At 37.8% G+C, this 72,089-nt stretch overlaps 5 protein-coding genes across 6 annotated transcripts in view; 3 read left to right on the top strand and 2 right to left on the bottom strand.

The window, feature by feature from the left end:
• The window catches only part of adgra1a (adhesion G protein-coupled receptor A1a), a 19,629-nt gene extending 15,748 nt beyond the window's left edge, over positions 1-3,881 (top strand). The window contains exon 6 of the mRNA XM_079845932.1: positions 157-3,881. Coding sequence (XP_079702058.1) covers positions 157-1,627 — 1,471 coding nt within the window. The 3' untranslated portion in view covers positions 1,628-3,881. The remainder of the gene's footprint in view (positions 1-156) is intronic.
• An 8,053-nt stretch (positions 3,882-11,934) lies between these two features.
• LOC307144114 (zinc finger protein 518A) lies at positions 11,935-22,759 on the bottom strand. Its single transcript, XM_079846146.1, has 3 exons — positions 22,681-22,759; positions 20,777-20,889; positions 11,935-18,840 (listed from the first exon to the last, which is right to left on the bottom strand). Exon 3 carries the CDS (start codon positions 18,820-18,822, stop codon positions 14,338-14,340), a length of 4,485 nt encoding a protein of 1,494 aa, XP_079702272.1. The 5' UTR covers positions 18,823-18,840; positions 20,777-20,889; positions 22,681-22,759; the 3' UTR covers positions 11,935-14,337.
• A 1,510-nt stretch (positions 22,760-24,269) lies between these two features.
• Positions 24,270-27,796, top strand: mxtx2 (mix-type homeobox gene 2; the record flags this gene model as incomplete). The annotated part of the gene is made up of 4 exons (XM_079845569.1): positions 24,270-24,278; positions 26,669-26,729; positions 26,834-27,006; positions 27,101-27,796. The coding sequence occupies 4 exons, from the start codon at positions 24,270-24,272 to the stop codon at positions 27,794-27,796; spliced, it is 939 nt and encodes a 312-aa protein (XP_079701695.1).
• A 1,637-nt stretch (positions 27,797-29,433) lies between these two features.
• bms1 (BMS1 ribosome biogenesis factor) lies at positions 29,434-54,938 on the top strand. Of its 2 annotated transcripts, none has more exons than XM_079846128.1 (23): positions 29,434-29,570; positions 30,107-30,292; positions 31,930-32,120; positions 33,064-33,143; positions 33,862-34,050; positions 34,128-34,270; positions 34,373-34,494; positions 36,102-36,295; positions 36,527-36,666; positions 36,781-37,400; positions 37,667-37,768; positions 38,781-38,932; positions 39,048-39,129; positions 41,360-41,439; positions 41,540-41,746; positions 42,507-42,695; positions 43,860-44,040; positions 46,359-46,417; positions 46,553-46,675; positions 46,825-46,972; positions 49,486-49,661; positions 49,750-49,911; positions 53,301-54,938. In XM_079846128.1, the coding sequence occupies exons 2-23, from the start codon at positions 30,114-30,116 to the stop codon at positions 53,526-53,528; spliced, it is 3,747 nt and encodes a 1,248-aa protein (XP_079702254.1). In that variant the 5' UTR covers positions 29,434-29,570; positions 30,107-30,113; the 3' UTR covers positions 53,529-54,938. The 2 variants fall into 2 exon arrangements, with proteins under 2 accessions (XP_079702254.1, XP_079702255.1); XM_079846129.1 differs by having other exon boundaries at positions 29,438-29,570; positions 41,360-41,415.
• Positions 54,939-61,274: 6,336 nt separating this feature from the next.
• On the bottom strand, positions 61,275-71,066 carry sh2d4bb (SH2 domain containing 4Bb; the record flags this gene model as incomplete). The annotated part of the gene is made up of 8 exons (XM_079845568.1): positions 61,275-61,367; positions 63,106-63,326; positions 65,183-65,310; positions 65,523-65,832; positions 65,930-66,068; positions 67,395-67,548; positions 67,724-67,883; positions 70,904-71,066. The coding sequence occupies 8 exons, from the start codon at positions 71,064-71,066 to the stop codon at positions 61,275-61,277; spliced, it is 1,368 nt and encodes a 455-aa protein (XP_079701694.1).
• Between the last annotated feature and the right edge of the window lie 1,023 nt (positions 71,067-72,089).

Genomic DNA, 72,089 nt, shown 5'->3' with positions numbered 1-72,089 from the left:
AGCTGTCAATTGTAATATGTTTACTCCATTTTTACTAAGCCAGTACAAAAATGTCACTGATTCCGGGAGATGTTTCTTAATTAATGCTATAAATTACCATGAGGTAGAGTGATAACGACACTGTCAGTTGAATTATTGTTTCTGTCTGTGCTGCAGCTGCTGGATGGCCTGGGAGCCCAGTCTGGGGGGCTTCTATGGACCCACTGCCTTCTTGGTCTTGGTAATATGCATCTACTTTCTGTGCACATTCGTGCAGCTAAAGCGACACCCGGAGCGCAAGTACGAGCTCAAGGCCATGACCGAAGAACAGCAGCGTCTAGCCGTGGCTGAAATCGGCCACTGTCACGCCGTCAGTGGAGAGCCAGGGGAGCACGGTGATCACACAGGCTGCACAGCCATCACAGCCTCTATGCTGGCCAACGAGCACTCTTTCAAAGCTCAGCTGAGGGCCACTGCCTTTACGCTCTTCCTCTTCCTGGCCACCTGGGTTTTCGGAGCGTTGGCTGTATCACAGGGACATTTTCTAGACATGATCTTCAGCTGCATGTACGGAGCCTTTTCAGTCACATTGGGGCTTTTTCTGCTGATTCAGCACTGTGCAAAACGTGACGACGTGTGGCACCGGTGGTGGGCCTGTTGCCCCAACAAACCAAAGGTGGAGGTCAATGGGGAAGCGGCAGGGAACTCTGTCCCCGCCACCCAAAGTCACAGCCATACCCCGTCCCACGGGCAGAACCAAATCCACTGCCAGGTTGACTCATCCTGCCTGGGTAAACCTCTGCTCTCCCCTCACCTCCCCTCCCCATCGCCGCACTGTAAGTTGGGGACTCTGCCTTCCACCCAGAACCACACGAGCACCTGCTGTGCCACACTTCACAGTTCCTCCTCCTTTATCGGGAATGCGTCCCGTCCGCAGTCCCTCCCTGATGAACTGCCCCGGCCAACCCTTCCCCTGCAAAGCTGCCTGAAGGACAGGTCTAAGACTCGCTCCTTCAACCGACCTCGGCCCTGCCTCAGGGACTATTCTTACCACATGACCTCCACCAGCATGGATGGCAGCATGCACAGCTCCCATTTGGACAGTCCCCACAGCGTGCACCTGGACAACCCTCTCACCTGCCACACGTCACACTTGGATTCTCAACTCTCTTGTCACAGCCCCCATCCGGACAACCAGCTGCGCTGCCCCAGTCCTAGTCCTCACCTCGAGAGTCTGGCCTCACACGGCCTTCATGATAGCCTCTCCTGCCATAGCGGGCACTTGGACAGTCAGCTCTCCTGCCACAGACACATGTGCTGTGCCAAAGCAGACCCGTTCTCGAGCATATGCTGCCCTAAAGCTGATCCGTTTGTCAGCCCTTGCCAGGCGGAGGATCCCGACATGGGTCCGCTGATGTACAGTTGCGCAAAAATGGCAGATAAACAGGACGAAGCCATGCTGCACTTGGATATAACACCTCCGCGGGCATCTCTGTCGTGCTCCCAAGCCACGCTTGGCAGGAAGGGCACCCTCAGCCGGAGGGGGACGCTTAGTCGGAACAGTAGTCAGCAGGAGGACTACCTACTTGCCTCTGATTCCACAGGTAACATTAGGACTGGACCTTGGAAAAACGAGACAACCGTGTAGGCTTGTGAATTACGTGCTAACCTGTTTCTCTTGCCTGAGCTAAACTACTGTGTAGTCCCAGGGCTGTTACCCAAAGGCCCTCTCTTCTCTGAGCTAAGCTACTGTGTAGTCCCTCTGCTGTGACTTCCCTCTCTCACCCACCCCATATACCTTCTCTTCCCCTCATCTCAGCTCCATTCGGTTTGTTCTCTTGCCATTTTGATATGGCGGCAAAGATCACATGCCACACATTTTAATTTGGATGGTCTTTTATAATCAAACTGATTTTTGTACATGTGTTTTTGGGTATGGTAACATAATGTGCAATCATGTTGTTGTGGATGTATGTGTGTGTGTGTGTGTGTGTGTGTGTGTTTAGTAGGTAAGAAAGAAGCGAGTGCATGTGTTTGTGTCTATTTGCATGTACCAGATAGCAAGATTTCCATTCGTGCAAGATGAATCCTCTCTTTTAGAGCCAAAATCTCCCACATTTCCGTTTTGCATTTTAGAAAAAAAAACTCTAAATGATTGCCAAGTGTGAAAACACCAGCACTTAATTAGATTTTCACTTTTAAAGAAAACTGTGAATTACCACTAAGGAAATTAAGATTAATCAACGAAAATATATGTGAGGAGTTATATGTGCCAAATAGTACAATAATTAAAATACGACTTTTAAATCTGAGATCTACCCCAAAGTAGTATGTGATATGTGGATAATGGTGTGTGGTTGTCAAAACGAAGCATTTTTTTTCTTCTTCTACAGACATAAAAACAGCAAACAAATAGTCTCCCTGTGTTTCCATGGTGACAAATCATGAAGAGAGGTGCCCAGTCAGAATGCATTTTGAACTGCACATGTGATGTATGCACATACAGTATTTAGTTACTGGCAATGAGGTGCAGATCAGTTCAAGTCAATGGCCTTACAGAATCCATCAGTTGTGCATTGATCAAAAGTCTTACGTTGCACTAAGGCATGTTCATTAATCTAGGAAGCAATCATTTACACGTCTAATGAGCTACATACATTCATGTGATTGACAGGAAATCATCTTAGCTTACTGGAAACACTCATGGTATTTATTCTGAGCCAAAAATGGAGGGCTTTACTTTCTACATTAGAAGAAAGGAAACTCATTAACAGTTTATATCACTGTGCCAACTCAGCTTGCTCATAAAAATGATCTATTTTAACAGAATTTACCCACTGCTCGTTTAACAGATGAGCTTCCAATGAGACAAAAAGAAAAATAAATAAATCTGCGCCAACTCATACTGTAAGTAATTATCAGGAACATTGATTCAAAACTGGTAAATCATATAGTAAGTTCATTGAAACATTAGGCATGCAATATTTAAATTTTTGACTGCATTTTGATTCAAGAAATTAATCAAATTTACATAATGCAATTAAAAAGTAAGTCACTACAGAGTGTCACTATGTAAATGAGATTCTTCTTTCAGTAAAACTTTTGATATCAGTTGTGGTCTTGGTTTCATTGAACATATTTATTCTTGATTTACTTTTTTCGTTTTGAGCCAACACACCTTATTTACAATATACAAGTTGGCGCAGATGCAACTTTGTCTTTTCATTAAACTTAATATGTGATTTGGTGAACATATTCTAATTTTTCTTAATTTAAATGAAGAAACACGTGATCACAGAAATCTGCTACTTGTTTCTGTGCACATTTAGGGGTATTATCTCTTTTTTTTCAATGCCATGTGATCGTATTTATCTAATTATTTTAATACTATGCGCCATTATTTAATCCGAATGCCAACAGAAGGGTCATGTGGAACATCTGGAAAATTCATTATGTTGTGTTTCTTTGTGAGCTCAGGGATGATGTTGCATTTTTCACAAGTACAACCACACAATATTTAAATTTGCATGGAATTAATATTGGCTGATGACCCCCCAGAGTGTGTTATTAATAAAAAATAATAAAACATTTAAAAGAAATTCTAACTCGAAATGCCCCTCACCAACCAACCTATGCTTTCTGCAGATGCATAGCACATGGATACTATTAAGCCTTCCTTTGAATCCCTGGAGGAAATTAAATTTGTCTAGCTGCCTGATTTGCCATGTGTTGTGCTTTATCTTCACCCACACGACCCACCTGTCATTTATAGCATATGAAAGAACTGCAGCAAATTTAGTTTTTTTGTGAGTACATGTGATTTGTACTCTGACCTGACCCAAAGCCAGTTGTTTTGTTTTTTACATTTGTCACAATTTCCAATAAATGTATTTTATCACCTGATGCTGTGGTCCTGTTCTCTCTCTCTTTCTAGAGTCTTCAGTGCAGTGTGCGAAAATGTAATGCATAATGCCCAAAGTTGCCTGAGTGCTTTCCTAACTAGATCTATTTCTCATTCCGCCCATTCGCAGTGTTGTGTGAAGGCCAGTGCGCTTTGTCAAAATCATCCCTGAATTCGGCAGGAAGAAAAGGCATCGCCTTCGCCTTGAGTCTGGCGTGTGCTTATCGTGGCTGCGTCTCAGCTCTTGCTGACAGTCTTCAGAGCTGCAGGGCCTGGACGATTGTTTATTCATCAGTCCTTCCCGTTCTGCAGCTGATCCCTGCTCACGCATTCTGTTGTCAAGGACTCTGCAACAGCTCAGAACTGTAGGAACCAAGAGATGATGAAGAACTGCCAGCTTGTCCTTGCTGAACCTGGGAGTTTTTAGCCTCCAACTCAACAGCTGTGATAGGTTACCGCTGGTACATGCTTGGCAACTTTTCAATGTTTTATACTGAACATTTGCTGCAACACTTAGTTGCCCACAAGGCTTCTTGAGGTCCTGACTAGTAGACTTCTTGAAACACAAAAAACCCTTTTAATGTTTAATTGAAGAGGCCTTAAGTCAACGTAAGAATTCAAATCAAGAAGAAAAGGAGAATGCGGGGGCAAAGGGTTATTTGTTGAAGTGGAAGGCAAACACCAAAATGCATTCAAGCCACAAAACTAATTCACACGGCTAAATGAGAATAAGCATTGTCGAGTTCACTGAGTAACCCATTGGGTATTGTCGTTAAAATGTCCTGTGGAAGCGAGCGCCTTTCGCTTCCAATCGCGTCAGAACTGCAGGGGAGCTGCTCCTCACTTCCATCTGCTGGTGGATTTCAACGCCAGAATACAGACTTGACAGGCTTGGGTCAGGGAGTTATTTGGACTTGTGTCATGGGATGACTTGTCCGAGCCGGTTTAATGAGTCTGTATTTGATCCTAAGACTGTGGCGGTGTTAGTCTCTTCAACAAAATTACAAACAAATTGGTCATTATCACATTGTTGAATTCGTAAGCGATAGCATGTGCACCGTGGCAATAATAAAAGAAATTGAATTCAAACATTCTGTTGACAAAAAACAGCTAAAACCATCCTAAGCTGTTTGGCTGGTCTTCTAGCATGGCCATGCCTGGTTTAGCAGGCTGGTTTTAGAAGAGTTTTGACTTCTTTAGTTGGTCAGGCTGGGAAACCAGCTGACCAACCAGATGCACACCAGGCTGCACATTTTCAGTATGTCAAAAATTCAAAAATAAAAAAGTCAGCATGAAAATGACCACTTATTTAAGGAATGTTGCAGTATTTATTGTAAAAGATTCCCCCTTCTCGCAATGGCATCTCTTCTTTGATGACATGCACATGGGCAAATGGTTATCCAATGGCCAGAAGTCATTCCACAACTGATTGCAAACTTGCATTCAGATTTGCCTCCATCTAGTTTGCAACTCCCACTTTCTACCATCTAATCAGTTCCTGATTAACACAATCAAATCCTGCCCCCCCCCCTTTTTTTTTTTGATAAGCTGTTTCACAATTTCAGATTCATGCTGACTTTAACGCTGCTTAGTGGTTATATGACAGCCCACAGCACTCAGAATCAAATAGTATTTGAGTACCACTAAAAAATTACAATTACTTCACTCTTTGACATTACTTATTTAGAGTTTCATGGGACTTTGTGACCTATTTATTTTGTGCCTTGTATAGATACACACTGCATGTGGTTACTCTCTGGTGTTTTGGTTTGAGTGGTAATGGACAGAACGTACAACTCAAAGTCAGATGACAAACTATCAGAGAGAGAGAGAGAGAGAGAGAGAGTGGGAGTGGGAGGGGGAGGGAGCAGTAAAAATGATGTACCGAAGAGGAAGGAGGATAAATAGATCCACAGGATAGGAATAGAACAGTGTGGTGAGTTGGAGAAGTGGACAGGTATTGTATAAATAGCCTCCTTTGTTTGAAAAGGAAGGATGGTTCTTTTTTAAAACGTTTTGGAATTATTGATATGATGTCAAATGTAGGGCAATATGCTCCCACCCCTCACCATCACCTGCAATTTTTTTCTGTTAACAATATAGATCTGAACATTTATTGAGTAGTTGGTTCTTATTAATCTTGATTTATTAATTGTGAGATTTGTTTTTCTCTTGAATAGCTTTGGGATTAAATGATACATTTTTTTTTGTTATTAGATCCCATCTTTGAAATTATTTTAATTTGTATGGTATATATGTATATATATGGTATCCTTCTAAAAGAGGCCACAGCCACCAGGGAATACCGTTTCCATGAAAGGGTGTACATGGTCTGCAACAATCAGGGCCGTTTGAAGAAATTTGGGGGCCCCAAGCAAAATGGACATGGAGGCCCCCCCAATACCCAAACTCATCCCACCCGCACACACGCAAAGCCTACAGGAACCACAGCATAGCCATACAGTTTAAGTTCACCCACACTTTATATAAATAAAAAGGTTTGCAGTGCAAAAACTGTTGTTGCATATACTGTGCATACAATTTGAAAACATTTGCAAAAAACACCACTGTATCATTAAAAAATGTTTGTAAAATAGTTACTTTGTTAAATAGTTAATAAACAGTACCAGTAAAACATGTGGGTTGTCCTGATACTGTACTTCAAAATGTAACAGTGTAAAAATTGCCACAGAATAAAGTAATTGTTCAAGATCCATTGGTAACTTATAAAAATAATGTCATATTTGCAAACTATCACTACCGTATATCCTGACACTAGCACATTAAGATAAGCTATGAAAAAAGCATGTTCCTCTGCCTCTTTCTGGTTAAATAATGTTTATAATAATAGTTAATATAGCATGCTATATTATTAACTATTCCAGGTTATTTATATTATTAACTATTCCAGGTTATTTATGCATAGCATAAATAATAGTTAGTATAGCATGCTAAGCCACTTTCATCAAAACCTATTACAAAGCTATAGCAATGTCATGTCATTAAAGCGCAAAAAAAAAAATCAAAATAACACCTTTATCCAACTTGTTCTTGTCTTCCGTGTGTGCCTCCACGATGCATGCGCGAGAATATGACGCAGATCCGGCGTTCGGACACATGACCCAGAAGCGATTTGTTTACAAGCAGAGGAAGACGCGCGTGTCTAAGCTGTTGAATTCTACATTGATCGTGCTTTAGGTCTCGGCGTAGTTCTCAAAATGTGGTTAAAGTGTGCATTTCATGGATTCCCGAACCCCGGCGCTACGTCATATTCTCGCGCATGCGTCGTGGAGGCACACACGGAAGACAAGAACAAGTTGGATAAAGGTGTTATTTTGATTTTTTTTTGCGCACAAAAACTATTGTCGTCGCATCGTAAAATTATTGTAGAGCCACTGTGGAGAGATGGACTTTGTAACAACGTTTTAAGTGCCTTTTATGGGTCTTGGGAGTATTAATGTACTGAATCCACTGGTGAGTAATTAATGACAGAATTTTCATTCGTGGGTGAACTAACCCTTTAAATACGATAAACAGTGATTCTGGAACAGATCTGCGTCTTCCTTGTCCCGTTAAAAAACATATTACAGTATGTAACCACATTCCGTCCGTTCGAAAAAAAAAGTTGCACTAACTGTTCGTTACAAGCAGCATTTTCCGTCAGGCAGGTAACAATAGCTAACATAAACATATTTTTGCTAGCCTAATGTTACCTGCTGCAAACTTACACCATTTTTGTACAAGACAAGTAGAGCTCTTTTATCCAGTGTAATTTATCACTTACCACTATCTTGTTTTTTCTTATCCTCCTCTTCCTTTCTCTTTTTTCTTTTCTGGCTTCCTGAAGCATAAAATTCTGCTTCATGATAACTGTCGAGGAGGTTTTGTATTTTGCCGGCAGCAGAGATCGCGTAGTTGGCTGGCTGCTGTCGACTACTGAGAGGGGGCCCCTTAAGGGGGATTCCAATAACAGTGTCATTGCTGCATTGCCTATCAAAGGGGCGCTCACACAGTTTGTCGTTTCATTTTATTCTTAACCTGTCGTTGTCTTGGGGCCCCAGGTCTGCTCGGGGCCTCAAGCAATTGCTTGGTTTGCCTGCCTTGTCGCGACGGGCCTGGCAACAATGCTTAGGTAGGTGGTACGTGTCAAAGTAACATCCACATGGATGGCAGGACCCAAGGTTTCCCAGCAGAACATTGCCCAAAGCATCACACTGCCTCCGAGTTCTGATGCTCAGATGGCCACTGTTGGTGCTTTCGGTGGTGGACAGGGGTCAGCATGGGCACCCTGACTGGTCTGCGGCTATGCAGCCCTATATGCAACAAACTGCAGTGTATATATACACATTTAATAAACAAATTATATAAATTATATTAAATTGAATAAACTTTTTGTTTTTGATAATTACATTTCAAACATCTCTCTCTCTCTCTCTCTACAGTTGTGGTCAGAATTATTGGCACCCCTGGTAAATATGATCAAAGATGGCTGTAAAAATAAATCTGCATTGTCTATCCTTTTGATCTATCATTTAAAAATTTGCAAAAACTATCATTTAAAAATTTGCAAAAACCTGACCTTTCATTGAAGTAAAAGAATGGAAAGTCGGGGGAAAATCACATTATGAAATAAATGTTTTTCTCCAAAACAGGTTGGCCACAATTATTGGCACCCCTAGAATGTTTTATGAGTATAAGTAAGTATATTCCCATTAATATTTAAATTTTCTAGCACACCAGGGTGACTAGGAACATGAAATTGGAGTTCACAGGAGTATAAATATGAGGAAACACAAAGGCCAAATTCCCTTAAATCATTCATCACAATGAGTAAGACCAAAAAAATATATAGTTCTGTTGTGCAGCAAAACGATTGTTGAGCTTCACAAAATAGAAAGTGCCTGTAGGAAAATATAGCTAAAGCATTGAACATTTCCATTTCCACTATCAGGGCAATAATTAAGAAGTTCCAATCAAAACCAGATGGGTTTGGTGCAAACAGGGATAAAAAGTACCCCATGTCCACGGTTAAAAATACAGCTGGATCTTTAATGTTGTGGGCCTATTTTTTTGCTGGAGGTCCTGGGCATCTTGTTCAGATATCATGGATTTTAGCAAATTCCAACAGATAGAAAAATCAAAACCTGCTGGCCTCTGCTAGAAATCTTATAATGGGCAGTGTTTGGATCTTCCATCGGGACAACAATCCAAAACAAACATCAAAATCAACACACAAATGTGTCACAGAGTACAAAATGAAGATTCTGCCATGACCATCCCAGTTCACTGACATGAACCCTATAGAAAATGAGTGGGGTAAACTGAAGAGAAGAAGCACCAACATGGAGCTGGGAATCTGAAGAGATTCTGTATGGAGGAATGGTATCTGATATCTTGTATGGTGTTCTCCAAACTCACCAGGAATTATAGAATAAGACTCAGAGCTGTTATCTTGGCAAAAGGAGGTTGCAAAAAGTATTTAATAAAAGGGTGGCAATAATTATGGCCAACGTGTTTTGGAGAAAACATTTGATTACCCCCCACTTTCAATTCTTTTACTTCAATGAAAGGTTAGATTTTTGTGATTTTGAAAAAAATAAAAGATCAAAAGGATAAACAATGCAGATTTATTTTTACAGCCATATATGATCATATTTACCAGGGGTGCCAATAATTCTGACCACATGGTTATATATAATGTGTGTGACCCTGGACCACAAAACCAGTCATAAGTCGCACAGGTATATTTGTGGCAATAGCCAACAATACACTGTGTGGGTCAAAATTATCGATTTTTCTTTTATGCCAAAAATCAGGATTTTAAGTAAAGATCATGTTCCATGAAGATATTTTGTAAATGTCCTATCAAAAATGTATTATTATTAGTAATAAGCATTTTTAAGGACTTCATTTGGACAACTTTAAACACGATTTTAGTTTTTTTTTGCACCCTCAGATTCACGATTTTCATATAGTTTTATCTCGGCCAAATATTGTCCTATCCTAACAAACCATACATCAAGAAAAGCTTATTTATTCAGCTTTCAGATGATGTATAAATCTCAATTTAAAAAAAATTACCCTTTGTTTAAATACAGCAGAATTTGTCTGCTTATTGAACTGTGCCACACAAATGGTAACTGTATAACAATAGCTTAATCAGTGAAGAAAACTCGTACTCCTTCCTATTCTTATCTTTGTGTGTTAATGCTTCATTTCTCATGGAATGGGCTGCCATCCTTCCTTCCCGCAGGCAACTCCATGGCCTGAACCACTTCAATGGCAGGAAGTCAGAGGAAGTCTGCAGACAGCTCTGGTACAAGCCTGACCTATTTAAATCCTGTCAAAGCAGGCGGACCGTCTCTTACTTTCCTGCTCATTGTGGGTCCACAGGTTTTCTGAATACCAGCACATACAATCAATTAGTCCATCCCAGACTAAACAGTCAGTCTTAGATCTATGATCCTTTTGATTGTAATTTGTAGTTGTCAAGTGATCTGCTCACGAGGCCATAAGTCTCCCCCGATACAACGCCCCATTTACACATCTCAAATATCCTCATTGTGACATAGGATAATGACTCACGGCAAATCATAGCCTGGGTAGAGATTTTGCCCTCATTATCATGACAGAGCCTTCATGAAAATGAAGGTGAAAGCCAAACCAAGGCCTAGTAAATTAGAATGTGAATGGGACAGCATCTTAAATATTATTATAAATACATTCATTTGGAGTGTCATGTACTGTTGAACTGTATAAGTAACTTACATAGATTATCTTGTTTAATTTGATATACAACATCCACACTAACCTGATCAGACAGAGGGTTGTATAGCATGACTCTTCATTGTACAGATCCACAAAGATTGCACAAAATAGGCCAGTATATAGAAAATACTTTTTGAAGTTTTGAGTCAAAAGCCCAATGATGAAAAATATACTTACATACATTCATGAAAGTGACAACTACACTGTAAAAATTATTGTTGGTTTAACTTAAAAAAGTAAGTAACCTGGTTGCCTTAAAATTTTGAGTTCATTGAAATTAAAAATTTGAGTTGATACAATGAAGGAAATTGGTATAATAAATAGAAACTCAAAATATTATTGTATCTGAACCTCATAAATAAATAAAAAATGTTCTGATAAATCATGAAAATAGCACAATTTGGCATGTTTCACTGCATTATTACAAATAAAACACAATTACGCAATATACTAAAAACATTTTTTAATAATATTTGAATAAAGGGTGATGTCGATTCTCAGATGATCATTGTATTAACTCAAATTTTTAATTTCAATGAACTCAAAATTTTAAGGCAACCAGGTAACTTTTTAAATAATTTTTTTACAGTGTATATATCAAAGGCAAAATTTGACACACATTTTTAGTTTAGGCATAAGTTAGTTGATAATTGAGTTTAACCCAGGTTGGGTTAAATATGAACAAACCCAACCATTGGTTTACATTTTTACATACATTTTTTAAACCCAACGGTTGGGTTCGTCCACATTTGACCCAAGCATGGGTTGAAACAGTATGATGAGTGAATTTATAACACTGAATGATGCAATGAAAGTTGGATATGAATTGTATTATCATATACAGTAGCTGACAGACTACCATAAAGTTCTCTGAAATAGTTATCTGTCATGCATCTACAACTTTGTTAAATATTTGACAATGACATCGAATTATATTAGATTACTACAATTAGACCTCACAGCAAATAACGCATTGGTAAACATACTTTTGCTGTAGAAGGCAAAATAATGTGTATTTGATTACACATACAAATGTGGAGAATGTTTCTAACCAGAATAAAGATACCCCTGTGTTTGTATGATAATGTTGAATACCAATGAAGCCAATATTGTGCCAATGCGCTAGTAAAGTCCCTCTGAATGACATTATAAAGACAGAACTAGATTACTAACCTAAAGCAATCCTGCCACCTAGAGGTGAGTGCTTCCTTCAATATTTAGTTACATAAATACCAAAATATAAATAGGCAACCCCAAAGGCAATAAAAGTATTGAACATTTGTAGCCATGTTCTTCAAAGGTATTTACATTTATTAAAGAAGGAACTGCAAGGAGGTAAATACAGTACAATATAGTGTCAACCTGGTGCATCACATTTTAGGCACTTAGCATAAAAAAATAAACTTGTCTCTCAGATCCTAATAAAACCTGTGTGACATGGGCATTACAACAAAGAGGAAGGACATTTTGCCTCAGGACAAACATTATTTGGTTGACAGGTGTCATAAGTGAGGACTATATTTTTGCTCATTCATGCCGTGACATTACTTGTTTCAAACTGGGCCAATTGAGCTAAATATTAGTCAACTGTTATGGTTTGCATAAACAATTCCACTACTTCACATGTATAACAGTGATTGTCGTGTTACAAAGAGGGTGATGTACATACTGAGTGAATATTGAAAATATATCTTTATAGGTCAACAACATAGTTCTCATGTGGACCAAGCACAGGAAAGTAAAGCGTCAGAGAAATCACTGACAACTATAATACACTGAACACTCGCTACTTAAATCAAGGATGGAATATTTCCTCTCTGCCATCAAAGCGTGGACACAATGGACAAAAAAAAGAAGGATTAATAGACAGACAAATTAAAACATCTGTCCTAACAATTACAGAGATCTCTCAGGGAGAATTCAGCGTGGCAGATCAGAGCACTTGTGAGGCGTTTACCCAGATTTAAAGAGAAATTCAATAGAGGAAACTCAAAAATTAGCAGATTGACAGATCAATTCAAAAGCACCATTGAGTACACTGTATCACTTCTAGAGAGTGGTAACTGGGTTGACATGTAAAAAAGTTTAATCAAAAGTCTAGTAAAGCATGCTTTTAATGCACAGAATATACTGAATGTTATAAAAACAACTGTTCATATGGGACAGAGACCCATATTAAAAAGACTTGATTTGACACTATCAATGAGAAAATAGTGTCTCAAAAAGAGTTTAAAAGGAAGTCTCAACTTTTGCTTTTACGCTTTACAAATGAGTTGAAAGCTAAAATCAATGTAGTCTAGCACAAATGAATGGTCAATCTTAATCTTTGAACTCTGCTAAGCACACAATAATCTTACAAATGTGGACTTTACCATGAAATGAAACAGACCTTGTTAAAACTTTGAGGCAGAATGAGGCACTCAAGTATCACAGAAAATGAAAATACAGTTAGTGTTTGGTTGTCTATTTGAGGTTTGTTGGCTTGCATGTCAATACATCCTGTTTTATCTTTTTTTAGTAAAGAACATTTACAGGTGCATTTCTTCATTTCAAATGAGAGAAAGGACAACAAAAGCACCAAAGCCATAACTAACAGATGTAGGTTCAGAATAATATTACAGAGAACAACAATTCCAACTATTATAAAGTCCATTATTGCTACTGAAAGGACACCAGGTCTGATTAGATGTAATGAAGGGAGATGCATGGTACAGGCAAAACATAAATCTGACCCTAAGAAACAACATGAGAACAAATACAGCGTATTCATGGCAAACCACCTCAACGGGCACATCATTTCAAAAGAATGGCTTCCACAGGAACCGGTTGGGCTTGTTTTTAAGCAATATTCTAAAATAATACTTGGAATGGAATAGTTCACTCGAAAATGAAAATTGCCATTTACCCTCAAGTCGTTCTGAAGAATGTTTTTCCAGTTTTTGCTCATGCAATGAAAATCAATGGGGTCCAAAACAACATTAAACTACAATGACCTTCATTGTATGAACAAAAAAACTAAAGTCATAGACTAAATGACAAATGTTAATTTTCGGGTGAACTTTCCCTTTAAAATTTACAGATCTATGAATGCATTTCGAACTTTTCACAATAATTAAACCCCAAAGGACATTAATGGGGGAAACAATATGGTTCAATGATGTATGTAGGACATTTGTAGCCAACTTAAACCGTACTTAAATGGTACATATGGTTTAAATCTACAATCAAACAGCTTCAGAATGAAAGATAATTACTTCTTTATAAACTGGACCATTCACTCATTCAAAGACTATGGAATTACCTGAGAAATTGCTTCAATTGCCTGCATTAAAAAGGTCTATAAGAGACAGCACCATCTTATACCAGTGATCTTCCTGCTTGCACCATAAACATACAGTGTGTCCAGTTTTCACAGTTCCATTCTATACATACTCAAGGGTTTCAATTTAAATATACAAGGGTGAAAACTATTTACATACAAACTTGTTTCAGGTACCAAACTCTTCTCTATTACACTATACCCTTTAAAAGATTCTGGAGAAAACTCTATGGAAAAATAATATCGACAGGTTAAATGTATCTTACTGTACTATTAAAAAAGAGAAGAAAAAAGGATTAATAAAGAAAAATCAGTTTTCTACAATGATGAAGGATGGCATTTGGCCCAATCCAGGGGCTCTGTAGTTGCATTAGAACAGCTTATTCCAGTCTCTTGTTGCCTCCATAAGATGCCGTTGACCATGGCCAATCCAGTCCTCCTGGTTGTTGAAAACTCGGCCACAAAACCAGCAACAAAATGTTGACTGCTGCTCTGAACCAGCAGATGAGGACCTCACCACCTCATACTTATTTCTGCTAGTCTTTTTTAACTTTAGTTTCAGTATGAATCTCTCTTGAACATTGCCTCCTAATGGCCTTGATCTTTCGCTCCCATTGCCATTGGAAGCATTCTGCATTGAAAGTGTATTTGGAGACTCCGAGAGGGCTTTAACTGTACTTTGGGACAGTGCCACCTTGAGAACTTCACCTTTGTATTTGTTCACCGACCTCATGATGCTAGCAACTTCAGGAACGTCTGCATCAGGGTGGTTCAGCACAACCACAGGCTGGTTTCGACGGGGACATTTGATTTCTTGAAGTGGGCTAAAGGGACAGAGCCTTAGTTTTCTCACGACATCTTTCGCAGCAGGCTCCCAAATTGAGGTAGCATCTTTCTCAGCCGACTTGCTTGAGATTCTCCTCGTTTTGGAGGAGCTCTCCAGCATTTCCTCAAACAAAGCCCTTCGCCTCCGTTTCCTTTGGCTTTGTGGACGGATGGGACTGGGAACAAGTGGCAACTTCTGTAATGCTACATCATGATCAGCCCTGCTTTTGATTTGAATGTTGGATCGGGGTAGAAAATGTTTAAGTTGTGATGCTGGGATGAGTTTATGAGTGAGACCTTGGGAATTAGAAGAGGTTTTCAGACCTGCCGACACATTGGTTAAAGATTTATTTGAGGACATTAACAAGCAAGGTGACTGTAAAGAGCTTGTGGCAAGGTATATCGACTTTTTGGCTGTGGTGTATGGAGTGGTGGAGAGAAATCTGGTGCCGTTGGGACCTCTAACTATCTTAAGGAATACCCTGCTTTTGCCAGTCTCATTTAATTGGTTGGCCTGGTTCAAAGCTTTCCCATCTGAACTGTTTAAAAGTATACCTGACTTAGCCGGAGAAATGTATCTAACCAAGTAAGCTTGTCTCCCAGACTGCAAGGGACTGGTTTTATCTGTTGAATTCACAGGCATGGCCAATACAGGACGAGTTGAAAGCACAGTCTTAGAACTTTGACCATTTGACTCACTACTAACTGGGGTAACAGGGAGTGGTCTCTGAACTAAATAACAAGTCTGTGGCACGTTGGTCGTCTGTTCTCCAGATGAGGACTTGACAGCACCTGATAAGACAAGAGATGCTTTAAGAGCTGCAGCATTGACGAAGTAACGGTTTCCACTGCCGCTCTGTGCCATTTGGATAGACGTTTGACCTTTAGTTTCCAGACTTGAACTTTGTGCACACATGCCGATTCTGCCTCCATTTAAAGTCAGAGCTACTCCCTTAGTCTTGCTGGCTGTCTCAATCCCAGGTTTCACATAGGACACATTAATTTGGGGAGAACTGGACTTAGTAATCAGCTTGAACCCAGCTCCACTTTTCAGCTGAACTGGCACAGCATATGGATTGTCTGTAGTTTGAAGGAACATCTGCTGTTTTCCTTCAGGTGTTTGCAAAATCCGAAGTGTGGTTTTGGTCGGCCTAACAGTTTCTTGTCCTGTTGTCGAAGACCTCATTCTTTCTTTCTCAAGCTGCTGGCTGATAATGGCGTCCGAGTGCTTTTCAAGTATCTTTCCCAAAACAGCCGCACTAGTCAAGCTTGCTGCTGTGCTCTCGCTTGCAAGCGCGATGCCTTCTGTTTTTTTCTCTGATGCTGATGAACAAGCTGTTTCTACTCCTTTTTCTGGAAGCACAGGAATTAGTGAATCATCAACAGTAGCTATGCACTCATCGACCTCGATATCGCTATCTGACACTCGCTCTAATGCTTTCTCTCCACTTTCAGAAAGCGGATCACTCTCCTTAGCCACTCCTTTGCCATTTTCTTCCACTGGAAGAGGAGGTGATGCCGGCAGAGTTAAGCTCCAGTCACCAAAATCCTCCTCACACTCTTCTTCCTCCAGCTCCTGCGGTGAGTCTTCCTCAGGCTGCAATGAATCGGGAGAGCTCCCGAAGGAATCTTTAGAATAATTGTGGAAACTAAAGACTTCTTGACTTGGGGAATTGAAAAGGTTATTTTCAACCTCCGTGTTACAATCTTTGGCATCAGGTGATGCAACTTTACTAGTTCCATTTTGTGAGTTTGCCTCAGTTAACTTTACAACTACCCTGTCTGAAGCTTTAGTCTTACTTGAGTCAGAAGGAGCATTTGGGTGAAACTGAGAGCTTTCTCCAACTTTTGTGTTAGAAGTCTTAACGTCAGTCATCTCACAAAATGAGGTCTCAACTTTGTCCTGCCCCTCTGCAGCCACTGAATCAAGAATGTTTTTTTCCACAGAACTTTTAATAGGGGAGCTCGGTACAATGTTCTTCTTGCATGGTTTACCAACTTTTGAACTGAATCGAGGTTCCTGGATAAGAGATTCTTCTGACAGCACAGAAAATGTTGCATCTGCAGTTATTGTATATGGAAGTTTAGATTTCAGGATTTCAACGTGTGTGAACTTGTCATCTACAGACATTTCAGGGTCAGATTTTGAATCGGAAGAGTCACAGGAAGGATGTGTGGTTTCATCAACAGGTGACACTGGTCCTGAGGGTTGATCCATAACTGAAGCTAATGCTGTAGCCTTATATTCAGATGAGTCTAATTGAGCAATTTGCAAATCAGAGAGTGTGGTCTCAGAATCAGCAGAGAAAAGCTCTGATTTTGAAACAGGAGGTGTGGTGGCTGGATTTGCTGTCTGGATATCATCAATGTAGCTTTTTTCCCTTGAGCAGAGGAAAGATGCCTCATGAAGATGCGGCGATGACCTCCCATTTGATTGGCGACATTGACACAGGGAAAGTGCAGCATCTTTTGATGCTGTAGACAGTACTTTAACACCATGTGGGACTTCGGTATCCTCATTATTAACTTGCCATGCTTTACTTGTAATCTTAAAGCTAACTTTGTGGTGCTCTGTCAGAGGGGGATGGTTGCCAATGTGATTTTCAAATTCTGGTGACTCTTCTTTTATTAAAGAGGATTCATTTGATTCTCCAGACTCTAAACTGAGGAGAGATCCTATGCTTGGTGAGGATGAAGAGCAGGGGCTGCCGGTTGTTTTATCTTCATCTTCACCGATCTGTGAATCGGAAACCTCATTTTCAGTAGAGTCCTCTGGTTTTGTAGGTATGACTTTTAGAACCAAATGTTTTTTACCATCTACTATCTTAAAGCCCATGACTTTAGTGGTACAGTTTGGAGGAATAGATATTTTATTTTTCACCATAAGAACAGTCAGTCCATTGCTGTTGGATGAATTCAGAAGTCCTGGACTAATCTCATGCTCTTGTAACTTTGGTTGCGGCATTGTTGATGGAATAAGGTGAAACGTTTGTGTCTCACTTTGTATGGGAGACTTTGTCCATTTATTATTCTCTTTTTTAACCCCAACAGCTCTTTCAAGAAACTGCTGGGTCTCCTCCAAGGTTTTTTCAGGATTAAACAACCTGCCATTATGATCGAGCAGACCTACACCAGAGAGTGAGTTAAGTTTGGACTTCCACTGGGGTTCTCTGGATGCTCCAACTGGAGGAGACTTCTTAAGCAACATTTTTAGTCCAGATGAATTAACTCCAGAATTGTCCTCATTTGCTCTCCTCTTGTTCATCTCCTCACCGTGTGCCACTGTAAGATGTTTGTTCAGGTACTCTTTGCGAGCTGCACTGTAGCCACAAATCTGACAAGAGAAAGGAAAAGTCCCAGAATGCACCAAGTTATGCTTCTGAAGCTCTCCTTGTGTGGAGCTAACATGCGGACATTTCCCACATTTGTGATTTCGTTCGTTGTGATGATGGATGTGCTGAACAAAGGTTCCTGCATCTCTAGTGGAGAACTCACACTTTTTACAGCTAAACTGTCCATTACGGCTGTGGCAGTTGGTAAAGTGCCTGGTGAGCAAAAGAAGTGAATACTGCACCCCGTCGTTGCAAATCTTGCATGTAACCAAAGTGTTTCGATGTCCGATGCGATGTCGTTGAAGAGATGAGAATTCATTGGTGACAAACGAGCACAGATCACAAGGATAAGTTGGAAGGGTTCCCTTGTGTGATCCTTGAAAATGTTTCAACAAGTCGTTAGGGCTGTAAGTGGTGTCGTCTTTGCATTCAGAGCAACAAAAACTCAGTATTTTTCCAGAGAAGATTGCACCCTGCTGCATCTTACATGGAGTCTTTCCAGAAACTTTGCCGTCTGTGTGAAGATTATCAGTGGCTGACTCAGGGGGCGTTTCGTCACAATGCTCGTTGCAAGAGGCTGTCTCTGGAAGCTGATGTGCCAACTCGAGAGGCAAAGTGTGGTCCAGTAAGGTGTCATCATCCTGGCTCTTGTCATGGCTTTCAGGGGGATCATCTGATGCTGTCAGGTCAACCTCCATGCTTTAGAATAAAGGCTCCTACAATATTTGGAAATGGCAAAGAAAAAAAACATTATTATATTGTAATATGTCAAAAATTCTACTGTAAAGTTAATGTTTTACAGCATTTAAGGACAATTACCTTTATTAAATACATCATGTAAGATCTACTATGCTTTAATCAAACAAAAATGCAACATGTTGAGTATATAAGTATTACACACATAATTTTTCACAAAATGACTAACTATAGGTTACATATTCTCTTCAGTGGTCTACAATACTAGTATTTGTTTAAAAATGACAGGCAACATCTTCTTGCCTTTCATGTCTTACGAGTTTGTGTCAAGAAAGCAGAACAGAAAACATCTCAATGCCATTCACCTCAATTCCTTACACCCGTAAAAACTGGTTGTCACATTACAGCCTTTAACAGCAGAGTTATATACTGAAAAATAAGAAGTACGTAAAAGGTATTCATGAATGTTGCAAAAATTATCATTAGGAGGCTAGGAGCCTAGATGGAGTTAGTTGTCATTTTCTGTGCCGATTTTGGAGAATATTCTAACATGGTAAAAAGAAAATAATATACAACAGTCAGAAGTTTATAATCAAGATCAACAAAGTAAAATCAAATATGCCAAACAATATCTGATAAATAAACAGAGAAGGGGCATGGGAAGCGAAGAATGTTTTGAATATTGGTTGTTCAAATTCTGTGAAATTCTGCAGAGCATTTTGCAGATTTCCATGTGGACCTACATCACAACTTCTATCTGTGTTTAAGAGATGTTCAGAACAGCATACTATCATACTACACTTACTGCAGCAGTTGATTGCATGTATACTTTCCTTATTTTCTGTATGCATAAAATACATGGATGATCCACTACCAAAATGAGCAGTACAGTGTTTACTGTGCAGAATATAGCACTTCCCATTCATTTGTGGTTCATCTGTGAAGAATGAACCGGCAGAAGAAACCCGAACTCGCAGAATTTTAACATATTTATCTTGACTCATGATTGAGCTGCCTAACATTAAGACATTTGACAGAATGTCATGACATAGGTCATGTAACAACAACTGCTGTACTACTGTTTAATACATAACACTATTTGAAATATTTACTGTGGAGAATGCCTAGTGTCTAACCCAGAGAAATGCTAATTTACCTCAGTCTGTAAGTATATTGGTAACCTGTTGGAATTTAATAATTTAGGAATTTGTCAATATCTAACAAATCAAATATATATATTTTTTAAAGATAGTAATAAATATGTTGTGATTCAACAATTCTACAGCAATTAGTAAACTTTGAAATCTGTCATTAACCAATTTAATCCCACTAGTAGTATTTGAGTTTATTGCCATATCACCGGCTATTACATGGCAGATACATAATATCATTAAATACAATATAATGAAAACAAACATTTTATAAAATTCAACTTGGACAAAAACAAACAAAAATAAGTACATGTACAAAATTAGTACAATTCTATAAAAAAAATCTTTAAATGTAGGGGAGACCAGGGATGGTTGTAACACTGGTTAATTGTAACACTTGCAATTTGTCCAATGAGGAACAAGGTACAAATCACCTGATTCACTTCACACATGCTCTGTTTAGTCCATATTCTACATGTGAGAAAGTAGAGCCCTGTGGCAGACACATCAAAGTTAAATTATGTTTATTGTGTGTCTGTGTAGATATTTCATGCAAGTTGCTAGTGCTAATGTTTTGGCTGTTAGCTGTTAGGTGAGCTAGTTCATAGCTACAACAAGACTGGGTTAGTGGTAACATAAATTAAGCATGTTACAGTGTACCCCAAGTAAATTTATAGTGTAAATACTTTGTTTTTTATTTCTGTATGCCTAGGTCACTTTGTTTGTTTTTTATTTATGTATGCCTAGGTCAGTCCTTGGAGGATCACTGTCCTGCAGAGTTTATCTCCAATTTGCCTCAACACACCTGCCTGGAAATTTCTAGTACGCCTAGTTGACCTTGATTGTAGCTGGGGTTGTAGCTCAACTCTGCAGGATGGTGGCCCTCCAGGAGCAGGATTTGACACCCCTGGCCTAGGTCTTGGAAGAGAAAAACAAATTGAGGGATGTAAAATGAGCATAAAATGAGCTTTGTTTTGGTCATAATCCTTATTCCATAATGTTACCTATCACCCCGGTGGATATAATAATGTTACATCTCACCCTAGGCTAGGGTCTGTTACAACTAACCCTGACTATGGGGTGATTTGTAACATTTCACTCCTCGTGTTTGAATCAAAACCACAAATGTTCTGTTTGTGCTGTAAAGATAACATCTATGTCATAATAGCTGACACTTGAAATCACATTTTGAATGCACTGGTTTAAAAGAACTTTTGACAGAAATGTCAAAAAATCCTTGTGCTAAAAATTAAATGTTTTTTTTTCTGGATACTTTTTTCAAAAGTATATATTTTACAGATGAGTTGGTACTACAGTATTGACATTTTGGTGCTTTTAATCACACTGGTAATTAGTGGTAACATGTTAAAATATGCATTTGACTCAATTTGATGTATTTTACACATAGTTGTCAAAAATTAATATCCTTTTTACATGACTGGTGTAAATTGTCTTATGACTACAGCCATTTAATTCGAGTTTGCACCACAGAAAAATAAGAGTGTGTCAATGTTACATAAAAGCAAGCATGTAAAACGTGTTGTGGTACACAGAGGTCTATTTCTATTATTACATTTTTTTTTAAGATTGTTCTGGCACATATAAACTAGGATCCCAATACACGTAGACATGCTAGCGGTCACAATTGTGAACAGTGGTAAACCCAATTTTAAATAAAGACCAGACTAAATTTAAATAAATTCAATATTTAATAACAACTGATTGATGCATGTTATCAAATGTTAGATTTCAAAGTTGTTACATCAAATGAAAACAAGTAAAAAATGATGTATTTTTTAATATTTATTCCCCTTTTCCACACAATTGCTTGATATTACTTGATATTATCTTACTTTGTCATCTATTGGGTTTTATTATCATCCAGCTGAGCAATCTGACTGCCAATGGCTATAATTGTGACCAGCATTGTTCAAAACTTTAGAAAATGCACGTAGTTCATATCACTGGGCTATCTGGGGAGCTGGGAGAACGCTGGAATTCAATGAATTGATGTTTGTATGATAACCTCCATAAACTATTTTACACTCGAGATGTGAAGTGATGCATGCAACATCATTTCACCTGTAAAAACTCACTTGTTAAGTGTACACTTCATCAGCATGATCGTAGTATCATACGCGTAGCCGTGCACATATTTGTAACAGCGTTGATGTCTTTTCTAATTTTCCTCTTTGCTATATTAGCCAAACTTTTCACCAGAATTGCATTACTTCACAATCTTTTTACAGATGCGCAAACAAACTTTTCAAAAAACATGATACAAAACGAGCAAAATCCAAACCAAAGTCCTGCATCTTCGAATAAATAAAGTTATTTGAATTAAGTTGACATTCACCAACTTTGAACAACGCGGAACGCACAATGCACAGCCAACTAAAGGAAGTGCCATGTCAATCGACTCAACACGACAATTATGGCCGTGCATTTCTGGATGCACACTGACTATCCTGCTACTCCCTTAGCGAACACATCTACAAAATCGCCCATAAGCCATGTTATTTATCCACATCAACAAAAATAAAGCAACTCGCCCCCACCCACGCTGGATGTAATCAAACGATTTAAAAAGACGAAGAAGTCAACGCAAGAGCGCACTACTCAAAAAAGTCACAGTTATATTAGAATTGAATGTCATTGTGTCTTAATTAAAACCGCTGTTTCAAATAAGCGCAGTTTAGATAAATTTACCTCTCTTTTCTCTTTAGACTGGCAGGTCGGTGACGGCAGCCATGACAGTTCCATCCGGGTTCCGCTGCCTTCAATGCGCGTGAGGCAGGAACTCAGAGCGGATGAATATGGATTACCTGAAACGCTCATTAGGTCGTCTTTACAAACATATATTTCCTTTTAGACCTATAAGAAAATTCTCTAAATGGAATACAAATTTACTTTGGTTAATTTATGAATAGAACGTGTTGTTTTAATTAAAGTCCATGTAGTTTTCGGTCTGTTTCAGATGCAGTTTTGTCCATCTGTAAAAGTGGACATGCATACTGCTGTTTGTAGACTCCAGGGACGCCATGACTAGATCATGGAGCGCCATCTTGACCTACAATATCATTACTCTGATAGATAGTTAAAATAGTGTTTAACGTACTAGGTTATAAATACTGGCGCACTGACACGCGCAAATAGAATCATTGTGCTACTGCGATGTTGATGATAGTGATTCCTGGGTAGTTATCTAACATTTATGTAACAAATGATCATAATTCTCACATATCCTACTGTATATCAGGGTGGGTAACCATGGTTTCAAATATTAGTAAAATAATAAATTACGTATATGACATCAAATTAGCAATGAATTAAATAAATTTACATTGAATTTTATGTTTTTTTTATTGTAAATTGTCTAAATAAGTACAACGATGTTAATTGAAACATCTGGCAAACATTGTTCTCATATTGCAACTTCAGGCTTTCACATTTGAGGAATTAGGCTAGATCTACTTTTATAACATATTTATGTAACAAATGCTCACACATATATCAGGGTAAACATGATTTCCTAAATAAATAAATTACATATTATTACAATTAATTTTAATGCAGTTTTATTTATAAGGCTTTTACATTTTGTAAAGATAAATTTGCAAGCTGCTGTGTTTCTTTTTTATGATGGCCACTATGATGTGAATTGACAAATCAGACTTGGTATTTTTTGTGTGAAAAATATTCTCAAAAGAAGAAGAAATATATGTAAAATATGCTGTTTGTCACACAGGCCATCTATAGAGTACATGCGACCAGGATCAGAAATATACTGGGCTGCGAGAAACATATTTAAAATGTTAGACCGATATATTTCAGATATATTTTAAAATATTATGTTCTATAGGCATATTAGAAATATTCTGTTTTAATTTTAATATTTGAAATTCAACAAAGTGATCATAAACTATTGTAAGCTGTAAAATCATGTGATTAGTTTACAAAAAAGAAAAGAAAATTAAAATGGAGTAATACTGAAAAAATATGGTAATGTACTTACAAATATTGTCCTATAAAAGTAAGTGGTAATGCTTATGAGTAATATTTCTATAAACAGTCTTACAAATTGTCTTGACATGTTTGCAAATTGATCAAGTGTTACGAATAACAAAAGAGGAGGGGTGAATGAAGTGTAAATTAAGGTGTGGCATGTATGAAAGTGTGACTTGCCCATTAGAGATCATAGAGCCCACTTACTACAAAAATCAGATTTGTGGTAATACAGAATGTATGTTGTTTTTCATTGTTTAGACCATAAGCTATAAGATCCAGAATGAGGAATGATGACCAAGGTCAGAAATGTACATGGCCTTGGGGCAATAAAGTCACCAAAAGTGACAAAAATGACACGGAAAAATATAAAAAATATTAGGGAATTTGATTTATTTCAGATATATTTCTTAATATTCTAGGCATATTATGTGTTTAGTATGACAATTGATCCAGTTCAAGTATATGAAACGTTATGTTTCTTATATTTGTTATACATCATATATGTCCATTTGAAGATAAAAATTAAATTAAATTCCAAGAGACAAATATTGCCACTTATTTAAACAATTATTTCTGACACTAATCTAGCCTTAAGTAGAGTAAAACATTCTACATGCACAATATATATATATATATATATATATATATATATATATATATATATATATATATATATATATATATATATATATATATATATATATATATATATATATATATATATATATATATATATATATATATTGCAGCATATTAAATATTTTAATCAGGAACATGAATTGTGAGAGATATATAAAAAGTATTAAACAGACTTTCCTGAAATAAGTAGCCAGGAATTGTCAGTTAATAAATGCAGATGTAAGTCCATTCTATACCAACAGAGCAGATATAGCTCTACATTATGGCCATACTAGCTCTTATATGGAAATAGAAGGGAAGGAAGAGCTTTGTCCTGAAATTAAGATTTGGAAATGAATACTATTATGAACATACGTTTTGTTATTGTATTCATTGTTTCAATAAGAGCATTCTGGTGCTTTTAAAGTGATTTTTATTTTTATATTTTTATTGGGATAGTGTAATTAATCACACTTTTATTGTCAGAAAGAAAATCATATAGGCATCTATGACTGGGGTCTATTAATAAAGGTATTCACAGCTGTTAAAGGGTACAAGTTAGCTCTATAGGAGCCATTGCATAGATTGATTGGGACATATCAATCAAAGAGGCGTAAACACATTCATCAAACCTATTCACACCTATGACAGAGGTCATAATCTTTTCAAATCTGATTATCACAAAATGTTGAAATTTGTGTGCAGATTCAATCTTTCTCTTTCCTGTATGATACAAAACATTTTATTTGTTAATCTGAAATAAATACAGTATATATGTATCTTCTTTGTGATTGAATGTTTTGAACAATGCACAATTTAATACAAACGTGTTTAAGTGAAAATTTATGAAAAATTGTGGGATGATCATCAATATTAAGTAATGTAACAATTCCTTAAATGTCTTATAGAATATTACATATATTTTCAAAATGTATATATGTATGAGTATATGTATATATATATATATATATATATATATATATATATATATATATATATATATATATATATATATATATATATATATATATATATATATATAGCCTACTATATTCTTGCAGGATATATTTATTTGTAAGCTAATGCTTATAAAAATAAGAAACACATAGGAGCATTTACTAGCATATTATTATATCATGTAACAATATAGTAATGTAATGTATAATGTTAAAAAATGTTAATACATCTTAATGGAACAAGGGAATTAACAATTTAGTTTATGTGATTCATAAATGTAAACATATGTTTTTATTATTTTTTTATTTATGAATATGAATCACATAAACTGAAATGGTCCATTCCCTTGTTCAATTAACATTAGAGGTATTAGAATTATTAAGATTTTTGTAATAGCAGACATTTTACTTTTTTTCCGTTTTATTATATGTATAACAGTATACATTACGATTTATACAAAATGTTTTAGTAAGATCGTTTTTTTTACTCATTTAAAATTCTTAATCCATAATATGAATAATATGTAAGGATTATTCAGTTCAATTTGATGACATTTCACTATGCAATTGTAATTTGTAAATCTTAAAAAAGTCTTACTTTTTTAGTGTACTTACATATTTTCTTGTTTAAATGTAGATGAGCATATACATATTTTTAATGTTTTAAAATGAAATGTACATGCAAGCTGGATGTATAATTACTGTAATTATTTACAAAAAAAGAAAATTGAAATGTATGTAATATCATTAAAAAATATGGTAATGTCCCTGCAAATATAATTATTTTTTAAGCAAGCAGTAATATACCTACATCATAAGCAATATTTCTATAAACAGTCTTACAAAATGTTTTGACATACTTGCAAATTCATCAAGTATTTGTGATGAACAACAAAAGAGGATGGATGGATGAATGAAGTGTAAATTAAGGTGTGGCATGTGTGAGGGTGTAAATTGCCCATTAGAGATCATAGAGCCCACTTCACCTTTAAAGTGTACAAGTGTTAGGACTGCCCCCTGTGGACCAAGGTGGGCAGGTATAAATGGTGGTACCTCTCAGTTCTTGGTCAGTAGCACAAGGAGAAGTAAGAAAGCTTTCAGCTTGACCTACTCAGTCCTTACAGAATTACATTCTACAAGTGACATCCACGAAAGACATGTGGACGGAGTGCATCGGTAAGTATTATTGCTTTTATTAAGATTAGAGTTTAAGATTTTTTTCTTCTGGAATAATTATTTATACTGTGCTTTAAGAATAACATATACTTTTACTCTTACAGCTCAAGATGGAAACTCACAGGCCAGTAAGATTGCAGGCCGCAGGAAGAGAACCTCTTTCACCAGAGAGCACCTGGAACTACTTAAAATGGCTTTTAGTGTGGACCCCTACCCTGGTATTAGTGTCAGGGAACATCTATCTCAAGCCACTGGCCTACCAGAGTCACGTATTCAGGTATGTAAATAACTAAACAAACAGTTTTCAAAAAGTATACAAATGTTTATATCATATATCAACATTCTAACATGAATGTTCTGTTTTTTTCCAGGTGTGGTTCCAGAACAAGAGAGCCAGAACCCTAAAGAACAGAGCCACTTGGACCTCACCACAGCTAGACTGTACCTCTCCTCTGCCCAGCCCTTTCCTACCCACTCACATGGCTAGCGTTGGGGTCAGTGGCCGACAGAGAGGCATTCAAGAAGCGTCCTTCAACATTCAGATGTCTCAAACATCTCCTCAGCACTTTACTTTTCCTCCAAGTGACTACAGCACACCTGCCATCAAGCCTCGACAAAACAGGTTGATGGGAACCAGCTCTTGTTCTCCCTCTGATCTGCAAGCTATGACAGACAGCTGGAGCTCTGGAGGAAGCACACAGACCTCTCCTGAGTCTACATGGAGTCTACCAGCACAGAGTTTTGGGAATTCTTACCAGGACGAGAGTCAGTTCTTCCTCTACCCACCACCTCCTTATCCTCATGGAAGTACCAAAGTTGGGTGTGTTAGTGGCCTGGAGTCACTTCCAACTTCTCCTGCATCTTCTGATTCTGCATTTTGGGACATGGGACTGGAAAATTGCTCTCCATCTGCGCAGGATAGCGACTGTGGAAGCCCATGGGACAGGGTCGCTGAGGAGCAACCTGTGGCCCCACTTCCAGATCTGTCCTCTCAGTATCTGGAGGATGTTCTTGGGAAAATGGAGCCAGCCTGGTGGAACTTCAATGGCCAGATGGATCTTCAGTAATCTAGCAAACATCCACCTAAAGGAGACAAACACTGTTTTAACATGGGGTTTAACTTGAGGGGAAGGATTCCTTCCTTTGAACGGTATTATACGGAAAGCATGGTATTGTGGAAGTGCCGGTTACAGAGCAATATCAGATATCCACATTGGACAGTTATTTATTGGACTTTATTTATTTACATTTTCTACCAAGGAGTAGATTGGAAACAGTAGCCTACGGTTGCACCAAAAAGTAACTTATTTATTCTTGATGCTCTTTTAAGGTATTACAGTGCAGTTGGGATATTTATTTACATTTAATGAAGCTCACCTATACTGTCACTTTGTAAAACAATTGATATTTATTTGAAATAAAATGTTAAAATGTTTGACTTTTGTCATCTTTATTGCTTACACATTTAATTCACCGATTCTTGAGATAAGGGACAAAACATTATTATTAGTAGCACTACATTATTAAATTGGTATTGTTGACAAATACTGACAGTGAGCAGGGAATAGTAAGTGCTCCTCAGAGTTAAATCTGCCCATGATCACTGCCTGATTTATTCAGAATTATAAAAAATTCTGACGGAGTTCACGCAAAGTGAGGGCACAACTTTTATAGCTATTTTTCATGGGAAATATAATTCAATATTTACTTTGTGTATTGTTTGATATCTTAAAGAGCTCCGCTTTTAATGTAACTGTGTATTTTTTAATTTGTAGCATTTTTAAACACGTTGTTTGGCAGTTTTACATTGTGACCTCCTGCTGAGGACAGGTTAAATTACATGTGTTTCCAAGTATAGAGAGTGATTTTAAAATAATACTAAAGACATTATTTAAAAGTATAAGCAATGAATGTCCGGAGTATACAAATTTCCCTTAGATGTAACTTTTTAACTATTTTGAGTGTGTTGATATTCTTACCATAAAAAAGGGCTTTTGTATTTGGGACATGTTTTGTCCCTTAACTCAAGAATAAGTGAATTTTATTTACAATTTTATACATTTATACATCATAAAGGGTCAATTAATTGATTCCGGGGCGTTGGGGGAATCAAAAGTCAACTCCAAAGTTTTAGTCGATTCCCATGAGTGGAGGGGCCTAACATGCCCGGACGTATTACATGGATAACATACATGGTGACAACTTAAAAGAATAGTTGTAGACCTATGAGTATTTTTCTTCTGCTGAACACAAAAGAAGATATTTTAAATAATGTTGGTAACCAGACAATTGATGGCTGGATCCCCATTGACTTCCATAGTAGGAAAAAATAAGAGTCATTTTATGTGAGTCAAATGTGTTCACTGAAGTCTCTCTGTAGGTTACAAAATCACGCCAGAAGGTGGCGAGTCTTTCGTTCGCTCAAAATATCTATTCATTCAAAAATATCAGTCATTTACTCAAAAGATTAACGAGAAACCAATAATAATAAGTTATCTCGACTCCATTTAAGACATACATATTTAACGAGTTTATGGTTTTATGCATTGTATATTGCTAAACAACTTGTTATACCTGCATCATAAAATCAGCCTATATGCATCATAATCCAGTAAAAGTATTTTGCATGCGGAACGTGTTACACGGATCGCTCTTTCCAGGGTACTGTTTGACACGACAGACTCTGTTGAACGTAACGATTTCCGCCTCTAACCGGAAGCGTAACACACGTGTAAACAGTGGAGAGAGGTTCACGTGCGCCTGATATGATAACATGATTTAACATTTTGAATTCTGAGATCATATGAGAAGCGGATTGAAATAAACAGTAGCCGCAAAAAGGTGAGCCTATTAGTCCATGCTTAAAATGACTGCATTGATGTTGGTTTAAAGACAAACGTATTTATTCATCCATTGTTTCAACGTAAAATACCTGGAATTAAATGACCAGATAGTCCAAACCGTATTCTGTACGTTGTTCATGCATGTTTTATCGTAATTGCTTCTTGTTTGGAGGTTATTAGTGGGTTTGACTGTTGATAGAGATACACATGGTTCAATGTATAGTTTATTCTGTCTTTAAAGGCAGTGTATTATTCACAACCATTGTGTTATTGGAATGCTTAGGAAGTAATGTCATACCGATGCCTGATGTTCAGTAGGTATGATTTGACTGAATGACTTGTCAGACTTTAAATTGATGCAGAAGAATATCAATATTCACTGTAAAAACAGTAGCTGTCACCCTGCAGCTTTTGCCTGGCTTCCCACTAAAGTTAAGGAGGGTTTAGCCTAGTCAATACCTGCATGGAAGACGTCTACATCATTCTGTGAAGTCAAATAAAGATCATTGTTGATCATCTGTCTTAACTCCTTAGAGCAAAGATGGAGAAGACGGAGAAGAAGGAACAGAAGCGACACCAGCATAAGCACAGTGGTCCCAAAGCACAGAAGAAGAACAGAAAGAAGGAGCATGGCACAGAACAAGAGCAGGATGAGCGCAAGAGGAACCCACGGGCGTTTAGTGTTAAGTCAGCTGTGCGCATGGCAAAAACCTTCCATAGGTCAGTGCTCAGAAAGCTTCATTCAACATTACCCATCTTCCACAGATTTTGTCTACTTACTTTATCTTATTAAAGGGATAGTTCACCCAAAAATGAAAATTATCCCATAATATACCCTCATGCCATCCCAGGTGTATATGAAATTCTTCTTTCAGACGAAGCTTCCGTATTCAACTTACAGAAAAAGCATAACTGACGCATTGCATGACGTCGGACAAGCGTTTTTAACTGCGAGAGGCATTACACTTTCTTCACAAGTTGAATACGGACGGTAGGGATGGCAGACGCGAAACAGACGTTTCGGGGCTTTACCGAGATCCCGAAGCGCAGATGTTTCGAAACACTGCTCCGAACTGTGATTCGAAACACCCTTGTCACGTGATTATGGCTAAATGAAGCTTCAAAGTGTTTCATCAGGTGGCGCCTTCCAAAACTGCGTTGATTAAAGGGGGCGGGAACAAGCCACACAGTCACACATCTGTAAACCTAATTCACCACAGTTTAAAAGTGAAGTAAATCAATCTTCACCTCGTGGGTTTTTGTGAGAGGAGAGTGATTTTGTGATAGCAGTGAGATTTATAGTGCGCTTTGGTTAGTTTTATTTAGGCTAGATTTAAATTAGATATATTGACTGATAGGTATAGACAGTGACATATAGTTAGGATAGATATAGTGACACATTCATATAGGCTAAGTTAGATAGATAGTGACAGATAGATAGCACAGCATAAGTTAGATATATAGAATTATATAGATATAGATTCATAGGTGATATATAGATAGATATATTAATAGAATATATAAAAATGGAGGCTCCACGCAAGAGATGCCGTACATCTGTGGTGTGGGAGCATTTCCATTTGGAAGCACCAAATAAAGTGAGATGTGTGTATTGTGATAGGCAGCTAGCCTTCTGCAACAATACATCATCCATGTATTTACATCATCCAAAAATATTTGTGCATGCCAGCAACAAGTTTCCCTTGTGAGAGGATTTTTTCAAAGGCTGGAGAAATTATATGTAAAAAAAGAAGTCAGCTGAGTCCTTCAACAGCAGAGCAATTCATATTTTTGAATAAAAATGTTTTGTGACAAATGTGACACATTGTGGCTTTATTTATTTTATAAATGTTCATTTTGTATAACAAACAAAATATATATAGTTCTTTACAATGACGAGGCTACAGGTTACAAAACCAAGATCATGTAGTTGTCAGACAGATGTTAAAAACAATTTTTTTTACATGGATCATTGTCAAGGTATTTCAGATCAACACATGGAAATGACCACTAGATGGCGCCGTAGAGACGGGTGTCAGATTGATTCGAAGCTTCGAAACAATATGACACATTTGCTTCAACTGCTTCAGTGCTTCACGAAGCCTCGGTCTGCCCATCACTAACGGACGGCGGTCTGGCCGAAGCTAGATATTTTACTTTATAACATGTTAAATATGGATATTTTTCTTGTAAAACCCATCAATTCATTTCAGAAGGGCTTTATTAATTTAATGCACAAAACAGTATCAGATTATTCTTATGCCATTTCTTTTGTTCTATAACTTTCACTTTTTATAATTGAAGTAAAATTATTTGTCCATTTATTGCTTTTAATCCCTTTTAACATTGTTTTGTAGGGCTCAAGATATTAAAACAAAGAAACATCACATTCCCTTGGTAGACCGGACCCCCCTGGAACCCCCGCCTATTGTTATAGTGGTGATGGGACCTCCAAAAGTGGGCAAAAGCACCCTCATTCGATGCTTGATCAAAAACTTCACACGGCAGAAGCTCTCTGACATCTGTGGACCTGTCACTATAGTATCTGGTCAGTTTTGTAATGCATATTAACAAAACATATGTAAAATAGTTCCCATTTACATATCGTCGCTGCCCGATGAAACTCACGTATGTCCAAAACGGTTACTTTTCAGGAAGTGAAAAAAACACCGTATTTCAAAAGCAGTTGAATGTAGCGTTGTCATACTTGGTACGGCATCTTTACATGTAACCATATTCTTGCCAGTGTAATGATATAATCCACATTTGACCAAAATTGAGTTTGAATGGACATACGTGCATATTTTACAGTAACGGTGGTCAATATGCGTTCTTCCGATCATTAATTAGAATGGCCAAGTCGCGTTTCATATTGACAGAGGAATACGTGCTGGACATTCTCAGCCTCTGGCAAGCGTGATAGCAGTATGAGTGAGGCATGTTCTAGTGACAATCATGACAGTAGCATTACAGGCTATAATTTGATCAGTTTGACTAAGAAAAAAAAAGTTTGAATCTTATCAATGAGACCGAGTTTATTTACATACTATCAAGCAAATAATCTGTGAAGAACTAGATTAGAACTAAACTGTGGAGAGCTTCAATGTTGTACTTTCGGCTATCCAGTGCTGAGCTTCGATGAAACTTCACAAGACCGGCGAGATGCTTCCACAGGGCGGGGAGATACGCGGCGTGATTGACAGCTTTGACACCAAATGGATATACGTGAAAATCAGATGACATGATTTCACAACTTTTCATTGGCCATTTAGATATGTGAAGCATACTGTATACGGAAATGAACCTGGACATTCAATCCGTCTAAAAATCTCAAAATAGGCAAAATGGACATACGTGGTTTTCATCGGACAGCGACGATATGGTATTAACATCCGTCTAGGGTGTCACATGTCAAAAATTTGCTCACATTTTGATTCTGTCTGACTTTGTCAATAAGCTGTGAGGTGACTTTTCTCTTGTAAATTTTGTAGGAAAAAAGCGCCGTCTGACCTTCATTGAGTGCAATAATGACATCAACACCATGATTGATTTGGCCAAGGTTGCTGACTTGGTGAGTTTGCAAAGCTGACCAGGATTAAACTCATGCAGCAATTCATATGTCTTAATTATACCTAAATATGAAAAAAAAACATGCATTGTTTTGCCTTACAAATGTGTATTGCCCACCCTCTACGTACTCTACTCTACTGTTCTACATTTGGTTCCAAGGTTTTTGAAATAAGTCTCTTATGCTCAGCAAAGCTGGATTTATTTAATACAAACACAGTAAAACCAGCAATATTGTGAAATATTATTACAATTTAAAATGACTGTTTTCAATTTCAGTATATTTTAAAATATAATTTATTCCTGTTAAGGCAAAGCTGAATTTTCAGCATCATTACTCCACTCTTCAGTGTCACATAATCCTTCAGAAATCATTCTAATATGCTGATTTGGTGCTCAAGAAACATTTTTCAATGTTTAAAACAGTTCTGCTTAATACAGTGCTGCTTAATTTTTTTGTGGAAACCACAATAAAAAAAAAATGTTACAGTCTTTACTGCCATTTTTATCAATTTAATGCATATTTTACGAATAAAAGTATTAATTTCTTTAAAAAAACAACACTTGTTTGAAAGGTAGTGTACTGTACATGTTAATCAAGATAACTAGTAGCCATAAAAGTGAAATTAAAAACTCTGAAATTTGATTTGATTTGATTATCACTCAATTGTTTTAATGTAATGTTTTCCAGTAAGGTAGCACTGACATTTTGACTTTATTAGGTTCTGATGCTGATAGATGCTAGTTTTGGCTTTGAAATGGAGACCTTTGAGTTCCTGAATATTTGCCAAGTTCACGGCTTCCCCCGGGTCATGGGGGTCCTCACACATTTGGACACCTTCAAGGACAACAAGAGACTTCGAAAAACAAAAACCCGCCTCAAACACAGATTCTGGACTGAAGTTTTCCAGGTACGTCAACAACCTGGCATATAACTGACATATCTTTAAAGAGAACTGTCTAGTGTCTGAACATAAAAGTCTTGCAGGGTGCCAAGCTCTTTTACCTGTCTGGAATGGTGTATGGAGAGTACCAGATACAGGAAGTTAAGAACCTTGGGAGGTTCATCTCAGTCATGAAGTTCAGGCCTCTTGTCTGGCAGACTTCTCACCCCTATGTGTTGGCTGACCGGTGAGTGACCTGAAGAAAATGTTTCTTTTATTCATGATGTTTCTAAGCATGTGCTGCCTTTTATAACAGGCAATGAGTTTGTTTGTTTGTTTTTCCGGACAGTATGGAAGATCTTACTGATCCTGAGGCTATAAGGTTAAATCCGAAATGTGACCGAACTGTCTCTCTGTACGGCTACCTGCGTGGGACATTTTTGAAGAATAAATGTCAGGTCCACATTCCTGGTGAGCTATCATTAATGTTTGCAATATTCTTTACAGATATTCAGTTATTTTTTGTAAACAGGTTTTGCTTCAGAAATCAGATTTTACATTGTACACGTCACAAAACTGAAGTTGGACTATTATTTACTGCACAAACCACACTGTGCTCAGTGAAACAGTTTGCTGCAAGTGAACCTGCAATTAATGTGATTTGGGTCATTATATATATATATTTATTAATTAGGGCTGTGATTTAATGCGTTAATTAGATTAATTTGTTAATGTAAAAAATAACGCATTAAAATTATTAATGCACTTGCCCCGCCCCGGACTTATTTAGGTCATCCTAACATTTCATACAGTTGATTGATGAAGAATGTGATGTAGGGCAACAACTGTGATGAAGCCTATAGAACGCAGTTAGAATGTCCCTAAAATTCAAGATATGGGGCAAAAATGCCCGTTTTAGTCTCAGGACGTTTTTACACTGGGCACGTTTGTTGTGGTCCACCTGCGTTCCCGTCGGTGCTATGAGCGAAAACTGCAGGCTCACTCTCGCTCGTATCCTAGGTAAATCATCAACACTGTCATCCCTTACATGTGTTTTATTGAACTAAATACATCATACTCTGATAAAACGCATGCACAGGTTACTTTTCTTGTCGATTCCGTGTTTCTTTCACATTCACGTGAATAGCGTCACAGTTCGAGCACAAGTTGTGAAACCAAACTCAGACCACCTCCTTCAGGCAGTCTTGAATTCAGCACCCCTGAGGTCAGCCCACGCGGTTCACATGACTGCTTTCACATTAACAATTTTTCATGTGAGCCGTGCCCCGTTTCAAACTAAACTGCCAGTGTGAAAACACCCATATATGTATATCATGACATTTACATCATGTCATGATATACGGTATAAGCAATATCACACGAGTAACGAATGCAATATCTCACTAGTCCTGATTTTCTGTCCAGAAGAGCACGTGTGCAAATGTGATACTAATCTTATACAGCAGTTTAATAAAATAAATAATTAAGCTAATATTGTGTTGTTTTAGAGACAAAATTGTCTGTTTTGCCAACGAAAATATAAAGTAGAACTGTTTTGAACGATGAACCAATGATTCAATGGTCCATAATGAGGACCATTACTGAATGAATCAGCCGTTTGAACAAAACAAATTAATGAATGGCTCAAGGGCCATGCGTCCGAAAACCTAGGCAGCTAACTCCTTGCCTCGCTTCCTTATCAGTCAATGACTTGTAAGTAGAGTTGGGTATCGAAAACTGGTGCCAATATGGCACTATATAACCGGTATGTAACCGGACCGAATCAGAACGCAGATTTTGGTTCCTCATTTCGGTGCCACTTAAATTCAAACGTGCTTTCACGCTTTGGCTGGCGGCGAGCCAGAGACAGACGCGCTCAGCGTCCCAGAGCTTTGGTGAGAACTAAACAAATAGTTAATTACTACATTAGTAATTTCTCCCTAGAAATGACTTGCTGAGCATAAGAGACTAGTTTTATAAACATTATAAAATCTTATCGACCCCGAATATTAATGTATTTTATTTTGCTATGCTAACTATGCATTATATGATTTGAGAACTACTAATAAATGTTGCAGGTGTGGGGGACTTCTCTGTGGCGGACGTTAGCTTCCTGCCAGACCCTTGCCCTCTTCCGGAGATGATTAAGAAGAGAGCCCTGAACGTGAAGGAGCGGTTATTGTACGCCCCCATGGCTGGCGTAGGGGGATTGGTGTATGATAAGGATGCCGTCTACATCGATATGCCTTGTGGACATGCCAACCAGCAGCAGGTCAGATTTCAGTCTCAGCACGTCCCCCATGACAGCATTACCTACAGTTGATTTAATACCAGACGCAATAATGTCTGCAGTTTACAGGGCAGTCACAGCTTATTACACCAAGTAATAACACTTTTTACACTCAATTTTGTTCCATCAGCGAATATGACCTTGAGGTTTAAAGACGATTTGTGATCTGATGGATATTAAGTGTTTTAATGGTGTGAGAAATGTCTGTCCCAGGAGGAGGTGCGGCCCACCACTGAACTTGTTCAGTCTCTTATTGGAACACAAGCCACTTTGGATGCAAAAATGGCTGCCAGCAAAGTGTCACTATTCACAGGAGCTGCTGCACTAACACCGGAGGAGGTGCAGGAAAATGGGTACGATTTACTAATGAACTCAGATTATAATTCAAACAGGGATTATAATGTAACCAGAGTTGACAGCAAAGTTTGGTAATGAAAATGTATGCATGCATCTGAATTAATCAACAGGAAACAGAACCCTATGGAAAGACTTGAATGGGATGAAAAAGCACAGAGAGAGAGGAGGAGAGCTGTCTTTGCTGATCAAGATGAGGATGATGATGATGATGATGATGATGATGATGAGGAAGGCGATGAGGAGGAGGATGAGGAAGGTGATGAGGAGGAGGAGGAGGAAGAGAGTGATGAGGAGGAGGATGAAGAAGAAGAAGAAGAGGGTGAGGAAAATGAAGAGGGGGTGGCAACACTGAAAAAGCAAGATAAGGAAGCAATAGAGGCCTCAGCTCCTCCTGTGAAGAGACAGAAAGTTGAGGAGCTTGCAGAGAAGCCTGCGTTTGCTGATAGTGACGATGAATTGGAAAAGAGTGAAGGGGAGGAAACTGAAAAAGATGAAAGTGAAGAAGAAGAAGAGGAGGATGATGATGAAGAAAATGATGAGGAGATGGAGGAAGGGGATCCTGCAAAAAAAAGCTCAGGTCCAGACTCTGGTCTCTGCTCAGAGGAAGATGATGAGGATGATGATGAAGAGGAAGATGAAGATGAGACTGAAAAATCAAAAATGTCCACCAAGCATCCAGAGGAAGAAGAGATAGACACAGAGGATGCAGAGATGGGTTATGAAACTGCAGGTACTTTGTTTCTAACTACATTGTGCCAAATAATCCCAACATTATCAATTTTTTTTTTTCTCAAATAATCTTAATTTAATTTATTCAGATTTAGGATTTCTAAATTAAATAATTCTGTCTGTTCACTTTGTAATACAACTAAGCTGCCTTTACTAATTTCCCCATACTCCCCTTTTATGTCTGTTTTATCATTATTATTATTATTCAATTTTACTGCTCTGAAAGCCTCTTTTGAACATGTTGAATGCATTTTGTTTATGTTGAAGGAGCATTACGATGGAAGGAAGGTTTGGCTGAGAAAGCAACAGAGGCATATTTAAGACAACAGCGTGCAGCTCCAAACCTGCGCAAGCTAGTGTACGGCACAGGTGAGGAAGAGTCTCTGAACATCTAGTTGACTCCAAAATTAAAAACCTGACATTGAATTATGTCTGTCCCAAACACATATGCACAATAACATGCTGTATATAGGTAGTTTACATGATTAAAGTACCATTAAAGTTAAGATATGCCTCTAGTTTTAAACATTTAAATGTGTCTTTGAAGTTTGGGCCAACACTTTTGGCAGCTTCAGTCGTTGTTTATGCACATGTAGGCTATATCTTCAAAATAGACGACTAGTTATACTACATTAAAACTATGCTGAAAGCTCCTGTATGTGAACCTTTTGCAGATAAATACAAGTGCATTTTCATTTACTATTGACACAAATCAATAAGTAAATCATACTCAACTATTATAGTAAACAACTTTTCCTAATTAGGCCTACTCTGTATACATTTTATGATGAATAGAATCATTATACATAATGTTTAAAATGCTTCTTGTGTTCATATATTTCGTTATAAAATGGCTTAAGTACACTACCCTTCCTGAAATACAATTAATATTGTCGTCATTCATTGATTTAATTTTAAAATAATATACAAATTCACTACCCTCTTTGAAATACAATAATCAGTAAAAAAGAATCATCAGATTAATCTGGAAAACAATCGTTAGATTAGTAGACTAATCGAAAAAAGAATCGTTAGAATAGTCAACAGAAAAAATAATCGTTAGTTGCAGCTCTACAATGCATATTCATAGTGATGTCTGTCAGGCTGCAAAAAACGGTAAAAGCACTGTAAAATTTGTCCACGTGACCTGTGTGCTGCTGAATACCAAGTCTTCAGAATCTGAAGCCATAGTTGATTTATTTTTTATGTATTACTTATTTAATATTTACACAGGGAGAGAATGATAAATATTATATAATTATATATGAGGACTGACATTTAATTCACTCACTGAAAAAAAAGGAGGATCAGCATTCATTTTCATAAAGCACATGAACTGCTATCCAACCTATAATGCATCTGATATTTGTTTGTTTCTCAGTGGCGGAGGAGGAAGAGGATTCTAATGTTGAAGAAGAGCTGGGAGGTTTATTTAAAATCAACCGACCAGAGAAGAGCAAGAAAGTACGAGCGGATGCGATGGACTGCTCTCGCTTTCAGCCAGACAGCAGCCATGACTGGGATCAGGAGGAGGTGAGGGGCAGTATTAAAATACATTTGCATATACATGTAGATGTGTTTGCACAAGGAATTTAAATATGCCGTTTGTTGCACATGTCTTGTTTTCTTAAGAATTGTGTATTTTCAGATGCTAGCGTCTATCAGGGACTGTTTTGTGACTGGAAAATGGGAGGAGGATAAAGATGCTGCAACACTGCTTAAGGAAGACGGTAAGAACACTAAATGCCCTAGATGTCATCATCAGCAGCTGATGATTCAAAGTTTTTTTTTTTAGGGGGGTGGTTTTTTATTTAAAGAAATTAGAGGATTAAAAGGGATTTAAGGGAATATAATAAATAATAATGGTGAAATAAGTTTCTGGTCTAATTATAGCCTATATATTTATATATAGAACTGCATGTGTCTTGCGGAAGAACATTGCAGCCGGAGCTACTTCTCTCTGTTTATGTCTATTTCAAGTCACGCAGGGACTGTGCTCCTCCGCAGCGGTTCATACCAGACCGGTCTGAAATAGTCCCAATATAAACACTTATTATAAGTGTACAATAATAATTCAGGGTAGGACAAAAAAAAGGTTTGGAAAATGGATTCATGTTGTACATTCTCATTATATATTTTTTGTAAATCTTGAACACAAAAAAGTTACGGACAGCAGCTTTAAACTCTTTGCTAATAATATTTTATAAAAAAATATGCACACATTCACTCTTGTTTGTATGACATCGTCATTTAAATCAAAGCATATTTTCCATTCAAAATGGCAAAATTACATTAAAAAAGTTGAGTAGTTTGCATCACTGTTTGTTACTGTGGGTCGTTAAACACATCCATTGTAAAACAGTTGTCAAATATTAAAGGTCCTGTTCTTCGTGATCCCATTTTTCAAACTTTAGTTAGTGTGTAATGTTGCTGTTAGAGCATTTATAATACCTGTAAAATTATAAAGCTCAAAGTTCAATACCAAGCGAGATATTTTATTTAACAGAAGTTCCCTTTCAAAGCCTATACAGCGAACGGCTGGTTAGGACTACATCCTGGTATTTCCTGCTTTAATGACGTCATTAGAGCAGTTTGTCGACTAACCTCCGCCCACAAGAACACGCGAAAAAGGGGGCGTGGTCTTGTTGCTCCCGCGTGGAGAAGAGGAAGTGTTGCGTTCGGTTGCGTTCGTATAGTTTGTTTGTTGCCATGTCGTCGAGACGCTGTTATTTTCATCCCGGAGTCAAGTCACCTTTGTTTGGCTTTCCCAGGGACGCTGTACTTAGAGATCATTGAGCGCATGCATCCCCGTTATGGTAAGAGGCGTGACCTTTCCGGTAACGTGCGCTCTGCGTGCCCTAAGCTGCTGTCGAATCACAACACGGGAACCGCTGGCACAATCAGAACTCGTTACGTATTTCTGAAGGAGGGACTTCATAGAACAGGGAAATCTTTCAAGCCGTTTTGAGGACAGTGAAAACAGCAGTATACAGATAAGTAAATTGTGTGAAAAATACAGTTTTTTTACACGCGAAACATGAACACATGTTATATTGCACACTGTAAACACAATCAAAGCTTGTCAATCAAATAAAAAAAAAACACGAAAAATGGGACCTTTAAATGTTTAGCTACGTATATATTATCATGCACGCACTCTTTCATTGTAAAAACTAAAAGCGTCGCTTTGGAATTCACACTCGTCTTTAGTGAACATTAAGCCCCACATTCTTTGATCTGATTGGTCATCATTTTGACGAGCACTGTTAGACTGCTGAGGCAGACCAGCCTAAAAATCAAAAAATAACTTTTTACACAGTCTGTTAACAAACAACAAACAGAGTGGTACTTAATGGAGAACAACATTAAGAAATATATATTGGGGGGAGCAATTTGGCCATTTCCAATTATTGTGGGAGGAATTGTCTCCCTCAATGCCTATGGTGGTTACGGCCCTGTTATAAGTACCGGTACTAATGCAAAAACTGTAACAATACAGAATTGACTACAGAATGTGTTAATTTATGTCATAGGTGAACCAGGACAAAATATCAGATTTATGTACTTAAAAAATTAATTTTACAGTGTACTTGTTACATGTACTTACCATTTTCTCACGATTTACAAATAGTTGGAAACATTTGGGATATTGTAAGTACTCAACTGAACACAATATATTACACTGGCCTTGTTGGTTTTGGATATTTTACTGAAAATTTTTTACATAGTGCACCTATAATATTAATAACAATAATATTGATAAGAAAAACTGATTTTTTTTCAGAGAGAGTCAGGAGTTTCACCTCCTGCTGGCCTCACTAACACCTCTTCCAATTTTATTGTCTTTGCCCATGTTAGAATTGGTGTTAAGAAACATGAAATTTCACTGGTTTTGATAATCACTACATTTTGGTACTGTGACATCCATATAATTTTTTTTCACACCTTTTGTCTTTCTAGATGAACTCTATGGAGATTTTGAAGATTTGGAAACAGGAGAAGTTCACAAAGCAAAGGTTGGGAATAAAGACCAAGCTGAGGTATTAAAATCAAACTAGTTTTAAAGCATTCTCTTCTGAATGCATCTGACATGTTTTTGTGGTCCCTTTTATTGCATTTTTTTTTATTATTGAAACACAGGGTGGGAATGAGAATGGTGACAATGATGGTGATGATGATGAAGAAGAGGAGGAGGCTCCCCAAGTGAAACTTGATGATGATGAAGTTCAAAAGAACAAGCGTTTGGAGAAGAAGAGGAGGTTGAAGGAGAGGTTCAATGCACAATATGATGACGGCGACGCCACATACTTTGATGACCTGAAGGAGGAGATGCAGAAACAGGCTGAGGTTAGAGGTCAAAGTCAGCCTTCTTGTAGAGGAGAGCAAGAATAAGGCTGTGTCCAAAATCGCATACTCTCTTGAGTAGGTACTTAATTTGAATAAGTAATTACTTCATGACTGCTTAAAAAAGAATGTTGTATATAGAATGAATGTAATCTTGAAGTGATACATTCGCGTGGTGTCATTATCATGTGACCTATCAGCGTCAGTTACGTCGCTTCACTGCCATTCATAAATCCTCTCCCGTGGCCTCATGAGATAGTAAAGTGTCCATCGTATGCACCCTTCAGAATCTCGCTGGAAGAAGTGTCATCCGGATATTTTTGACTGCTCTTTTATGAGTATTGTGAATTTGGAAATACTTCTTTTGTCACATACTGTTTTTCACCTACTATATAGTAGGGAAGTATGCGATTTTATATGTAGCCTAAGTGTAACACTTACATTTTTGTTCCAGTGTTACAAACATGCATGTATTTCTTTGTTTCTGTGGAACACAAAAGATGATATTTTGTAAATTGTTCTGGTATTTTTTATTTTTTTTTATTTTACCTATACAGTGAAAGTCAGTAGGGTCCAGTGATGTTTTGTATCTTGTTTCTTTGTATCTTTGTATCGTGACTTTCACTGTATGGACAAAACATTCTTCAAAATATCATCTTTTGAAAGAAAATCATACAGATGACTAATGATTAAAATTTTATAAATAAAACTATCCTTTTAATTGAGAATTTCATTCATACCGACTCTCCCCTTCGTGTTGTAGCTGAACAGGCAAGAGTTTGAAGACATGGATGATGAAGTTCGAGTTCAGTATGAGGGCTTCAGGCCAGGCATGTATGTGCGTGTGGAGATCCCTGCTTTACCTTGTGAATTCGTCACCAACTTTGACCCCCACTATCCCATCATCCTTGGCGGTTTGGGAGCGAGTGAGGGCAATGTAGGCTACTTGCAGGTAAGTCTTTAAGGACTTGTTTGTAGCAGACAACTGGATATTTTACAACTTCTAGTGTAGTCGATAACCTTGTGAATAAAACAAAGGACACCTGATGTAGGGGTTTCGAAATTAATCGTTTCTACGATGCATCACGATGCAGACGAGGATGATTAGGTATCGGTTCAGTAATAGACCATAACCGATTATAATGTACTGATTATTTTCTGCCGTCATTTGTCGCTTGCGTGCAATGGCAGACAATGGCAGAGGGAGGCGAAATGTGAGTGTGATTAATTAAAATGATCCAACTACTTTAAAAGCCGACATCTGGGCACATTTCGGCTTTAATGAACAACCTGGTTAGCACAACCTGGAGAGCACACGCGCTGTGTGTAAATCAAAGCTATCTGATTTATCAAAACAATTTCATTTACACTTGGGCACATAAATGGATCTCTGCAAACCCGATATAAATCCGATCTTTAATTCCTGCACTATATGCAGATTTATTGGAGTTCACAGCAATGGTAAGATCATTTAGTTTCTTTACTTTTAATGAATATGATTGTATGTTGAGCACCTACAACTTTACTTTCGGTAATTTGTGCGCTGACTTGATGAAGAGATACGCAGCTGCTCGTCTGCGGGATGCGTGCTACAGTAGCGCTGTCATATCAGACTATGTCATATAGCCCATAACACGCTCTTACACGTAAATTTTTTTAGCATTGTTGCGAGGAATAAAATTTACATATGTGGTTTCAACAACCAGTTGCATTTAGACTTTAGTTTTGACTGTAATGCGGCCCAGACCACCTCCTGAAGTGGCTTTTAGTATTTTGTGTATTTGTTCTAAATGCTCCTGTTGTCTTCTGTGCCCAGACTTGAGTTTTGTTTGATACATTCAAGAAGCGTGTTTTCTTTGAGCAGGTAAAATTAAAGGTTCAGTTCATATAACTGACTGACAAAATTGCATACATGAGGATGCAGTGCATCGTCAATGCATTGTGATGCATCGTGATAACAAATTGAACCGAATCGATGGTATGATAATCGTAATCGAACCGAACCGTGAGACCAGTGTAGGTTCACACCTTAACCTGATGTAACTCCAAGCCAAATGTCATTACAAAGCAGGACTTGGTAAGAAATTCTGGTTCTTTCTTTATCTCCTCCACACAGATGCGTCTGAAGAAACACCGCTGGCACAATCGTATCTTGAAAACCCGTGACCCTCTTATCATGTCTCTGGGCTGGAGGCGCTTTCAGACCATCCCCCTTTACTACATTGAGGACCATAACGGACGTCACCGCCTGCTCAAATACACACCTGAACACATGCACTGCGGTGCCACCATCTGGGGTGAGGGACAAACCATACACACACCCCTCACCGATATTGGAAATGTAACTGTGCATGGTCATTTTCCCTATTTTTACATATAGATTACATTTGCAATCATCTAACGTTCACTAAGAGTTAATATTTAAAACACTAGTATACATTTTATAACTGTAAAATGTAATCTTTTGCAAATGTCAAAATTAATCTATGAATACAAATTAATCTATTTTCATACTGTATATTTGAAATGTGATTCCTGAAATTTACTTGCAATATTTAAAATGATTGAGTTTTTAAAAATATATATAGACATCAATTTATATATAATATTAACCATGACATTTATTGTCTAATGGGAATTTTAATATTGGTGCATCTTTTAATATTTTCTTTTACTAAAATATAAAATAATAATACATAATAATTTTATGATTTTCAGCATGTAAGTTTTAAAATTTTAATATGGGTGCATCCATAATAATAATAATAATACTTTTTTGTCTAGTGCCACTCCATGCCATGTTCTTTATGTAGGCCACAAAATGTAATTCATTTAGCAGCATCAAAACTCAGAAACGAGCAATGTGCTACTGCCAGGGCCGTGCAGAGAGTTCTTCAGAGGCAGGGGCTCAAATGTAAATATATATATATTAGGGGTGTAACGGTACACAAAACTGACGGTTAGGTACGTACCTCGGTTTTGAAGTCACGGTTTGGTACGGATTCGGTACAGCAGTTTTACAAAATTGTTTTTTATTAATTTTTATTCAACAGTGGTTTAATGAAAAAAAAAATTGTGTCTGTCCTTAAATGAATTCAGTTATAACTAAAAGTTTCTTAAAGATAATGCTGTAAACTATATAGGGAGCCCTTACATATTGCTATTAAAGATTAACAACAGAGCCCAAACTATTAGCCTAAATTAATTTGCTATTTATTTTTAGATATAAAAATCAACACTCATAAGCTTCACATAAGGCAGTTTTTGCATTAATATCTAAATCTAATTATTATTATTTTTTTCTCCAACTCGTTGAAATATAATCATTTAGTGGCTGTAATTTTCATGACAGGTTTATTTAAACATACATTAAATAAACAAGACATCACTAACAGGCTAAGTGGTATATAATGAATATATATATAGACTAATATAACGAATATATAGGCTAATATAGTGCATGTATTCAGTGAAAGAGTTAATCTCTCTAGTGAACTCACAGCTGTGGACACTGAATGACTTCTGAGGTAAATGTGATTCTACATGACATTGTTTGTTTACAAGCTGTTTTATTGTCTTTCCGATGATACGTTTCAATAAGTTGTAATGTATCTTCAACATACCTTTAGATATTCATTTCTTTAGGAAGAGATGATCGCGTTCACTCGTGCGCCGCGCGCTGCCGCTTGAAGTTGAACTGATACGCGTCTCTCTGTCACGTCACATAATAGAGCGTTAAAATGGCATTTATCGTTTGAATTTCGTGATAAAATGGACTGAATACTTAATATGTTCGTGTGGGAACTCGGATTGAAGTGTGTTCCGCGCTTTAAACAAGCCGACTGTTAACTGTTATAGATTACATTCATAACCGCTCGGTACACGCGCGCACCGTACCGAAAGCCCGAAACGTTAGTTCGTCTGTCCATGTCATTTTCAACCGATTTATGAATAAGAACAGAAAATTACCGCTCCACTTCACATGCCCAATGGAATTTGAACTTGCTTTGCCAGATCACGATTGGTTGGTGTATATACATGACAAACGGGCATTGGTGAATTGTGTAATACTTTAAAATGCATAATATATAGATTTGTAATTAAATCAACACATTAGCTCTGATTATGGATGAAAAAAAAATATTGGTTTACTTTTTTTCCCGTAAGGCCACACACTCTCTGAAAGGACCATATTTGGCTCGAGAGCCGCTTCCGAACAGTGGAAAATCAGCAATCAATCAAAACGCACGCAACCCATAGCAACGCGTTATGACACCGCCTCAACAGAAATTGTCCGACTTTTGAGCCGTTCGTTACTATTGTATACATTGTCATCAATGTCATGTTATAATAATCACAATTATTTAGTTTTATTGACCACGATATTATCATTGATATTTGTCTGAGAGGGGCACTTTTGATTCATTTTGAAAAAGGGCAGGGGCTCGAGCACCCAAAGCCCCCCCCCCCTCTGCACGTGCCTGGCTACTGCTGAGCAGTTCGGCACAAGCTTGCTGATAATTCGTTTAGTTATGAAGCTCTACTCTTGTCTCTCACTTCAATTTCATGTCATCTCATGCACAGTCCACTCACCTTTCATTCTTCTGTTCTCCAGGACCTATAACACCCCAGGGTACAGGCTTCCTTGCTGTGCAGACGGTCGGCGGTATTAAGGTAAGACCTCAGCATATGATGAGAGCACAGGAGCAGCCTGGGTCACAGATTCAGTTCAAGTCTCCAGTCCAGCAACCACAGTCAGATGAAAGGCTTCCCTTTCTCTTGGACTCATCCTATCTTATTTCCCCTCAGGCCAATTTCCGCATTGCTGCCACAGGAGTGGTTCTGGACCTGGACAAATCTGTTGCTATTGTGAAGAAGCTCAAACTGATTGGATACCCATATAAAATCTTTAAGAACACCTGCTTTATCCAGGTAGGGAGTCCTGCAGTGTCAGGAGTTTCTCCGCAGCGTAGTGGCACAGCACACCAGGGAACGATAATAATATACTCCTCATCCTCTCTCGGAATAATTGGACCCTCTCGTCTTTGGTTATAACTTTCTGTCTTTTTTCTGACTCTAAGGGAATGTTTAACACTGTCCTGGAGGTTGCGAAGTTTGAGGGTGCGTCCATCCGCACAGTCAGTGGCATTAAAGGGCAGATAAAGAAAGCCTTGCGCACCCCGCCAGGCGCCTTAAGAGCCACGTTTGAGGACAGACTGCTGATGAGTGGTGAGTCAGACTTGTTTCTCTTTTTTATAAATATTTCTGTTGCCTCAGTTTTTTACCACAGTATTTATTTATTTGAATTTGTATATAACAAGCCTAGCTTGGGGAGTTCAATGTGCTTTATTTATCAGAAAAGTCTACGAATGTAATGACTCCCAAGAAGCTCTGTTGTACATAAACAACCACCTTGTTAAAATGGAGGGTATTATTGCTGATTATTATGCTCCTCTCTGGAGAGACGGGCATGTGGAAAATCTTGCAGTGAGGCAGTTTGCGGATTCAAGGCTTATTAGGTCTACTGCATCTTTTATTAGATGATGATTGTTTATATTAAGGCTGCGAAATTAATCGGAATAATAAAGCAGAATCACGTTATGGCCTTGTGTGATTATTAAACCGCAAAAGGCTGTGATTTAATTAAAATGTGAAAAAAGCATGCATGCACTGTGTTTCAAAGTGAAAGTGCATGATTTTGTGCTGTCTGTATTCTGCTACACACAGTTTACTCCAAACAAAGGCAAAACACTCACGTTTTGCATAATTCCAAACATTTTGGCTGCTACAAAGTATTCTACAAATCTAATAACATGACACCAGGTCACAGAAAAGGAGCAGAATAAAAAACATTCAGCTACACAAAGAAATATTTTTGCAGGTTTAGTACTACTACCATGGGCATCGGAACCATTGTATGTGGGTGGGAGAGATATTGGACCCACTCACTTTTATCGTCTTTAATTCAACACATGTCTGTTTACCTACCCCTAAGGGATAAACACTTATTATTAAACACTTTAGATGCTTTATTTCCACTTTTCTAATATTTTCTTAATTTTATTGAAAGTAAATGCCTTTCCGATTTGATATGTGATGGGAAAAGGGAGTAGAGTGAGTTCGGCAAAAGGCGGATTCAAACCTCGGGTTGATTTTCGTCAACTTGATTCCATGCGTCTTACCCCTACACTATTGCCGCTCTCAATGATACAGTGATTTCCGTAATCTTGTCTTGTCCAACCAGACATTTAGCAAACAAGGCGATATATTTGTACTTAAAGGGTTAGTTCACCCAAAAATGAAAATTCTGTCATTAATTACTCACCCTCATGTCGTTCGACACCCGTAAGACCTCCGTTCATATTCGGAACACAAATGAAGATATTTTAGTTGAAAGCTGATGGCTGAGAAAGGCTTCAGATAGGCTTCCATTGGCATTCAGTACATTAATACTCCCAAGACCCATAAAAGGCACTTAAAACGTCGTTACAAAGTCCATCTCACCACAGTGGCTCTACAATAATTTTACGATGCGACAACAATAATTTTTGTGTGAAAAAAAAAAATCTAAATAACACCTTTATCCAGCTTGTTATTGTCTTCCGTGTGTGCCTCCACGACGCATGCGCGAGAATATGACGCAGATCCGGCGCTCGGACACATGACCCAGAAGGGATTTGTTTAAAAGCAGAGGAAGACGCACGTGTCTAAGCTGTTGGGTTCTACATTGATCGTGCTTTAGGTCTCAGCATAGTTCTCAAAATGGGGATAAAGTGTGCATTTCATGGATTCCCGAACGCTGGCGCTACGTCATATTCTCACGCATGCGTCGTGGAGGCACACACGGAAGACAATAACAAGCTGGATAAAGGTGTTATTTTGATTTTTTTTTTGCTCACAAAAACTATTGTCGTCGCATCGTAAAATTATTGTAGAGCCACTGTGGTGAGATGGACTTTGTAACAACGTTTTAAGTGCCTTTTATCTTGGGAGTATTAATGTACTGAATGCCAATGGAGGCCTATCTGAAGCCTTTCTCAGCCATCAGCTTTCAACAAAAATATCTTAATTTGTGTTCCGAATATTACGGAACATAATATTATTTATTAATATTACGGGTTTCGAACGACATGAGGGTGAGTAATTAATGACAGAATTTTCATTTTTGGGTGAACTAACCCTTTAATATAAATGGCATCTACTCCAGTAAAATTTTTCTGAGAGAGGACCCACCCACATTTTTTTTGCTTCCGACACCCATGACTACTACTAATAATCGTTAATAATAATAACAATAATAACAACTATAGTTTGTTATTAATAATAAATCATATTATTATTATTATCATTATATTAAAATATAATATACACTACTGAAGTTTGAGGTCTGTAAATGTTTTAATGTTTTTGAAAGAAGTCTCTTATGCTCTCCAAGGCTGTATTTATTTGATCAAAAATATAGCAAAACAGTAAGTTGTGAAATATTACATTAAAAAAAAGAATAACTGCTCTCTCGTTTTATATATTCTAAAATGTAATTTATTCTTGTGATGGCAAAACTGGTTTAACAAAAATTCTTCCATTTTCAGTGTCACAAGATCCTTCAGAAATCATTGTAATATGCTGTTTTGGTGCTCAAAAAACATTTCTTCTCCTTCTCTTTCTTCTTCTTCTAATATTTGTAACAATTGTTTTTATCAAATAATGCAGTCCTATATTTGATATGAATGTGTGCTCTTTAGATATTGTGTTTCTGCGCTCCTGGTTTCCGGTCACGGTTCCTCAGCTGTATAATCCAGTGACATCTCTACTAATGCCGGTTGGACAAAAGCACACATGGGCAGGTATGAGGACCCTCGGACAGATTAAATACGACGAGGGAATCCGCAATAAACCCAACCAGGACTCGCTGTACAAAGTAAGCCTTCTTAAAAAAAATATCACCAGTTAGTTGTTATAATTGTTCGCTGTTGTTCATTTTCAACCCTGTTGTTGAATCCCCACAGCCGGTTGTGAGGCAAGTTCGACACTTCAACCCCCTCCACATTCCCAAAGAGCTGCAGAAGGCTCTCCCCTTCAAGAGCAAACCCAAACAGAGGCAGGCCAAAGGCAAAACCCCACGGGACCTGCAGAGACCGGCTGTCATAAGAGAGCCCCATGAGAAAAAGGTAAGAGCTCTCTGACTCGTCCATCTCTGTGTTTTACATATGTCATGCCTTTGTGAGCTTTTTTTTACTGTCATTAAACTAAGACGGTTTTAATATCCACTATTAGTCTAAAGTTAATCCGCCAAGGAAACCTCCAGAGTGTTGGCTGCGAAATATCATATTTCTTTAATCCGTGTCCCTGGCAAATACCAAGACAGCTTGCTGGCCAATTTCTTTACCAATCCCCTTTGAAATTCTCTTGTCTGAAAGATGACACAGGGGGTTACATTTTTAATCAATTTCTTCTTCTTCTTCTCCTGGTTCCAAGATATGGTAGGCATCGACGTGTGAAAGTAATAAAGAGTTTTTAATCATTGTCATCGTTTAATCTGCAAGACTTTAAAAAAAAAAAATAATTCCATCAGGGCTTAAAAACGGAAAAAAAAATCAATCGGTTCACTCCGAGCAGAATCGATATTATAGCGTTTCCGTTTTTGCGTTCCTCAATAAACATTACTGTTCCGAAAACGGTTTGATTTGAAAAAATACCGATATCAATAACGTTATTTTAATTTAGCCTATACTTTAAACAAATATGGATAAATAGACTTATTTTCACGCAATAATAATATAACGCATGGTAATTAAACTTGAATATTTATTTCATAACATTTTTAAAACCACAACAGAAATACATGCATTAATTACAAAGCATAAACAGCGGACCTGTTTTGGAGCGTTAGACAATCGAAAGTGGCCTCGTATGCCTAATTCTTTTCAGAAGAGTGATAACATTATTTGTAACGTTACATAACTTTTTTTCAACACGACTTGTTTTAAAAAATGTATGAATAAAGAATAAATAAACTGGATAACCATTAATTCACCGTCAACTGCTAATTTCAAAGCAAACACTGCGCAACACGTCCTTGCATCACATTATCAAATTCAGTCAGCTAATAAAGCTTGATCATTTAATGCAATATAACATACCATTTAACCCTTAATCGTCCCTTGGGGTCCAGCTGACCCCACTGGACTTTTCCTCCATTTTTTAAAAGTGTTCCCTTCATCTCAGGGCCATGAGACTCGGTGACTTTTCCTAAATAATCTATCTAAACATGCACAAAAAATCTGGGCTTGATTTGGTTGTTCTAAAGGTGTGTAAAAAAAAATTTACCGTTTAAGTCCCTCGGGGTCAGATTGACCCCACATTGAAAATGAATGGGAAAGTGTAAAAATACATTTTTTTCACTTTTTTTGTCAATTTTTTTTTACTAAATCCAGTATAAATCTGAAAATTTCCACATTTATATCAAGGTCTGGTCCTAGAGCATAAACACAAAGTAGAACAAACTTTCTGTCTCATACACACACGCACACACACACACACACACACACAAACACACGCATGTGTGTGACTGCAACAGAGAGCATTTTTATAGAAACTGGCAAATAAAATCAACAAAACTGGCATAAATCTGAAAGATTTTCATACATAAATGAAGTACTAATACTAGAGCACAAATGCAATATGGAACAAGCATGGTCACTCACACGCACACACACACAAACACAGGTGTCTGGAGCATTTTTTTGGATTTTGGCAATGAATGGGAAAATGTAAAAAATGCTTTTTTTTCACTTTGTTTGTAAAAAAAAATCAACTAAATCCAGTATAAATCTGAAAATGTCTACATTTATATCAAGATCTGGTCCTAGAGCATAAACACAAAGTGGAACGAACTTTCTGTCTCATACACACACGCACACACAAACACACACGTGTGTGACTGCAACAGAGAGCATTTTTATAGAAACTGGCAAATAAAATCAACAAAACTGGCATAAATCTGAAAAAATTCCATACATAAATGAAGGACAAATACTAGAGCACAAATGCAACATGGAACAATCATGAGAAAGAGAGGGAAAAGGGCAAATAAAAGAAAGATGAAAGGCAGCTTAACTTTTGCATAACTTCCCTATGGACCTCTATTGGATAATGTGGTCATTGCACTCTCTTTCTCTTTAACTATAATTCCTAAAGTTTTTCCACAAACCTACAGATGGCGGTATTCTATCCCTAACACATAGAGCAATGTCCAAAAACTATTTATATTTATTTAAGATCATCATTCAAGTGATTTTTTCATAAAAAAATGATTTTTAATGAGCCAATTTATGACATAGTTAAGTATTTGTGCAGTAAATAGGTAAAAAACTACCAAATACCCACAAAAACACAGCATAAATGTATAGTTGAGAAGTAAATAAAAAAAATGATATATAGTTTTCCATGTAAAAAAATTATATTTCCTTATGCAATCGCTCTGTAAAAGTTTGGGGTCTATCTGACCCCAAGGGACTCAAACGTAAACCCTACTTGAGGGGCGATTAAGGGTTAATACGAAGCATCAACCGTCTATAGAAAACATTGACCTGTCCTGTATTGGCAATCTGAAAGACTATAGGAAAAATGTTTGATAGATGCTATAGCCTACTTGGATAGGCTTAAACGGAATCCATAAACTAGCCTAAATCAGTCTATTTGAGCTTAAAGTCCGCACTGCTTATTTAAACGTTCGAAAAGAATGTCCTCCAATACCTGCACATTCATTGTAGACCTCAGCGGGGAAAGAAATGCACTTGAGGCATGAAAATGCGCGCTCTGCACTGACGGTAGATTCATAGATGACTGGTGCGCGGGCATTTCACTCACCCTTGATCCGTCAACGTCACATGCTGTACTACTCAATTCATGATTGGTCACTGCCAAATAAAAATATTAAAGAGAACGATAAAATAACGTTATTAACCGGTTAATGGTCATTTCAAATTAACGTTTCTGTTCAGAACGATTCAAATTGATTTTGATTTCGTTTTTGTTCCTCTTAAAATTTCATTCGTTTCCGGTTTTCGTTTTCGTTCCTTGAACCGGTTCGGAGCCCTGAATTCCATTAGAGTTTGGTGTATTCATTCTTAGAACTAAAAGGTCTTTTATTCAGTTACAAAACTAATTACTTGGACAAGACGCTCAAAGGGACACAAGGTTAAGAGGCCATAACTTTCCAATTCTTTGATCACTCTCAATGCAACCTGCTGTTTTTTTTTGTGAGGATTCTGGCTCATTAACTAGTTAAGGAATAGTTCACCATATATCAACTTGATGGCACTTAGTTAATATTTATTGTGCGGTTCAGGACTTCTGTAATAGTGATGATCACGTCTGTGGTTAAGGTGATTTATAAAAACATGTGTTTACTTTGTTTGATATTTTGTTTTCTAAAGCAGTGAAGTTCATTTTTAAGTCTCCAAGTACTTTTGAGGACCATGGTATATTGTCATGTTTTACCCTTCAGGGCTCATGTCTCATCTTCCTTGTAAAACCTTTTAACCTTTTCCACCAGGTGGCAGCATTGCTTGAGGCTCTGAGTTCAGTCTATGCATACAAGAACAAGAAGGCGAAAGCAGAACAGAACACCAAGCACAAAGAATTCCTGAAACAGAAAGAGAAACAGGATGCAGAGAGGCAGAAAAGGATGAAAGAGGAGAGAAAGAAGACCTTCCGTGCAATGGGACAAAAAGAGAAGAAAAAACTCAAATCCAGCCTGAAGGGAGCATCCAAGGACAATTGAGTCTACCACAACTCAACACCTGATTCTGTTAGACTGTGACTCCAGGCCCATCGGATCAGGGTCTGTTACGCTCTTAGTTAGACAGTTTGGAATGCGACATAATTCGATTCTCACTCCATCTGCTGTTTCTAAGCTGGCTCAAGAGTTGAGATGATGACACTGCATGAGACCTGAATATGGTTATTGTTGAAGACTAAAGTATACAATCTCACTATAAACAAGAACAATAGAACTGCTGGTGAATCTGAAAGGATTTTCTATCAAATGTATATGGTAAATCTTTACAGTAAGGTTCAATTAACATTAGTTAATGCATTAGGTATAATAAACTAAGAGTGAACATTTTTACAGCATTCATTAAGCTAGGTTAATGTTTTTATTGTTAATTCATGTTTGTTTGTAATATATTAATAGAAGTTAATTTGTACAACATATAAGTTAAAGGGTTAGTTCACCCAAAAATGAAAATTGTCATTAATTTCTCACCCTCATGTCGGTCTAAACCTGTAAGACCTTCGTTCATCTTCAGAGCACAAATGAAGATATTTTTGATGAAATCCGAGAGCTCTCTGACCCCCTCCATAGACAGAAATGTAATTAAAACGTTCAAGGTCCAGAAAGGTAATAAAGACATCGTTAAAATAGTCCATGTGACTCCAGTGGTTCAATCTTCATTTTATGAAGCGATGAGAATACTTTTTGTGCTCAAAAAACAAGCAATATAACGACTTTATTCAACAATTTCTTCTAGCCTGTGTCAGACTAGTATGCTGTTGACAGTTTTAACAGTGCAGCGTTTCCTAGTTTTACGGCAGAACGACTCGTGCGCATGCTCATGTGAACAGCGTCGTCCAATGGTAAGCTGCCGTTCTGAAAGCTCTGGACTGTATTTACTACGTCAACAGCGTAAGAGTCTGACAAGGGCTGTCAGATTTGTTTGCGCACAAAGTATTCTCGTCGCTTCATAAAATTGAGATTGAACCACTGCAGTCACATGGACGATTTGAACGATGTCTTTACTACCTTTCTGGGCCTTGAAAGTGTTAATTAAATAGCTGTTTATGGAGGGGAGCTCTCCAATTTGATCAAAAAAATCTTAATTTGTGTTCCGAAGATGAACGAATGTCTTGCGGGTTTGGAACAACATATGAGTAAATAATGATAGAATTTTCATTTTTGGGTGAACTAACCCTTTAACCTTCATCAGTACATGCTTTGAAAGTATGGTTCACTGTTAATTCACATTTGCTACTGCATTATCTAATGCTAATAAATTGAATCTTTTTAAAATTCTATGAAAAAGATCCATATGCTTTAAAAAAAAATAATGGCCATTTCTACCAGTCACATTACATGCATATACTTGTTTTATTATACTTTTTTCCAATAAAAACGATGGAAAAAAGGGTCAAGAAATGATATTTGTTTCAGATAAAAGGGTGGGCTGGGATGCTTGTCAACATTCAGTGAAATCTGCTTGTAATGAATTCTTCAGTAAGGGATGGAGGTGCCCACTAACATTCTCTGTTATAGCCAACTCATTTGCTCTTAAATGTTATCCTGAGTGCTCTGATTTTAAGCGACAGCCTTTTTTTTTTAGCCATTGTTAGTTGGTGTGATTTTGTGTTTTTGTTGTTGTCAGACATAATCTGCTGCCTGCTGCTGAGCAGTTTCCAGATTCCATGTTGTTTTTTTCAAAAAGCAAAACGGCTGGTTGAAGAAATGCCTATGAATAGCAACTGTACTGCAATTTGTCAGCATCAGGGATTGTATGGACAGATGTTCGATAGTGCGGGGAGTGTCTCCATATGTGTGATTGAGATTTATTGATGGTGGTAATTAGGCATGTGAGGTGTTTTGGTGTCATACGAGGAAGAGATGGTCCTTCAAAACCGAGTCTCTCAGGACTATTGTCTGTCCTGAACCCGTCTCCAGACGGTAGCAATTAACTGCACGGTTTTGTTCTTTAAATGTCTTATGCTTGAATTAGCTGGCGAGTAGTCGCACGCACCAGCTAGACCTTTGACGTATCGATTGTAATGCTGTTTAGGGTGGGTTTATCTAAAATAGATTATACAGTAATAACAGACTATCATGGAGGAATACATTTAAATAATGGCGGTCTTTGTGAACCGCTGCACCGAAAACACTGGGAAAAATACTGGAAAATATATTTGTAATTAAAATATCTGTTATTATAAGAACACACTCTTTCACAGACATAATTCTGAAAATGAAGCGCACTATACAATTTTGCTTGAGGATATTTACTTGCACTAGCCACCAAGTGCCTCAAACTAAATTCTGGATGTCTGAAGATTTGATGCCACTAACCTGACTGTGGCAGTGCTGTTATTGTTATATAATAGTAAACTAATAATACTAAAATAAAACTAGACCATGGAAAATCCAGCCATTAGTTCCTCTTCATATAAACCTAGTACCTTAAACATGATTTTGTTTTCCCACAAACTGGTTTATATGAGCAAACTGAATGGTATATAGGGGACAAGCACCAAAAAATGTGTAGGTCCTATTGTGTTTCGTTTTTTTCTCATAGTTGGTATTCTGTTGTTTCTGGCTGAGATCGTGTGGTAGCCCATTTTGTTGAAGGAAAGCTGATTGAAGAGGGTCTGAAAACTCTTCAGGCTAATCAAACTGTAACAACCCAAGATGTGTCTGTTAGTCTTTTTTTTTTTTATTGTTTGTCTCAGTTCAAGTCTAGATATACCAATTTTTCCCAAGGTCGCCCATTTTATCTCGCTATGATTTTGAATTATGTTGCTGCAAACTGATGTTTTCTCAGGGTATGTAATCGATAACAATCTTCACTGGCATCTTGTTCTAAAGGAACCAGAGTATTTTGTGGAGAAGATACTTCTACTAGATGATTTTCAAATCATGGCAGAAAACAAGTTGTAGTAGCAACATATATTATTTGTTCTCTCTAGCAAGTTAAGTTATTCCAGTGTGGTTTGGTAGTTACATATTTATGCTGGTGAGCAGAAGGTTGTTATTTTGAAACCTCATTAAATATCAGAGTTTTGCAATGCACATTTACATGTTTTTTTTTTTGGTTTTTGGCCACAAGCTCTGCAATTGTTGTAACTACAAAAGTTTTTCTTTAGGTAAAGTATGTGTTGTGAATATCATTAGGTCAGTTTACCTGTCAGCATCATGTTACATTGGCCAGTGCTTGATAGGAAACCTTTTGTGTCCAGTGTAATGGGTTTGTTACCATTTTCTGATTGTCATCAGCTGCCTGGTATATCAATAAGTATATCATTTTCCATTCCCCCCCAAGATACACACATAAACACACAACAGTCTTATCAATTGCTGATGCCCATTGAAAAACACCCGCTTGACTGGAAATATATGGGTAAACTGAAACTGCCTTTCCCATGATTTTTTTCCGTTGTCTTTCATCACAGTTTGTCACCCTGCACCCCTACTCCACTGTTATGTGTTTGTCAGGTCTTTGTCAGTACTGCTAGCTGAAATAGCTCCTTCCCCTTGAACAATGTGCAGATAAGCAAGGTCAGCCATGCACTTCACAGAAACCTGATCCCCCCTTTACTCTCTTTGTGAGTGTGCAGGAAGTCAGACTGTAGTCAGTAACTGTTGGTGCTCAGGGACATGCGGATCATAGAGGGACACTTGTGTAGGCTGGAAAATTGGTGGAAAGACTAGCATGTAAAACATCACGGGGTGAGGTCGTCACACTACACATTGCAAGTTTGCATATGGACAGACGGCTAATTTTTTGTTGCGCACCAATGTTTCCATTTGGTTAACTTATATTTGTGACCAATATTTGACTAGTAGAAGACCTGCACAGCTGAAACACAAAATTCTTGTTGTTTTATTTAATTTAATATGGTTTAAGATGGTCTCCTAGTGTGACCAGCAAAAAAAAAAAAAAAATGCCTAAAACCTCTCTAAACCAGCCAATAGACCAGAATGATCTGAGTTAAGATGGGCTTTACAATGAAGTAAGCATCACACATTGACCACTCCATGTCGGAAAATCCAGTTTAAGCTGGTATCTGGGGATTGAACCTGGTTACTATAGCTGGTCAAAGCTAGTCATATGGTGGTACAAGCTGATCATTGGCTGGTCACTATGTCTGGACAACCTTAAAGGGATGGTTCACCCAAAAATGAAAATTAGCCCATGATTTACTCACCCTCAAGTCATCCGAGGTGTATATGACATTCTTCTTTCAGACGAATAAAATCTGAGCTATATTAAAAATGTTCTGGCTAATCCAAGCATTATAATAGCAGTAATAGGTGCTCTGTTTTTGAAGTCCATAAAAAAATGCATCTGTCCGTCAAATAACGTGCTCCACGCGGCTCCGGGGTGTTAATAAAGGCCTTCTGAAGCGAATCAATGCATTTGTGTGAGAAAAATATCCATATTTATTTCATTTTTTTCTATGACTCTGCATCAGCCGTCCCCGCGCCATTACTTCCGGCGAATAAGGTCAAATTCCTCATTAGTGCCTGCGCGGATCGGTCGAATGAGGCATCTACGTATTTATATCTTTGATAGCGCCAGTATTTTGACCTTATTTGCCAGAAGTTATGACGCTGGGAATACTAGATGACATTCGTCTGATAAGAGGTAAAAAAATAACAAATACTGTTCAGTTTCTTGCAGAAACCGATCGTTTCGTGTCTTAAAGGTCCCGTTTTTCGTGTTTTTTTGAAGCTTTGATTGTGTTTACAGTGTGCAATATAACATGTGTTCATGTTTCATGTGTAAAAAAACTGTATTTTTCACACAATTTACTTATCTGTATACTGCTGTTTTCACTGTCCTCAAAACGGCCTGAGAATTTCCTCGTTCTATGAAGTCCCTCCTTCAGAAATACGTAACGAGTTCTGATTGTGCCAGCGATTCCCGTGTTGTGATTCAACAGCAGCTTAGCTCACGTTGCCCGGGAAGGTCACGCCTCTTACCATAACGGGGAGATGAACGCGCTCAAACTACAGCCCCTGAAGGCCAAACAAAGATGATTTGACTCCGGGATGAAAATAACAGCGTCTGAACGATATGGCGACAAACGCAACCGAACCGAACCGAATGTAACACTTCCTCTTCTCCACGAGGGAGCAACAAGACCACGCCCCCTTTTTCACGTATTCTTGTGGGCGGAGGTTAGTCGACAAACTGTTCTACTGACGTAATTAAAGCAGGATGTACATGGATGTAGTCCAGACCGGCCGTTCGCTGTAGGCTTTGAAAGGGAACTTCTGTCAAATAAAATATCTCGCTTGGCATTGAACTTTGAGCTTTATAATTTTACAGGTATTATTTATGCTCTAACAGCAAAATTACACACTAACTAAAGTTTGAAAAATGGGATCACGAAGAACAGGACCTTTAAGACATCAATGTGTCACCACGAGCCGCATGGTTTAATAAGGATTCGTATGTCTATGTGTTTTTACTCTCATTGCTCTCATACTCTAAAATATCCCCATTGACATGCATTATACGACTATTACACTGCAACGGTTGGAGTTAAAAATCTTCATTTGTGTTCTACTGAAGAAACAAAGACACCTACATCTTGGATGCCCTGGGGGTAAGCAGATAAACATAAAACATTTCGGTATGACTGTTTTTTGCTGGTCCAAAATTAACTACTTGATTACATCACCAAAAGACTGGTTTAGACCACCATGTTCCAGCTTAAATCAGTCTGTAATGTTTTTTGGTTAAAAATGATCTAAAATCAATTTGATGAAGTACATAACCAGAAACAATCAATCTCCAAAACAATCTCCTTACCCTAGCCTAGCCCGATTCAGAACGGTAAGCTTGTAATAATGTGTTATAATTTGAGTGGTACAGGTCGCTTTCCGCGGGAAATTCGAGCATGGCGCCGTTCGTCTTTGTGCCATTACGTTACGTCTGTATACATGAAGGAGTCTGGCTGTCGCATGCGCGGATGCTTCAGGTGGCGGATCATTTATAGCCTTTTCTCACAGCAGCTGGAATAATTAAATGTATCATTTTGATGGCAGATTGTAATCCAGAAAGGACCATATGACAATCATCAGTGACAACTGGAGATTCACCCGTAGTCAAAAGCACAGAAATCTACAGGTAACGCTAGTACACACTAAATACACACAGTCACGCAGTAACACTAATGTTGTTAACATTAACCATTTGAGAACAAAGTATAACAATAGTTTGCATGGTTTGATGTGATGTGAGCTAAGCGATCATTCGATTCAATTACTGTTGGTAGTGCAATTTATTTTAATGCTTTTTTTTCTCAGTTGGTCAGAACAAAAGTGGCAGTTACTTGCTTGTTCAGATGACATTTTTCTGTGAACATTCTTATTTTTGTCATACTTCCAAGACGTAGAATCTGTGATTGCGAAGTACAGTATCCACACCAGTCCGGTGAATGAATGACAGCCACACATGTTCAAAACATTAGATTCATCCACGCATTAGATTCATCACGTAAAGATGCAAAACTTGCGGACTGCAGCTTTAAGCTGGATTTCCAGCAGAGACAAATAAGTGCAAAGCTGCATGATTTGTATTGCTGCAGGATAGTTTAGTGTTGGTAAATTAACATTTTTGAAATATACCATCATAATTTATTATTATTGATTGAAAACAGCGGACCTAGAGCAGGGATGTGCAAACTAGGTCCTGAAAAGCCACTATCCTGCAGTTTAACTCCAACCTTAATAGTTTACCTAAAATGAAAATTCTGTCATCATTTACTCACCCCTATGCTGTTCCAAACCTGTATGAATTTCTCTCTTCTGCTTAACACACAATAATATATTTTGTGTTATTTAGATATATTAACAGTTGACAGTAGCCATTGACTTGCAAAGTATTTTTTTCTACTATGGAAATCAATGGCTACCATCAACTCTCTGGTTAACACAATTCTTCTTTTTGGTTCAACAGAAGAAACTCATACAGGTATGGAACAACATAAGGGTGAGTAAATGATGATAGAATTTTTGGGTCAAGGTTCAAGATTAGAAGGCTACAGGCAGGTGAGTTTTATTAGTGTTGAAGCTAAACTCTGCCAGACAGTGGCTGCATCCAAAATTGCGTACTCCTGCTATATATTAGGCGAAAAACAAAAGAAGTATGTCCGAATTCACAGTACTCATAAATAAAAGAATACAAAAAAGCACCCAGATGACCTACTACTTCTAGCAAGATTCTGAAGTGTGCATAAAATGGACACTTTACTATCCCATGAGGCTACAGGAGACAATGTATAAATGGTAGTGAAGCGCCGCAACTGATGCTGGTAGGTCATATGATAATGACAACATTGCACATGTAGTACGTTCAGATACATTCATACTAAACACATTCATACTATATAGATTATACTTTTCTGGTGATTGTGAAGTAATTACTTATGGAAAATAAGTACCTAATCAAGAGAGTATGAGAGTTTTCACATCCATTACCTAGAGTGTGACACCATATCCTCTTGCCCATATTTGCGGAAGGAAAAATAATTCTGCATACTTGAAGTCTGATGTGACTACACCTTTCCTGTCACTCACATTGAAACCAAATAAGCAAATGAATGCAAGTAAAAAGTGTTTATTTACATTTGACAGAAGAAGCTTGGCAGACAACAAATAAAAGCTGTGCAGTGCTGTTGAAAGAAATTAAATTCAAGAAATATGGAATAGCCAAATTGAGCTGCGATGCCTTCTGAGTTTCAGGAAAAAACATCACATAAAAAGCCCTCCGTAGTCAGCAGCGGAGCTTTTCAGCCTGCAGGGGTCCTGGAGTAGTTCTCCTCCAGACGTGGTGATAACTTCCTCCTGGAGGAAAAGCAGCCTATCAGCCAACAAAATCAACACCAGTCCTGAGACAGCTAGGCATCAATTATCAATTCTCTGCATCAAACGCACAGATGGAAGGACAGATGTGCTGGCCACGTTTATGTTCCTCATACCTCATGGGGTCTGCGATCGCCCTGTGAGCGTGTTTGTCAGTCGTGCTACAACAGTAGTAGTATTCAGTATACAGAAAAAGTTCAGAAAATCAGCTTTCACCAGTCTTCAGCGTCACACAGAAATCATTCTAATATGCTGATTTGGTGCTCAAGAAACTTTTTATTATCAATGTTGAAAACCGTGTGTGATGCTTAATATTTTTGTGGAAAATTATAATTTTTTTCAGGATTCTTTGATGAATAGTGGCCAGCACTAATATATATATATATATATATATATATATATATATATATATATATATATATATATATATATATATATATATATATATATATATATATATATATATATATATATATATATATATATATATATATATATATATATATATATAGATAGATATATAATTAGGGGTGTAATGATACCCTCATGTCATGATACTGAACTCATGATACGATATTATTGTGATACTTAAAGACATGGTCAAATGTTAACAAAAAATTTACTGTTGATTAAAATGCTGAATTTGGTATTACATTGGGGGTGGAAATGAACAGGCTTGGACTGGTAACCCAAATTCACAGGACATTGATGAGACCAAATTAAAAATCTTCATGATTCTGAAGCTAAAAATACAGAATTATTTTAGACGATTATGTTTGCGATCTGTCTCTGACTAGATATATTTAAAATAATGTAGGTCACTTTTTACTGGAAACATAAGACATTTGGTATTATCAACACCCACAAATACCCCCATTGCGTTATTATACATTTAACTCAACATTAGTAGATTAACTGACACTACTGTAAAACTTTGTAAACTTGATTTTTTTCTCACACAGTAATTTTCATTGTGGGTGAACTATATATATATTGTCAGTAACCGTGATACATATTGTTGCATTTTTATTGCGATATATTGTACAGCTTTCCTGTAGCTCAAACAGTAGAGCATGGCGCTAGCAACGCCAAGGTCATGGGTTTGATTCCCAGGGAAAGCAAGAACTGACAAAAAAAAAAAAAAAAAAATGTGTACCTTGAATGCAATGTAAGTCGCTTTGGATAAAAGCGTCAGCCAAATGCATAAAATGTAAATGTAAATATTGTGACATGATATATTGTTACACCCCTAATTTATATATATATAAATAGGTTTCACAGACAAGGCTTAGGCCTAGTCCCAGACTAAAACACATGTTTGAGCTGTTTTATCTAAAGCAACTTGCACTGACAAATATTACAATATATCAGTGCTGTTGTTTTGTCTCAAGTGTATGACCATGTTTTTTTCCCCCCTAAGGCACATTTAAAAAAGCTACTTTAATGTCCTAGTTGAACTAAGGTCTAATCCTGCCTTAAGCCCTGTCTGTGAAACCGGGTTACTTTTTTTTTTTTTTTTTTTACAAAATATGTCACATCGATCGTCACACATTAATAAAAAAATATATAATTTTACTTAGGAGGATGTCCAACAGTAACATTTTGTTAACCCACATATAACGAGTCTTTTACTTCCATAGACATATAGTGTTCGATTTCTTGCTAACAATCTCTTAAATTGCCTTCCAAGACTTTATCTACTCCAGGAAAGAGAGCTTACCTTATGGAAGTCAATGAGGTCAGCTAAGGTGGCATGACGGTTCTGGTCAACACCTAGGAAGCTGTAATAATCACCCGAGGCGTCAATGAGGAAGTGCTTAAAGCCAGAGGTGGTGCGACAAGACAGCGTGTAGCCCCAGATCCGTTCACTCACTCTGACCAAGAAACAGCCCTCTGAGGCATTCGTCAGCAAAGCCTCTGATTCCTGCCGTGATGTTATTCCTGCAGAGGTAGGAGATGGGTGACAGTGAGAAAGACAGATGGAGAGCCAGAGATGGGATGAGGCAGAGTGACAGACAGGAGGAGGCAGATATGGAGAGATATTGAGTGAGAGCTGGAAGTGCAGATGTTGAGCTCTGATCTTGGAGTGACGCTGGCACTGGCAGCGTTCTCGTGTTTCCTGGTCGAATAGCGTCACTCAGATGGTCGTTAATCGTATCATTATCCAATCAGAAGCCACACACTGTGGATCTGCTCATCCTGGCACAAGCTTTGAATTATTGAGTCTTTCTGTCTGCCTCTTTCCTCCTCTCTCTGTCTCTTTCATTATTATTTTCTCGATTGAATCAATGTTTTCTTCACTGCAACCACTGAACTATTGCGTGTTCCCACTAAACTGTGAGTCCATTTCTTAAAAGTACAGCAGTGGCTGTTTTATGTGACTCCTGTCAACATTGCCCCAATGCTTTTGAACTCTGTGGAGTGCACCGTCAGCGCTGCCCTAGCGCCGGTCAAGCGCTGTAATGTGCCGCTTAAAGTTCAAACAATTTCAACTCCAACTTCAAGTGACCCCGTTTGGCACTGACCTTTTAAAGTGCAGTCAATGGTTAACGGACAGTTCTCACGATGTGTTTTTGCTAGCTTTGCACAGTCGCTTGTAATTTCTTATAGGCCTATGATTTTGCCTGTTGTGCTTTTCATCTATATATCTATCCACTACTGTTCAAAAGTTTGGGGTCGGTAAGATTTTTTTATGTTTTTGAAAGAGGTCTCTTATGCTCACCAAGGCTGCATTCATTTGATAAAAAATAAAGTAAAACAGTAGGCTAATATTGTGAAATATTATGTAACTTTTTATATTTCTATATATCTTAAAATGTAATTTATTCCCGTGATGACAGTTGAAATTTCAACAGCCATTACTCCAGTGTCATAGCCTGACAAGCCAGACCCACATCAGATGTTGGGTCTGGGAACACACCATTGGCAAGGCTCAATCCGAGGAGTGGGATAAACGTTTGTCTTTCAAATTCCCTCTGCACTCAATAGGATAGCGCTACAACCAACCAGAGCAACAAAGAAGGTGAAGCGGAGCTAGTTGAAAGATTAAACTTTCGTGTATCCGTTCGGCGAAACCCCGAACACATCTTCCTTTCTTAAGAATGACTTCAGTGCCGTTCTTTGTTCTTTCCTCAAAGAAAAGCTTAACTCCAAGTCTTCCAGAGTTGCGGCCAAAGCCGATTCGAAAGACCGCTGTTCGCCAGCTTCTTTGTTTACGAGTAGCACGCGGAACCGCCGCAACTCTGCCGTCATTATGTTAAGCCCGCCCACCCACCCATCGCAAGCTAACAGAGAGTTGCTAGACTACACTGGCTGCAAATTAGATTTGCTGCCGCTAGGGTCCGTCTAGATTTCTAGGCTACCAGTGTCAAGGATCATAAATCATTCTAATATGCTGATTTTCTACTCGACAAAAAAGAAAAAAGTATATCGTGACCACAAATTAACAATTAGTTCCCAGACGTAGGCCTACTAATATGTCAGCACGTTTTACTAATTCGTCCCCTTTTAAGTAAATTGTGCGCACAATGTAATTTGTTCCCTCATTTAACTAAACCGTGGCCATAATGTGATAATTGTTCCCTTTATTTTAATCAAACCAAAATGAGGGAACTAATTAGTTCAACATGGCTATGATTTACTAAGACGAGGGAATGAATTAAGTCGTGAGAATGAATTCTAGTTTACTATCTTGTGAAATCGCCCTTCCATTATATCTTAGAGACAAAGGGTTGGATGATTCTTGTGCTGAAGCCCTGATGTGAAAGGGTCCTTAGGAATGTTTTAGCTGTCTTTACCGTGGAACCAGGGGGCGATGGTGTTGCAGCTTCGCTCATAACCTGCTCGTCTCAGTCTCTGCTCCTCTTTAAACCAGCGAATGATGGATTCGCGAGAGTTTGGCCTAGGTGGACGAATCCAAACAGGGCTGAAAGGCAGTGGAAGACAGTTTTGTGATGTGTGGTTAGCCTTCAAATGTTTCATTTTTGTTTCACTTAATTTGGCAAACAGAGTAGTGGTATGTTTTGCCTGGAATGTAAGTTACACTACTCAACTTATTGGTGCATAAAACAATATCACACAATATTAAACAAACACATGAGGTATGGTTGGGATCAGTTATCATTGTTTTGATTTTACCATTCTGTGAGTGATTGTGCGACTGGATTGCTGTAACGACGGTGTTGTCTGCGCCTGTAATGGCCTGAAGTGAGTTGGCCAGCACTAGTTGCGGGTGAATGGCTGGCCTCAGCTGGAGTGGTCAGATGTTCAATGACCGTGCCGTGCTGTCGGTTGTGACCCGATCCATTCGGGTGTGTCTTATGGAACAGACCGCTGAGTCCAGCCACCAGGCCCTTCTCGATAGCCCGCAGAGACTGACGCTTGTATTCATCTCTAGCCCGTCGTGCCTTGCACTTCATCTCCTCATCCGCCGCCTTTGAGCGTCGCACTGCGGGTAGTGGGGAGAAATTTGAATAGAAATAAGCTACTTTATATTAGAGCAGCCAAACTACCCATTTTCTTTCCCATTCCGTTTGTTCTCTCACATTGTTCCTGCCACTCTTTGTCATTTCTCTCACTCCTCTTTTCCGCCTGCTTCAGAGAGATGAACAGCTCCTTTGCTCTCCTCTCTTCAGTTTGGCGGATTTCTTCCTCGCCTCTCTGTCTCTCTTCCTCCTCATATTTCTGTGAGAAAAGGAGAAAGAATCAGCCCTAGCTAACACAAAGGCACAGAAGTTTCGCCGCAGCTTGCTTTAGCTTTCTCATTTTCGGTGCCATTAAGCTGGGAATATAAATGATTAATTCGGTGGACAATGTCATTAACCTAAACATCAGTGCTTTCAACTCTATTATAGATCAGGCGTACAAATGTTGGCCTTGTGTCTCAGAGATCACTATCTACATTCTGAGAGGTTGCCAACTTTTAAATAATTCATTCTCAGAACATGGAACACATAGCAATTAAGCTTAATTAACCTCAGTCTCTATTATAAGACGATAATTAAAGGCCTGGTTGAAGAATAAATGCAAGGACCCTTAACTATTGGATCTTTTGTCACAACTGAGCCGTTGAGATCAAGATTGTTATGCTATTTTATAAATGTATTATAAAATATGTTTTATATATATAATATATATTTATATATAATATAGAAGATATAAATATATAAATAATATTTATATCATATATATACTGTATATATTAGGGCTGTCAAGCGATAAAATGTTTTTATCTAATTAATTACACGATGTGGCGATTTCATTAATCTAATCGCAAATTAATCGCACGTCAAATTTGGCTGAGACATGATCCCAAAAGATCATTTAAAGTCATTATTGTGTAAAAAAATCAAAAAGACATTAAGAGTGTACGCCTCAACATGCACTGACCCCGCTCTGTGATTTGACGTGGCCTACCATTCCGTGGCTGAGTTGCGGTTGTTCCCAATTGCTTCTACTTTATTATAATACCATTAACAGTTGACCTTGGAATATTTAGTAGTCAGGAAAAATTTCACGAATGAACTAATTGCACACATGGCAATCTATCATGGTACCACGCTTGAATTCACTGAGCTCCTGAGAGTGACCCATTCTTTCACAAATGTTGTGTTCATGCCTCGGTGCTTGATTTTTATACACCTATGGCCATGGAAGTGATTGGAACAACTGAATTCAATGATTTAGAGGGGTGTCCCAATACTTTTGGTAATATTGTGTATATAAGAAAAGATTTCTGTGTTTTTGGTCTTTTTTATGTTGCCTGTATGGAACATAATGTACATAATTAACAACATAATTTTCAAAAGCACTAATCATTTGAAAACTTTTTAATGAGAACAAAATTACTTAGTTCATCTTTGAAAATCCACTTGGCTTTAAAAGAGGACATGAGGCATGATGCTCTATTCAATGCTTTGTTTAGAACTGTCCCTCTCTCACAATAGTTGCATAAAATATTCAGTGTTTTTTCACATATTAAAAAATGTTACATACTCCAGCCAAACCAACCTTCAGTTCCTTTCTAATGCGATCTTCCTCTTCTTCCTGCTTGGCTGCCTTTCTGTCATCTGTCTCCTCCTTCCATTTTTCTGCCACGAAGCGAGCCTTTTCCTTTGCCATGGCATCTCGAAACTTCTTTTCAATCTCTGCCTCCTTCACACGCCTCAGAAAATTCAGCAGAGCTTGAGTGATGCACCTTCTATCCCCCTGTACTTTTATCATTATTACCCCCCCCCCCCCCTTCTCTCAATTTTAAGCTGAATCACATCTGTCAATCTTCACCCACCCACAGTGTCCCACTGCTCCTGTCCCTTGACCCCGTCCCATGTTTCTCTCACCGGAGTTCCTGTGCTTCTCGCTGGGCCTGCTTCCTGGCTCTGTCCTCCATCAGTTCTTCCACAATGTCTTCAAAGGGCTTGTCCCCCGGGGCCTCCCCCATTACCCATACCCATACCTCTCCATCTGAGCCCAGAAGCCACTGAATGCCTCTGCGGTCGCCTGGGAAGAGACACCAAACGGCAAACAGTGAAATGATAGCTTGAAAAAACACACTTTCCAGACCCATCAGACCGAATTCAGATAAGATAAAGACAAAATTACACAGACGGTGCGACAAAGCTGGAAGAGATTATCCTACTGGGATCCATTGTATGCTGCAGGAACATGACAACTGTACAAGATAATGGAAGAATTTTTGAAAACAAGGGGACATTAGCTGTCAGTGCACAGACACAATCTTTGACGCGATGAGATTGCACTTGCTATATGATGAAAATCTAATCCAGCTCATTTGCACCACTACCTTAATATCGAATTTTGTACTTTCTTCTATGCCCTTTAATATGCAGAGATAACAATGTGTAAGCGTAGACTAACCCTGCAAAGGGTTTACATTATATGGCTCTGTTGTGTTTGTCAGAAGGAATATTGACAAATGTTACAAGGTGTAAAAACAATCATCATTTTTGCAATTTCATTTGGTGATGCTAATGGAGCAAAAAATTACACATTTTAGCAATCTATAAAATAAGTTTTCTGTTTCTTAGTAAAACATTTCTTAACTAAACTTTAAAGGGCAAAATTATATGAACAATTAAGATAACTTATGATTATCTATTTTTTTCTTTGAAATATATTAATTATTAAGCAAGGATGCATTAAACTGACAATGTATATATATATATATATACGTATATATGTGTACACTCACCTAAAGGATTATTAGGAACACCTTACTAATACTGTGTTTGACCCCCTTTTGCCTTCAGAACTGCCTTAATTCTACGTGGCATTGATTCAACAAGGTGCTGAAAGCATTCTTTAGAAATGTTGGCCCATATTGATAGGATAGCATCTTGCAGTTGATGGAGATTTGTGGGATGCACATCCAGGGCACGAAGGTCCCGTTCCACCACATCCCAAAGATGCTCTGTTGGGTTGAGATCTGGTGACTGTGGGGGTCATTTTAGTACAGTGAACTCATTGTCATGTTCAAGAAACCAATTTGAAATTATTCGAGCTTTGTGACATGGTGCATTATCCTGCTGGAAGTAGCCATCAGAGGATGGGTACATGGTGATCATAAAGGGATGGACATGGTCAGAAACAATGCTCAGGTAGGCCGTGGCATTTAAACGATGCCCAATTGGCACTAAGGGGCCTAAAGTGTGCCAAGAAAACATCCCCCACACCATTACACCACCACCACCACCAGCCTGCACAGTGGTAACAAGGCATGATGGATCCATGTTCTCATTCTGTTTACGCCAAATTCTGACTCTACCATCTGAATGTCTCAACAGAAATCGAGACTCATCAGACCAGGCAACATTTTTCCAGTCTTCAACTGTCCAATTTTGGTGAGCTCGTGCAAATTGTAGCCTCTTTTTCTTATATGTAGTGTAAATGAGTGGCACCCGGTGGGGTCTTCTGCTGTTGTAGCCCATCCAACTCAAGGTTGTGCGTGTTGTGGCTTCACAAATGCTTTGCTGCATACCTCGGTTGTAACGAGTGGTTATTTCAGTCAAAGTTGCTCTTCTATCAGCTTGAATCAGTCGGCCCATTCTCCTCTGACCTCTAGCATCAACAAGGCATTTTCGCCCACAGGACTGCCGCATACTGAATGTTTTTCCCTTTTCACACCATTCTTTGTAAACCTTAGAAATGGTTGTGCGTGAAAATCCCAGTAACTGAGCAGATTGTGAAATACTCTCGTCTGGCACCAACAACCATGCCACGCTCAAAATTGCTTAAATCACCTTTCTTTCCCATTCTGACATTCAGTTTGGAGTTCAGGAGATTGTCTTGACCAGGACCACACCCTAAATGCATTGAAGCAACTGCCATGTGATTGGTTGATTAGATAATTGCATTAATGAATTATATATATATATATATTTTTATTTTATTTTTTTTATTGTTTTTGTTTAATGTAATATATATATATATATATATATATATATATATATATATATATATATATATATATATATATATATATATATATATATATGTTATGGATTTATTTGAGAATTTTACATTACAAATGATAACAGATAATGGTAACACTTTACAATAAGATTTCATTAGTTAACATTATTTAATGTATTAACTAACATGAACTAACGATGAGAAATACATTTGTTATTGTATTTGTTAATCTTTGTTAACATTAGTTAATAAAACTACAGCTGTTCATGGTTTGTTCATGTTAGTTCACAGTGCATTAACTAATGTTAACAAGGTTTTAATATAGTATTAGTACATGTTGAAAATAACATTAACAAATATATATAAATGCTTTATAAGTGCAGTTCATTATTAGTTAATGTTAACTAATGTAGTTAACTAATGTTAACTAATGAACCTTATTGTAAAGTGTTACCCAGATAACAAATGATCCAAATACCAAATGGTGCAAGAGCTTTTTTCAGAATACATTTTCTTTTCTAATATTTGGTTTGAAAGGTGCTTGTTATCTTACTTTAATAAATGCCACTTGGTTTGATAATTTGGAAACACTTTACAAAAAGGTCACATTTGTTAACATAGTTAATGTAATAACTAACATGAACACAATGAGCAATACATTTGTTACAGTATTTATTCATCTTTTATAAAGCTAGTTCATAAAAATACAGTCGTTCATTGTTTGTTCATGTGAGTTCACAGTGCATTAACTAATGTTAACAAATACACGTTCTGATTTTAATCATGTATAAGTAAATATTGAAATTAACATTAACTAGATGAATAAATCCTGTAAAAGTAGGCTATTGTTCATTCTTAGTTCATGTTAACTAAAGTAGTTAACTAATGTTAACGAAACCTTATTGTAAAGTGCTACCGATAATTTATCGAATCATTAAATGCAATGACATACATCATACATTTGTAGATGTGGCTTAAATGTCAAAATTCTTCTTAGAACCACAGTTTATTAAAAAACACTCATGTTTCATTTGTATGACTCATGTAGTCATGATCAAATAAAGGTACAAAATGAACCCTGGACTCACTGTTCTTGTTTAGAGCTTGGCTGGGGTCTCTTCCTTCCCTCTCGTTCCAGCGCCGCACCTGCTCCTCCCGAATCTTATAGAAGATGACCTGCTTCTGCTCTTCGTTGAGTTCTGCCAACAGGTCAGGCTCTATATACATATCCTGAAGAATCCTCTGCATCATCATCATGACAGATTGCCAGGTATATGCCCTTCTCGAAATCGTTTGACCTTTGTCTCTAGTCACTGCAGACTGTAAGTCCAAGTGTCTGTCTGTCTCTCAGGATCAATCTTCACCGGCTGAGGAAGGCCCAGGGTTTGTCCAGTGTAATGCACAGCTGATCTAAGGCTCTTTTTAAGTGTGTCATTACCACTGTAAGCCCTTTCTTTCCTTTCACCCTACTTTTTATATACCTCTCTGTTCGACAACTGTTGATCACAAATGCATCTCTTCCTTTAATCTTGACCCGAGTATGGTCTCTGTCTCTCCACTACTCGTATCCTGCAATGGTGTTTTGTTCTTGCGTTTAGATCCTTTATGGGGTTTAATTTCACCCTCTCCGCCCTCTATCTGTCTCCTGCAGTAACCCCACAGGCCAGGTGTGTCTGACACTACTGCCTGTGTGTGACAGCTCTTCATGTTTTTTTCAGTTTAAAATATATCTACATAATGTGATTTTAGATTAATTGGCTTGAACAATAATAGTTTTCTCTTAGGCTACACCTCTGTCAAAATAATTACTTCAAATGGCTGATTGATATGAGCTATTTGCACGCAATTACTCAGCGAGGCCAAATTATGAAACAGACATACTATTACGAGAGGAACATTTGTATGTAATTATGGATGCAACATGGAAATTTGAGATTAATTGGTATACACTTTATGTATGTGCTTGTGTGAGTATGGGCATGTTATCTGACCTGTCCCTTACCCACTACCTTTTCATGGTGTAATCTTACATCTGCGACTCATATTGCCATATCTCTGCACTAGCAGATGGCATTAACCCACCCACACCCCCTATTTTAACTCTGGACATCAGTTAGTCCTTGAGAAGACAAAAATGTTAAGACTTGCCTTAAAATGATGTTGGTTTGACAAGTATGATTTATGTGGTCTCGTTTGCAGTTTTATTTATTAGATTTATCTGCTCACATGCTGTTTAATGCCATCAGTCTAATTGACACCCTTATTATTTTGTGC

The sequence above is a fragment of the Gobio gobio genome (genome assembly GCF_949357685.1).
Source record: "Gobio gobio genome assembly, chromosome: 20".
Lineage (NCBI taxonomy): Eukaryota > Metazoa > Chordata > Actinopteri > Cypriniformes > Gobionidae > Gobio > Gobio gobio.
The sequence above is the reverse complement of the archived record's forward strand: the minus strand, read 5'-3'. Positions and strand labels throughout refer to the sequence as shown.

Bases quoted from the DNA above. Each gene is read 5' to 3' on its own strand.
- LOC307144114 (XM_079846146.1), bottom strand. From the start codon at position 18,822: ATGGAGGTTGACCTGACAGCATCAGATGATCCCCCTGAAAGCCATGAC.
- bms1 (XM_079846128.1), top strand. From the start codon at position 30,114: ATGGAGAAGACGGAGAAGAAGGAACAGAAGCGACACCAGCATAAGCAC. The intron at 34,051-34,127 runs GTACGTCAACAA...AAAGTCTTGCAG, and splicing joins TCTGGACTGAAGTTTTCCAG to GGTGCCAAGCTCTTTTACCT. The intron at 46,676-46,824 runs GTAGGGAGTCCT...TCTGACTCTAAG, and splicing joins AGAACACCTGCTTTATCCAG to GGAATGTTTAACACTGTCCT.